Source organism: Budorcas taxicolor, chromosome 11, assembly GCF_023091745.1.
Source record: "Budorcas taxicolor isolate Tak-1 chromosome 11, Takin1.1, whole genome shotgun sequence".
NCBI classification, from domain to species: Eukaryota; Metazoa; Chordata; class Mammalia; order Artiodactyla; family Bovidae; genus Budorcas; species Budorcas taxicolor.
In genome coordinates, this window is record NC_068920.1 from 50,033,079 (window position 1) to 50,094,026 (window position 60,948).

The window sequence follows — 60,948 nt, forward strand, 5'->3', positions numbered from 1 at the left end:
AGCAGAGTTTATCTCTCTGTGGGGGCCAAAGCTCAGCCCACACGCCTCCTACAGGCGGGTTCAGGAATCTTTGCTTTTGAGGAAAGTGGGCAAGAGAGAAGTGTCTCTGGCACCACAGCAAAGCTGGAACCTGGATGTTTAGGGTTACAGCCCACTGAGCCCCAGGCTCCCCATGGTTCTCGGCTCGGATGTGTTTGAGGTTAGAGATTCCCTCCGAAGGGTGGTTCTTAGGCAGGGTCGCTGCAGTCCTGGTCGAGGCGGCTCTGGCACCCACTACTACACTGTGTCAAGTTCTTTGTTGCTTGGAAACATGTTCTTAAGCTGTGCCCTTTACCTGGAACATTCTCTTTCCTAGTCTATGAAATCTTTCAGGTTTCAGTTTAAAATCCCCTTCTCAAGGACTTCCCTGGTGATCCAGTGGCTAAAACTCTGTACTCCCAATGGAAGGGGCCTGGGTTCCATTCTTGGTCTGGGAATTAGATTTCACAAGCTGCAACTAAGACCTGGCACGACCAAATATTATAAATAAATACAATTTTTTTTAAATTCCCTTCTCAGCCTCATCTATCCTCTAAATCCAGACTGGTCCCCCCTGCTAGTCTCATGGAACCCAGTTCTTTCCTTTCCTGGCAGTTATTAGAAGTAATAATAACGATATCATCATAACTGGGCTTCCCTGGCATATTCATGGCTATGCTCTCTTCCATTTCTCACAAGAACGGAAGCTCCATGAGGGCAGGGACCACATCCTTTTGTCCATCACATATAACCAGTGCTGTTTGGCACACAGAGTTGATACCCAGGAAATGCTTGCTGATGACTCTCAGCTGTGAGTTTCCTCACCTTTAATATCAAGGTGTTACTATCTGCCTCCGTGGAGAGAGAATGGGAACAATGACCTGATGCACAGTAGGTGGTCAATAAATGCTGCTCCCATTATCACACATTCAGAGGCATTATCACACATTCAGAGGCATCTTAGCAGTGGGGACTTAAGGGCTATTTAGAGTTGGATGTGGAGAAGGAAATGGCAACCCACTCCAGTACTCTTGCCTGGAAAATCCCATGGAAGGAGGAGCCTGATAGGCTACAGTCCATGTGGTCACAAAGGTTCGGCCACGACTGAGTGACTGAGCGAGGGTTGGATGGATTTCTTGGAATACGGAGGGCAACCCGGGAGGAGGGAACAGCTGCAGCAAAAGTATGGAGGAGAGGAAGCACAAAGGCAATAAGTAAACCTACGGGGCTGGGTGGAGAGTAGGGTTTGAGACAGCCCTGTAGTGAGAAAAGCAGACTGGGGCCAGGTCAGGGAGAGCCTGGAACACCAACCCAGCACACTTAAACCTGATGGTGGGGACAGAGTGATGATTTTGGAGCAAAGGTGTGAACTGAAGAAGCAACGTTTTAGGAAGATTATGTATGGCAAATTGGGACCAGGTGGGCCAAGGAAGTGGAGAAAAACAAAAAGACTTTCATTCAAAATCCATCTAATCATTGCTGCTGCTAAGTCGCTTCAGTCGTGTCCAACTCCATGCAACCCCATAGACAGCAGCCCACCAGGCTCCCCTGTCCCTGGGATTCTCCAGGCAAGAACACTGGAGTGGGTTGCCATTTCCTTCTCCAATGCATGAAAGTGAAAAGTGAAAGTGAAGTCACTGAGTCGTGTCCAACTCTCAGTGACCCCCATGGACTGCAGCCTACCAGGCTCTTCTGTCCATGGGATTTTTCAGGCAAGAGTACTGGAGTGGGGTGCCATTGCCTTCTCCGATCTAATCATTATGACCATATAAAACATGAAAGGGCTAAGAGCAAAAGGTCTGACAGGAGACAGCTCTGGTTATCATCTGGCTGATGCTAAGCAGGTCACTTCATTTCTCTGGGCCTCAGTTTCTCCACCTATAAAATAGAAATAATAATCTCTACCTCACCTATGTCACTGGACTACTGTCCAGTGAAAATCAAATGAAATAGGGAATTCCCTGACAGTCCAGTGGTTAGAACTCAGCACCTTCACTTCTGTGGCCTGGGTTCAATCTCTGGTCAGAGAACTAAGGTCCCACAAACCTTGTGGGCATAAAAGGAAAAAAGTGCTAATTTACTCATGGAAAAAATGAACCCCAATCATGTGCCAAGTTGTGTTGTAAATGCTGAGGAAACAGAGATGAATCCAAAGTGCTCTGAAATGGGGCACATAATTACGAATTTTTTGTCCTTTTTTTCTTCTAATTACCAATTTTTGAGTGTTTACTGTATGTGGCTTTCCACCTGTCATCTCATTTAATCTGCACAACATCCCTACCAGGTCAGTGCGGTTGTTAAACACATTTCATAAAATGAGGAAACAGAGGCTCAGAGAGGTTAAGTCAGTCACCCAAGGATGTTCAGCTCTTAAGCAGCAGAGCTTACGGCTTGTGCTCAGGGCTGGCTGACCCATGCCAGAGATGGTTGCCTCCTGCCTAGTGCTAGATCTTTGAATACATCTGTTTCCAACCATTGGTCTCTACCTTGCTGTTCCCTTTCCAGCAATAAACCATCCCACCTTTTTTCTTTTTTTTGACTGCAGAACTCCCCTCACCTTTCAAGTTTTAAATCAGGTTTCAGGAAGGACCCCCAGTTGGGCCCCTCTTCTGGGCTTCCTCTGCACTTAGCCAAACCTCTCCCATGATATTAATCATACCAACACTACATTCTCTTGTCTCTAAGCTTTTTAAAAAGCATGTTCCAGGACTTCCCTGGTGGTCCAGTGGTTAAGACTCTGTACTCCCAATGCAGAGAACATGAGTTCAATCCCTGGTGAGGAAACTAAGATCCCTCACTAAGATCCTGTGTGCTACATGGCAAAAAAAAAAAAAACTAGCTGAATCAACAAAACTTTTAAAAAATTCATAAAAATTAACTAAAATATATTTTAAAAAGCATGTTCCTTATCATAAAGAAACACATTTACATCCAGAACATAGGCATATTTCTTCATAAAGTAATACACATGCATCTGTCAGTCCATATATATTAAATATCAGTAAATCTTGATTCTTTTTTTATGAAAAACGAAGATACATACAGGATCCGATCTCATGTTTTCTTCCCATGCCCCATTTACCACCACCACCTTACAAATCAGCATCTCTTAAGTCAAAGCTCAGGGCGTGGGGGTACCTCCTACAGGGCGCCAACCTTCAGGCCGCTGGGGATCTGAGATCTTGCAAGTTCAGCCTCTTCTCTTAGTGGGCCGGGCTGGGGCAAGCGGGAGGGTGCTCTGGGCAGGAGCCCCTCCCACAGTCCTGCCACCCTCTGGTGCCTGCAGGAGGTGGGGGTGAGGCTGAGCCTGGATTAGCTGGGGCCGGCGGCAGAGAAGCTTCCAGAGCTGCAGGGCGGCCAGAGAAGTGGGTGCAGCCAGGCGCAGGCACCATGCCGCTGCTGGACGACACCCTCCGAGAGGTGTGGGCCTCAGACAGGTCTGGAAAGCCCCCACCTCACCCTACCTGAAGCCTGGTGGGGGGCTCAGATGGAGGGTTTGGGGAGGGAGACAGGCTGATTCCTTTGCTACCCTCAGCGGACACGAGGAGGAAGGCCGGAGCCCTGAAGTCCAGCAGCGCACCAAGCAGGTAGGTCAACCGGCTTGGGGAGGAGACAGAGAGCCCCCCACGCAGCACAGGGGATCTGGGAGTGGGCCTGGTCCCCCTCAGCAGCCTCTGGGGGTCCTTACTTCCCTGAAAGTTTGGGCTTTATTTTGTTCTTGCAGGAAAGGGGTGTTTGGGGGGCATGGGATGTCGCGGGGGGGAATCTGGGCTTTGGGACATTGGAAGTGTCCATGAGACATCGGAGGGAGTCATCCATTGTGCCCCAGGAAGGGGCGCAGTTCCCCTCCCGATAATCCACGGTTATTTCTGGCGGCTCAAGGGATTAGAGGGTGATGGGCAGCCCTCAGAGCACCCCCCTTTCCATCCTCTCCCTCCTCTTGACCCCCCACTCCGCAGCGACAGAAGTTGAGGAAAAAGCCAGAAGCCCCAGAGGCCCCCTGCCCCACGGGATCCAAGCCCCGGAGACCTGGAGGTGGGCGGGGGATGGGGGGGCGAGTCCCGGGGCACCCCCAGGGTGAGGGTCCCGTGAGGGAGGGCCCGCAGGCGAGGGACGAAGCGGAGGGGGTGAGCTGAGGGATAGGAAGAGCGGAAGGATGAATGAAAGCCGGCAGAGCGGTGTCCAAAGTGAAACAGAGCCCCGGGGAGCCCCCGGAGTGAGGAGCCCGAGGGGGCGTGGGCACCTTCGCAGGAAGGCGTGGGGGTCCCTGCTGACCCGCGCATCTCGGCTCAGCCGGGCGGAAGGGGAAGCCGCGGGAGGAGCCCGCGCAGGGACCGGCTGAGGCCCGGGCAGCGCAGACAGTCTACACCAAGTTCCTCAGGGACCCCGAGGCCAAGAAGCGCGACCCCCGGGAGACCTTCTTGGTAGCCCGCGCCCCAGACGCCCCGGACGCCCCGGACGCGGAGGACGGTGAGCGAACCCCGAGGGAAGCGGGCGGCTGGAGACCAGCAGAGGAGCGGGCGACGGGAGAGGAGAGGTTGGACAGGAACAAAGAGGGAGAGTCGCAGACAGCTGGGGAGAACAGCGTCTGCATCCCTGGCCTTGGCTCTGAACTAGGAAACCCTTTATGCTCGTGTTCTTGTCCCCATTTTCCGGATAGGGAAACCGAGGCACAAAGGAGCGGTTAAGAGCTCTGCCTTAGACTACGGCTAGGGGTCAGCGGGAGCTCAGATGGGTCTGGCCGGGGGTTAGAAAGAGAGACAGACCAGGGTATGGAGAAGCAGAGTGGGAGAAGCAGGCACGGGTCTCATTAGAAGGGATGGCAAAGGGGAAACTGCAAGATGCCAGGAGGGTGTGTGACAGCCAGAGATAGAAGAAGGGCCTGCAGAGAAGCGCATTTTCCCAAAACAGGATTGCCAAGCCCCCACGTACCCCCGACTCCAGCTCTTGTGTGACTTGAAAACTGTGGAAGACTTTGGGGTCACCACATTCTTTGAGAATCTTCCTCCTGTTTCTGTTCCAGAGGGGAGCCTCCTACCCCTGGCTCCTTCACTGCCTCCCAGAAATCTGGAGAGACTGAGCCGCACAGAGATTAGAGGACCCACCCCAACCCCCATATTGATGAATTTCTACCTACAGGGGATGAGGAGGAGGAAGAGGATGACCTGGAAGATGAAGACGAAGAGGAGGAAAAGAAAGAGAGAGTCCGCCTGCCTCCCAAGAAGCCCCCCAAAGAGAAGGCTTCTACAGACACCAAGGAGAGGAAGACCAAGGCCCAGGGTCCAAAGGGTGGGTGTTGAGGGTCCAGAGGGGGCAAAAAGACACACAAAACTGGCCCCAGAGGGGCCTGGGGGCTCATGGATGTGCAGGGGTTGAGACATCAGAAAGCTACCAGGTGCCTGGACCCAAGTGTTCCATCCTTTGGTGATTTCTTCCCTCTGCATGCTGTGTGCTAAGTCACTTCAGTTGTGTCCTACTCTTTACAACCCCATGGACTCTAGCCTGCCAGGCTCCTCTGTCCATGGGATTCTCCAGCCAAGAATACTGGAGTGGGTTGCCATGTCCGCCTCCAGGGGATCTTCCCAACCCAGGGATCGAACCCATGTCTCTTGTGTCTCTGCACTGGCAGGCGGGTTCTTTACCACTAGCGCCACTTGGGAAACTTCTTCCCTCTAATGATCCTTAAATTATTATGTGCCCCCCCCCCGCCCCCGCCCCCCCCCCCGCCCCGCCCCATCATCATCACCATCCTCCCAGCCCCCTGCTCAGGGTGTGCTGAGCCAGGGAGGGCAGAGGATTTTCATGTTCTTGGTGAGTTTTTAGTTGTTGGTTTTTTTTTTTTAACTCAATATGAATTATATTTATAATTTTTACAAAAGTATCAAAGTGATTATAATAAAAATCAATCAGTGAGTAAATACTGTGATGGTTTCCTGGCTGGCACCTTGCCCTACGGGTACTGGGGTCTGGTGTAAATGTAGACACATAACTAGGACCTTGGGCCTCTCGAAGTGGGAGGACTGTCTGTAGCTCTGACCAGAGAAGGTTTGGAGGATTTCTGATGGAGATGGGGTGGGAGCTGGGATTCCGAGTTTCCTTAGAAGGCCTGGCATTCATTCATTCAATACTTGTTATACTCTTAGTGTTCATTCAGTTCTTTTTGGACTCAGGGTTAAAAACAAGACAAGCAGAGGAGCTTTGGGCCTCCCAGGGGACTGAAGGGACAATGAGTGAGGTGGAGGGTGTGACTCGTCTTTGTCTAACCCCCACCCTCCACTTCCAGGAGATCTGGGAAGCCCTGGCCGCCCACTGAAACCTCTGCGAGTTAAGAAAAAGGAGGCTCCAGCGGGGGAAGGGACCAAGATAAGAAAGATGAAGAAGAAAGGTGAGCCTATTCTCCAGAGGAGCAAGGGTCTCTGGGTGTGAGGCTGGCGGGGCTGGGGGTGTGACCTCTTCACTTCCACACCAGCAGGGTCCAGGGAAGCTGACAAGGACTGCTCTGTGAGCCCAGGCACGGAGAAGAAGACACCAGCAGCCATGTTTCTGGTTCCCGGGGAGTGCCCAGCGGAGAAAGCTCTGAAGAAGGGTGGGTGGTGAGCTTTGGTGAGCTCTGGTTCCAGGACATCCAGGGGCAGTCAGTTGTCAGTGTGGAGGGGCGGGTGAGGCCTAGATGGGGTAAGGCGGAGGTTCTCAAGTCGGAAGACTTGGGGGCACCTTGACGCCCACTTTAATAAGCCCTGTGGCCTCAAGACAGGGTCTTCGCCTTTCTGAGGTTATTGCTTTCCGATAATAGCGAACTGGAGTTGCTCCCCTGTGGCTGTGGGAGGGGTCCAGGTGAGGCGTGGGTGTCCCTTGTACACTGTGATGTGCCCTTGCCAGGGTAAGGGGTGAACAGACTTCCACCTCCACCCCCAGGCACTCCCAAAGGCTCCAAAGAGGAGAAGAAGGAGGAAGAGGAGGAGGACGATGAGGCGGCTGCTGTGATGACCAAGAACAGCAATCAGAAGGGCAAAGCCAAGGGAAAAGGCAAAAAGGTGGGAGCCCGGAAGGGAGAGGGTGAGGTCCCTGCTGGGACCAGTGGCAGGGTTTGGGGGACCTGGGCGTGGGGCCGTGGAGTCCCTTGGGGTTGGAATTCTTAGCTCCCTCTTTGGTGACAGGGTATGAGGACAAAGGGAACCAGGTTTGTAGGAACAGAAGAGGCAGTTGTGGGGTCACCAGGCTGGGACTGGCCACCCAGGGGCCTTATGCTGTCTGCCCTGAGCCCTCCCCACTGCAGCCTAACCATCAGACATAGCCGGAGGTGCTTACATGGCCCCGCCTGAAAGCACACACATTTTCTGTACCAGGAGGTGGAGTACAGTCAGACAGGCACAGGCATACACACCCCTGGGCACAGGGACTGTGACAGCCAGCTGACTGTGAGTTATTATAACAGTTCTACCCTGCTGCTCTGAGAGTGCTCAGAATGCTTCCTCCTCTCCCACCCAGGACCCTCAACCTTCCAGCAACCAAACTATCCAGCAACCAGAGGGTTAACACTGGCCCTCAAGGGCCTCCAGGACCCTCCTCTGAACCTACCATGTCCATTCTGATTGGGCAGTCTCCGGGGGCAGAACATGTTGTTAAATATATTGAATGCTGCCCCTCCTCACAAACAGGACTCAGGTACCAACATGCACAGGCTGGAATAAGGAAGAGAGAGGGGTCCAGCTGGAGAAAGTGATGAAAGCCTTTGAGAAACAGGCTTCCAGGAATGGAGAGATCACCCCGAGGGCAGGGCCTGGGGGGTGAGCGTGGGGTCTTAGCTTTGTGGGTTTATTCCTTTGTACAAGAGTGGTCAGGTCTCGAGAGACTGATTCACATGGGCCAAGATCACCAGATACTGATGTATAAACTGAAAGCCCAGTTTATTATCTTCCAGAAGGAATATGCAGGCATGCAGAGCCTTTAATATAGTAGGCCCTTGAAATTCACCATGTAGCAATGTTTAAATGAGTTCCGGCTTTCTCCATACCGCATTCCAAACATAGTCCTGAGTTTCCCAATATTCTTCTGCAGCAGCCTAGAGTGGAGAAGAGATGCCCACTCACCCGGAGGTTAAGGGCCTGCTTCCCAACACCAGCCTCACTTTACACCCAGTACAAACCTGCCTTCAGCAAAATGGGCAACCTCAGCCTACCAGGGCTTCTTGGGGGCTCCCAGAGAGCATTTACTCCTCAAATGCACATGCCTAGGTGGCAGTCCCTTCTCTCCCCTGCTGAGAAAGTTGGGGTTAGAATCTTGATTGCCCTTCATGTGAGGGACAGAACATACGAGCAAAGGGTACTAGCCTTTTAAGAACAGAAGGGGCAATAATCAGGCCACCCTAGGGCCTAATGCAGCCAAAGAGTTATTAAAAGTTTTCAATGAGCAAAATGAGCTTATTTATTCATTTGTTGTATTGCTATGTAACAAACCACCCCAAAACTTAAAACAACAATTCATCCTCTTAATTTCTGTGAGTCAGAAATCTAGGAACAGACTCACGGACTTAGAGAATGAACTTATGGTGGCCAGGGAGGAAGGATAAGGAGAAGGGATAGTTAGGGAGTTTGGGATGGATATGTACACACTGCTGTATTTAAAATGGATAAGCAACAAGGACCTGCTGTAGAGCACAGGGAACTCTGCTCAGTGTTATGTGGCAGCGTGGATGGGAGGGGAGTCTAGGGGAAAATGGATTCAGCTATATGTATAGCTGAGTCCCTTCACTGTCCACCTGAAACTATCACAATATTGTTAATCGGCTATACCCCAATACAAAATAAAAAGTTTAATAAGAAAAGAAATCTAGGACTAGTTTAGCGAGAGTAGTTCTGGCTCAGGGTGTCCCATGAATTTGCAGTCGAGATGTCAACTGGGGCTGCACTCATTCTCAAACCTTGACTGGAAATGGAGGAGCTACTTCTAAATTGGCTTACTATCATGATGGTTGGCTGAAGGCCTCTCCAGAGGCTCCTTGAGTGTCCTTGTGATGTGGTAGCCAACTTGCCTCAGTTCAAGAATGGCCCAAGAGGCAGAGCAAGGCAGAAGCTGTAATATCTTTTATGACCTAACTTTCAAAGCGACCGCCCATCACTTCAGCCTTATTCCATTGATCACAGAGACCAATGTGGGAGGGACCTACACAAGAGTACAAATACCATCTTGGAGACTGGCTGCTACATTCAGTGGGTATTTACTGTCTGCTAAACTAACAGGCGGCACTAGTGGTAAAGAACCCACCTGCCAATGCAGGAGACGGGAGACAAGGGTTCAATCCCTGGGTCAGGGAAATCCCCTGGAGGCGGGAGCAGAAACCCACTCTAGTAGTCTTGCCTGGAGAATCCCATGGACAGAAGCCTGGTGGGCTATGGTCCACAGGGTCACAAAAAGTCAGAAGAACTGAAGTGACTTAGCACACCTGCATGCGCATAGTAACAATAGTAGCTAACACTTCTGTAACACCATGTGCCTAGAAGGCAGAAATCCAAACCTTCAGCCTCACCTCAGTTTACTCCTTAAGAGCATCCATGTATGGAAGGTCTTTCGACAGGCTATGCATCTAACAGAAGACGGGGCAGCATTCAGCATCCAGCTTCACCTCTTACTAACTATGTGAATTTGGGCAAGTTATTAAGCCTTTCTGAGCCTCAGCTTCTTCACCTGTATAAAGAGACCAACCACCTCAGTAGTTATAGATAAGAAGAATGATAATATTCCAAAGAAGAATACTTGGAAAGTGCATAGAATAATTCCTGGCACATCGGTAGACTTTCTATAAGTGTCTGTTAAATATATAAACTAAGGTCTGTCCCAGGTATCCACCCTCATCCTGCATACTTCTCAGATGAAACGAACTGAGTCACAGCGTTGTTAAAAATTAACAAACATCATAGACAGTTAGTGGTGGAACCAGGATTTGAACCCAAGCTGTCTGACTCCAGAGCCTTGGCTCTTAACCACAAGCTAAACAGAATCTTAATAAAGCACCAAGCTCCCCACAGCCTGGCAAGCTTCGGGGGAGGCTGAGGGGCCTGGGGCGAGCACTGGAGCAGCCTCTGTTCTCTCCCCCAAGCAGAAAGCGGTGAGTTGCCCTGCCTGCCTCCCGGGTCCGGACCTGCCGAGGGCTGGGGGAGATGGTGCTCTGGGGCTGACGCACCGTCTGCCCCGACTCAGAAGGAGGACAGGGCCCCATCCCCACCCGTGGAAGTGGATGAACCCCAGGAGTTCGTGCTTCGGCCTGCCCCCCAGGGCCGGACGGTCCGCTGCCGGCTGACCCGGGACAAGAAGGGCATGGACCGGGGCCTGTATCCCTCCTACTTCCTGCACCTGGACACCGAGAAGAAGGTGGGTTGGAGGAGGGAGGGAGAAGGGAGAGGGGAGGGACCCGGACCGAGGCGAGAGCCCGAATGGGAGTGGGGGCTGGGGGGCAAACGGGCCGTCTCCTCCCCGCACTGCCCTCCCGCTTGCCTCTGTCTTCCCGCGCATCTCCGCTGCCCCTCTCTCCAGGTGTTTCTCTTGGCCGGCAGGAAGCGGAAACGCAGCAAGACCGCCAACTACCTCGTCTCCAGTGACCCCACCAATCTGTCCCGAGGAGGGGAGAATTTCATTGGGAAGCTGAGGTGGGGCTGCGAAGCTCGGGGGCCAGTCACCTCTGCCCCGCTGTGCAGAGTGCCCCCACCTCAGACACTCTGGAATTGTCCCCCGGCCCTGGGCTTGTCTATACACGTGGACACTTGTCCGCTTTGATGCATGTAGATCACTTGGGGATCTTCTTCAAATGGTTCAGTGAGTTCTCTGGTGGTCTAGAGGATAAGATTCTGGACTTTCACTGTGGTGGCCTGGATTCAGTCCCTGGTCTGGGAAACTGAGATCTTGCAAGCCCCAGGGTGAGGCAAAAAAAAAGGGTTCAGAGGGTCTGGGCTGGGAGTGAGCTTCTGCATTTCTAAGACGCACTGGGGTGATGCCCATGCTGCTGGTCCAGGGACCTCACTTGGAGTAGGGCATAAAGTCCATGAAAGGGGGATTATGCCTGTCTTGTTCATGGTTGAATTCCTAGCACCTGGCACATAGTAGCTATTCAATAAACAGGTACTAACTGATCAAACGAAATAGTCAGCACCTACCCTGTGTTATGTCTCCCCATATAGCTCATCCAGTCCTCACCACAAATCTGAGAGATGAGGAGAAAGTGAGTCCCCAAGTCAGGCTTTATTTCTTTTCTTTATGTCTTTACCAAACACATATGTAAGGCCTACCTGTGTGTCAGAGGTATTTCTAGGTAACTTGCAAATATTAATCCATTCAATAATCTTATCAAACAAATTGATAGCAAATACTATTACCACGCCCATTTTACAGATGGGGAAGTCGAGGCTAAGAGTTTAAGTCACTTGCCTGGGGTCATACAGCTAGTAAGAGCTGAGGTTTGAAAGCTGCCCAGTCTCCCTGTAGATCCATGTTTTTTAAAAGACTTCATGCAGAAAACCAGGGGCAGGGTCCTAAGACACACCCATGCTTAAGGCAGAAAGCTCTTAAGCTTGGCTGTGAGGAGGGGTCTGGAAGAAGGGGTGTGGAACCCCCTCAGCCCCGCCCCCAGCTCCACCCTGCTCGCAGGTCCAACCTCCTGGGGAACCGCTTTACTGTCTTTGACAATGGGCAGAACCCGCACCGCGGCGGCAGCACGGACGTGGGGAGCCTTCGGCAGGAGCTGGCAGCCGTGATCTATGTGAGAGCGCCCTCTGTCCCCTGTGCCCTGCGGTAGGCCCCTTCCCTTGCCGAGTGGTCTAATGTGCATCTCCTTCCCAGGAAACAAATGTGCTGGGCTTCCGAGGTCCCCGGCGCATGACAGTCATCATTCCTGGCATGAATTCCGACAACGAAAGGGTGCCCATTCGGCCTCGCAACGTGAGCCCCGCACCTCCCTGACACGCCTTTCCCTGTGGGTCTTGCTCCCTAGTTACCGGCTTGTAACCCACTTCCGGGAACCCCTGTGGGGTGGGGAGGGGGTGTCCCGCCTACCCCATACCCAAACCGGAGCACACCCATCGCCCTGTCACAGATTCATTCTGGCAACTTGATAGGTTCAGTTTGGAGGGTTTTCATTGAACTCACTGAAACGAGCACAATAGGGTTGGTTAGCTGTGTTTGTGTGTTTGTGTGTTTGTTTTAGTGTACATCAAAATCAATCATTCATATATCATTCAACACACATACATTGAGTACCAAGTATTAGTCTAGGCAACTGCAGACATCAGTCAACAAAACGAATATCTACTCTCATGAACCTGGCATTCTAGTGGAGGGAGACAGACGGTAGACAGAGACTGTGATAAGTAAGTAAATTGTGTAGTGTGTTAGAAAGTGGTATTTACTGTAGAGGGGAAAAGAAAAAGTTGAACAGGGAAAGGAGATGAGATGTGTGTCTAGGTTTTGATTTAAATTCAGTGGTCAGAGTGGGTCTCACTGAGCAGATGAAATTTGAAGGAGGTGAGGAGCAACCCTGCAGATATCTGGGAAAAGATCATGCAGGCAGGGAGAAGAGCCAGTGCAAAGGCCCTGAGGCAGGAGAGTGCCTGCTGGGTTTGAGGAGCAGCAAGGTGGCCAGGGTGGCTGGAGGAAGATGAGGTCAGAGAGGTGAGAGTGAGGGGCAGGTGAGCCTGTGTAGCTGGTTTTTACTCAGAGAAACAGGAACAGCAGGGCTTTGAGCAAAGGAGTGATATGATTTGACATATTTTTAAAAGCAAAGGTTGTTTTTGTGTGTGTGTGAGAGAGGTGTAGGGCAAGATGGAGGGCTTGCCCCCAGAGAGAGGGGGCCTCCTTCAGTGTGTCAGACCCACGCTTTGCCCCTCAGCACCGCAAGCTGAGTGAGCCCGGGATTTCAGAGACGGTTGACTGGCCTGTCTCATACTCACAGTGATGTCACTTTACTCATTTACAATGAAAAAGAATACTCCCGTCAGCTGATCACACATCCTTCCTTGCTGGAAAGCCACACTGGAATAGTCAGAGACCTGGCCAACCCATGGGGCACAAGCCCTGGGTGGCTCCACACCTGCTCCTCCCATCCTGGAATAGACACACAGATCCTCCAAAGGCGGTGCCTCCCACGTGTGCTTGGGCTTAGTAAGAACTGACACCCAGAGCTGCTCTGAATCTCTCTTCATCATCAGTTCATTCATTCTACAATCATCTATTAAGGCCAGGTATTAAGGATGTAAAATCAATACAAGAGGTACCATCAAAACAGTATCTGATATTTATTGAACATTTACTCTGTGCGAGGAACTGCTCAAAACAACAGTTCATGCACTATTAATCGTTTAATCTTCACAACACCCTGTTATGAGGGAAACTAAGGCACAGAGTTCAGTTCAGTTCACTTCAGTCACTCAGGCATGTCCGACTCTTTGCGACCCCATGGACTGCAGCACGCCAGGCCTCCCTGTCCATCACCAGCTCCCAGAACTTGCTCAAACTCATGTCCATTGAGTCAGTGACATCATCCCACCATCTCATCCCCTGTCATCTGTAAGGCACAGAGCCATTAGTCAAATACTGCGCCTGCTGTTAGGGTATCTAATTCCGTCCATAACAGTGCAGTGGGAGAAATCATAAGAGTGAGGTGTTATGGAAATTCAGAGCTAAGACATTTAAATCACACCTGGGGTCAGGAAGGCTTCTTGGAGGACACAATCTTGAGAGGACTCATTCTAAGCCATGAACATGAACAGGGGACAAAGAAACCAAGAAAAGAAATACATGTCTCATACAGACCCTGCTCCTTCCTTCCAGAAACTCTTCCAGGACATTTTAACTACTCTTTACCTGTACATCTCTCGAAGCTCAACTCTGAGCTCCTTGTAAATCCTAGAATATCTGGTTCATCCTTGTGATGGATGCCAGCGTGTGGCCTAAGACCCCTTGGACCAATGGCACAGAGCCCCTCCTGTGTGGCAGATACTGCTTTTCACTTTCCAACCTTCCACTTTGGCAACCCACAACCAAGCCCATTCTCCCCAGACGTACACCCTGGCCAGGTGGATGCCACAGATACCGTGGGCGTACTCAAAGAAACCCTGGCCACCATGGCTATTGACACCCAGGCTGCACACACATACAAGGGCACCACAGGTCCCCAGCCACCGCCCCACCCCATCAGTCCCAAGATATCTCCAGCCAGCTCTCACTATCCTGCCCCTAATACTGCCCCACCCCTCACACCCCAGGCCAGCGACGGGCTGCTGGTGCGCTGGCAGAACAAGACACTGGAGAGCCTCATCGAGCTGCACAATAAGCCCCCCATCTGGAATGAAGACAGTGGCTCCTACACCCTCAACTTCCAAGGCCGAGTCACCCAGGCCTCGGTCAAGAACTTCCAGATTGTCCACGCTGACGACCGTGAGTATCTGAGGACACAAGCCAGGCTGTTCCCCACCACCTCCAAGACCTCAGCCCTCACTCAGGTCTTTCCCTCCCCTCTCCCCCTGCCATCTCCCTCTCTCTCTCACACACACACACACATGCGCGTGCTGGAGTGGAGCTGGCCTTTATCCCTGGAGCCAGAACATTCAGGAAGGTCACTCTCTCCTGTGGGGCACTCACATTGTACCCCCCAAAGAGCCTCAGATATTCCAAGCAGCTGTCTTCGGGTGCATTGTTTTCAGGCCCTCGTTCTAGCACTGACCAGAGCCTGGGCAGATGCTGGGCTGTTCTGGGTAAGACTGTGTTGAAGGGACAGTTACGCTGCTAGCGTTTAAATACCACTGAAAGGGAGTTCCCAGGCGGTCCAGTGGTTAGGACTTGGTACTTTCACTGCCATGGCCTTGTCAGGGAAATAAGATACTGCAGTTCAGTTCAGTTCAGTTCAGTCGCTCAGTCGTGTCCAACTCTTTGCGACCCCATGAATCGCAGCACGCCTGGCCTCCCTGTCTATCAGCAATGCCCGGAGTTCACCCAAATTCATGTGCATCAAGTCAGTGATGCCATCCAGCCATCTCATCCTCTGTCGTCCCCTTCTCCTGCCCCCAATCCCTCCCAGCATCAGGGTCTTTTCCAATGAGTCAGCTCTTCGCATGAGGTGGCCAAAGTATTGGAGTTTCAGCCTCAGCATCAGTCCTTTCAACGAACACCCAGGACTGGTCTCCTTTAGGATGGACTGGTTGGATCTCCTTGCAGTCCAAGGGACTCTCAAGAGTCTTCTCCAACACCACAGTTCAAAAGCATCAATTCTTTGGCATTCAGCTTTCTTCACAGTCCAACTCTCACATCCATACATGAACACTGGAAAAAGCATAGCCTTGACTAGAGGGACCTTTGTTGGCAAAGTAATATCTCTGCTTTTTAATATGCTGTCTAGGTTGGTCATAACTTTCCTTTCAAGGAGTAAGCATCTTTGAATTTCATGGCTGCAGTCACCATCTTCAGGGATTTTGGAGCCCCCAAAAATCAAGTCTGACACTGTTTCCACCGTTTCCCCCTCTATTTCCCATGAAGTGATGGGACTAGATGCCATGATCTTAGTTTTCTGAAAGTTGAGCTTTAAGCCAACTTTTTCACTCTCCTCTTTCACTTTCATCAAGAGGCTTTTGAGTTCCTCTTCACTTTCTGCCATAAGGGTGGTGTCATCTGCATATCTGAGATTATTGATATTTCTCCCAGCAATCTTGAAGCTTGTGGTTCTTCCAGCCCAGCGTTTCTCATGATGTACTCTGCATATAAGTTACTGAAAGTGGAGCCTAAAAGCCACGAGGCTCTGCCAAAAGTAAAAGTTAAAAAAAAAAACAAAACTTATGGGCACTTTCCTGGTGGTCCTGTGGCTAAGACTCCATGCTCCCAGTGCAGGGGGCCCAGGTTCAACCCCTGGTCAGGGTACTCAGTCCCACATGCAGCCACTAAGACTCAGCACAGCCAAATCAATAAAAATAAATATGAAAAAAAAAAAAAAAAAAACAAACCCATAACTTATAGCCCAGCCCCTATGTGGCCAGAGAGGATGCTGAGGCTCAGAGAGGGCAGTCCCTTACCCAAGTCTCTCAGCAACTGCAGGCACTTACCCTGGCCCTCAAATTTTATTTCACAAATACACAGTGCTTTCTGTGGACCAGACACTGTTCTCAGGACTTCACAGATACTGATTCATTAAATCTTCTCAACAACCCTGTGAGGAAGCTATTATTCTTATCCCTATTGGAAGGACAGAGGAGACTGGCGTGCTGCAGTCCATGGAGTCACAAAGTATCAGACACGAATTAGCGACTGAACAGCATTTGGCAGATGAGAAAACCGAGGTGCAGAGAGGCTGAGTAACTTACAGCTTGTGAAGGCAGAGCTGGGGTCAGAACCCAGGTAGTCTGTCTCCAGTGCCCCACTCCTAACCCCATCAAGATGATTGTCTTTCAGGAGTAGGAAGTATAAGTCGAGCATTTCTATTCTCTTTCCAGTGAGGTCAAAGGCCTGCTATCGTAGAATTAGGGAAAAAAGATATACTCAGGCACAAATAAAAACATCCCGTTACAAGCCTGGAGGAGAGGTCCCCACTAGGTTGAAGGGATTTGGATACAGAGTGGTATCTCCTAGGGATTTTCCAGGTTCCCAGGATTGGCTAACATTGAATGAGCTCCCTACCCCCACTCCGTCCTAGGGAGGTGCCCCCAGTGTCATCTATCCTGAGGTCTTAAAAACCCATCTCCAGATCACATTTCTGGTGGAGCCTGGTCTGCCTGGGTTGGGGGTATTTTTAGCAACATCCTGTCCCATGGATGCTGGGGCAAGTGTTGGGATTGGGGCTGGGAACCTGGGCCAGATATGAGGTAGAGGCTGAGTAGGGGCACTGGTTGAGGCCATGAGGCTGGTGGTCTCAGGACCTGGGGTCTGGGATGGAGAAGAATGGGGTAAAATCAGCAGAAGTTGGAAAGGAAGGATTCTAGGCATAAGCAAGTTTGACTGGTTACTACAATGCGGGCAGGTCATCTGCCTAGCCCTGGGCAGTAGAAGGTAAGGCAGGGTCCTTGCCCTCAGGGGCTTACAGTGGCGGGTACAGCGGCAGGCAGGCTTATTGGGTGAGATAAGAGGGTGCATGGATGGAGGGTGAATAACTGAGATGGTGGCTAAGGACTGGGGTCCCAGTGCAAGGGTGGGGGCCCTTCCCTCAATGATGAGGGCTTCGTCTGCCAGGACAGAGAGCCCACGAGGTCTCAGGCCGCCCCCACCCGTATCTGTGTCCATAGCCGACTACATCGTGCTGCAGTTCGGCCGCGTGGCCGAGGACGCCTTCACCCTAGACTACCGGTATCCGCTGTGCGCCCTGCAGGCGTTCGCCATCGCCCTCTCCAGTTTCGACGGGAAGCTGGCTTGCGAGTGATCCTAGTGATCTCCCCCAGCGCCCGCCCGCCAGGGCTGGGAAAAGGATTCACGCTGGAGGCTTGCACAGTCCCTTCACCAGAGCCTCTCGATGAAGACTTCTCCCTTGTCGGGGGGCTGACCCCTCACCGTCTCCGGGTGACCTTCATTCACTGCCCAGCCTGGCACGGTGCGGGGGCGGGGAGGAGCTCAGACGGTGGGTTGGACGGAGATGAGGAACATCTGGAGCTGGAGCTGCACATCTGGTCGCGGAGCTAGGCTGTGCCGCTTCACCAACACCACCCCCGCCCCGCGCCCCAGTCACTTCCTGTCCAGGAGCAGTAGTCAGTGTTGTTTTAACCCCCTCTGGGACTGTACTGGGGCTCCGAGGAGCCGGCGCGGGCTCAGAGGAGGGGGCAGGTGATGGGGGACGGAGAGCCGGTACCCACACCCCCAATAAAGCCACTTCCTAGGCCCGGACGGGCAGCGGTTCTTCAGCGCGTGCGGAGAACGAGGCGGCGGGAGGGGTCCGGGGGGCGGACTGGAGGCCTCCGATCCCCCACCCCCGTCCCGCTCCGGCCCCGGGGCGCTCCCGCGTCCCCTCCCACGCGCCCATCGCGGGTCCTACCGAAACTCGGCGGGCTCGCGGTGTCGAGACGCCCCCTGCGGGGGCCCCCGGGGAGCCGGGACGAGAGGGAGGGCCCCGGAGGTACAGGAAGAGGGGGAAAGGGAGAAATTCGAGAAACAAGCCTCTCGGGGAGAACCAGACAAACCGGGTTCGGGCAGGGCGGGCGCAGCCTCTAGGGCGGGGCCGGTTCTGGGGCCCCGGGAGTCGGGGGTGCGGGCCCTCGGGCCGGAGAGGACGCTCCGCCTCGGCCGCTCGGGACTCGGGGGGTGGAGGGTAAGGAGCCCCGAGGCCCGTGCGCCCTGAGGCTCCGCCGGGCTCCTAGTGACGCGGCACCCGGGCCCTGGCCCCGACGGGAGTCCTGCCCTCGAGGCTGGAGCTCCGCCCTCGGCCCCGCCCAGGCCGGAGCCCCAGATTCCGGCGGGGAACCGGGGAGGTGGGGGAGTAGCGCCCGGCGTTCCAGGCAGGTTAAGAGCGCCGCTCCGGGCGGGCGAGGAGCGAGGCGCCCGGGCGCGGAGAGGCCGGGCGGGCTGCCGCGGGGGTCCCGGAGCCCCGGGGTGGGCGGCCCGGGCGCCGGCCGGCGGCGGCCCCGCGCGGCCCCGCCCCTCGCGGCCGGTGCCCGCCCCGCTCCGCGCCCCGCCCCCTCCTTCCCCGCAGCCCCCACCCCCAGCCCCGGCTCCTCAACACAAACTTTCCGTGCGGCTCGCTCCCTCCTCCGCGCCCGGCGCCTCCCGCTCCGGCCCGGCTCATTCCGCACATTCCGGTCAGCCCCCTCCCCACGACCCCCCTCCCCCGGCCCCCCTCTTCGCTCCCTCGGGCCCGGCGGAGCCGCCCGGCCGGAGCGCCCCCGCGAGATCGGACCAGGTAAGCCGGGCGGACGCCGGGAGGAGGCCCCGCTGGGAGAGATGGTGTGGTTGGTCGGTGCTTTGGGGGGGGGGGGGAGCAGTCGAGGGGGGGCTGGTTCCAGAGCCATTGTCCAGACTGAGCCTGAGCCCCGGATCTGGGTGCCGGGAAGTTTAGAGGAAAGGGGGAGAAGCTCTCCGGGAAGCCCCGCCCACCCTCCCACCAACCCCCCGCGACCCGGACGAGTTGTTCGGGGGGAGGTCGGGGAGCCGCGAGCCTGGCCCCGGTGCCAGCGCCTGTCCAGACGTCCGCATTTGGGGGTGTCGAGGTCGGGGTTCGGGGGCCCGCACGGTCTGGGGTTGGGGAGGCCTGCCACCGGGGAGCTCGTCCCCGCAGCGCCCAGCCCCTGCCCCCGCCGCCCTTTGGACTCCCGGCTGGCGCTCTCTCGGAGCCCGCCCGGCCCCAGCTCCACGCAGGCCTCGGGCCGGGCCTCCGGGCGCCCAGGCCGGCTCCCGCGCGCGGTGCCCGCAGCCGCGCCGGACTGTGGACGGTGTCTGGCAGCCAAGCTCCACGACCCCGGGCGTGTGCCCCCTGAGGGGGGCAGGGGCTTAAGTTGCCTTCAGTTCTGCCGCTGGCGTCGGGGTGGAGGTTTCGGAGTTCCAGCCCTGAGCCCTGTGAGCCTGGTTCCGAAGGGGACTGGATTTGGGGCCTTGTCTTGGCCACACACTTCGTCAGAGCCCGTGTTTAGACTTTAGAGGACTTGAAGGCGGCTTGTCTCCTCCAACCCCAAGCCCCACCATTGTCTGTCATGCCCTGTACTCCTGCCTGGGGAAGGAGAGCTGGGAGCGCCTGTCTGCCTCTGGTTTCCAGCCTAGCGGGGCCCTGGGGCAGTGTCATTGAGACCAGACCCCACCGTGTCACCTTTCCGGGAGAGGGGCCCTCATCCAGGGCTGAGAGATTTTTTTTTTTTTTTTTCTGTGAACAAGGGGGATTGAGGCCTTGGGGTAGAGCTTCTCAAGGGAGGGAAGCCGTCCCTCACCTCCCTCTGTGTCTTTTCTCTCTCCAGGTAGAGGCAGAACCAGGTCAGGCCTGAACTTGTAGCCGAGCAGAGCAGGGGGTGGGGGTGGGGGCTGGACACAGCTCAGAGGGGCTGGTGCCCAGGGCGGCTCTGTGTAGCCTGCCTCCCGCAGCCCCAGAGCAGGGGGGCCAGGACATCTCGTTGGCCAGCATGATGGGGGCAGCCTGGGGCAAGGAGGGACATCTAAAGTTGCCAAAAGTTAGAGTTTCGGTGAGAAATGAGGTCTTCCTCCCACCCAGATTCTTGCAGCTCTTTTTCCCCGTAGAGTTGCCACCGCAGACCATGGTTCTGGGGTCTTCCTGGATCCCCTGCTCACCCTGTGAGCAGGCGATGGACAGATGTCTTTTCTAGGACTAGGGTATATGATGAGGGGGACTCGCGGGACCCCCAAATGCCCCCTCCTCAGAGAGAGGCTGGGATCCAATGGGAGTCTCAACCTCGTGGGCCTTCCCCCACTATCACTCCCCGCCCCCCAGGGAGGGAACAGTAATTAATGCTAATTAGCTCATTTGGCTGAGTAGGATGGTCAGTGATGGGCAGGTCAGAGCTGTGTGTATGTGTCTGTGTCCTGGGCCCTGCTCCCACATTCATCCTCAGGTTTGCAGATCTTGGCACATTCTGAACAGTTGGGGAAATTGAAAAGGAGACATCTCAAACAGAGGCCAAGAACTTAAGAGATCTGGCCCCAGCTTGGCCTCTAACCAGTTGTGTCATCCTGGTGGGCCTCCGTTTCCCTGCTTGGAATCCAGGACTTCTCTGGTCCCTTTTCTCTGAGCTTCTCCAAGTCTCTCTTTGGTTCCTGGTCAGTCGGCCTTCCCATCATGGAAACTGAACCTGGTGGGATCTGGAGAGGTGAGTTGGTGATCAAGTGGGTCTAAGGAAGAAACTGAGGGCTGACCGGGGGGTGACCGAAGACAGCGAAGCCAGTGAGGGGGCTGAGAAGGTTACGGCAGCAGGCATCAGGGGGCCAGGGAGGCCAGGTGGAGTCAGAGAACAGTCCTGGGAACTGGCTGTAGGGTCTGGCAATGAATGGTGTTCAGAGGCCACCTGGATGGCCAGCCCTTTCCCAGACCCCTCTGAGGGCTCAGGGTGGAAGCTGGAAAGGAGCAAAAACTCCCAGTCCTCTCCACCTCTTTGCTCAGGAAGGGAGAGGAGCCAAGGGGTCTGGCTCACAGGGAGGACAGTGCGGGGTGGCGGGGGGAGCTGGTGGTGCCAGGCCCCAAGGAGCCAAGAAAGAGGGCTCCCAAGGCTGCAGCTCTCCGTGGAGGTGGCCGGGAGGTCCCAGCCTCTGCTTCCCATGTGGGGTCCAAGGGGTAGGATTGAGGATCCAGGTCTCCGTGGACCCCTGGGGCCATGGTGGGGGAGCTTCTCTGTTCAGAGCTGGGGTGGAAGCCAGCTGATCACACTTGGCCCTGTCCCTGTGGCCTCGCCCTGTCCTCCCCTTCCCCCAGTGTTGTGACAGCCTAGGGTGGTCTGCCGGAGAGGCACTGCCCCTCGGGGCTCTGCCTGTCTGCTCAGGGCCCCGCAGGAGGCTGGGACCCACAGGCCAGGGGACCAGAGAACCGTGGTGAATCCGCAAAGCCTCAGCCCCTGAGGTTTCCTAGAGTGCTGATTGCTTCCTGTGCTCCCTGCCAGGCCCACAGGACCGGAAGTGATAGAGGGAAACGGGAGTGCAACTGTGCGTGCCGCTGGACCTGTGTGTGTGTGTGTGTGCGTGCATGTGCGCGAGGCCAAGAGGGACCCTCTGTGGGTGACACCGTAGGGGTGGTGCATGTGAGGGGAACTGGGGTGAAACCAGTTCATGTGTGTGACTTCACTGGACGGAACTGTATGCGGCATTGTGACTTTGTAACATGCATGTGTGAGACGCTATGACGTTCTCAGCATGTGACGGGCTGCAGGTACTTGAGTGAAACTATGAATGACGTTCTTCGTGTATGACTGACGCTGCGTGCGTGCGTGCTTGTGTGTCTGTAGGGGATCTCTGTGTGTGTGAGGGGCCATCACACGGGGTGGGTTTGTGAAAGAAACTGTCTGCTTGCCCAGTGGTGTGAGCTCATAGCCATGTCCGGCACTGACTGGCCGGGATTCCGATGCTCCACCTGTGTGAGGGCCAGTCCCACCGTGTGATGCTGTGTGTGTCCGAGGCAGGATGAGGCACACTGTGTGCCGGGTGTGCTTACGTGTGACACGCTGAGAAGCCGTTATGACACGATGGACTCTACCTAGTGCAGCATGCGAGTGCTGAGAAGCCGTGGCGACGGCTGAGTGTGAAATCAGGTGTGTGGGTGAGACGGAGAAAGAAAGTCCACATGCCGAGGGTCGGTGCCGCTTGCGGGGTGAAACTGACCCTGTAGTCGGTCACATCCATGGTGGTTTGAGACAGTGGGGCCGTGGGGGTGACATCCTTCAGGGCTGTGGCATATATGGTGTGGGATGCCGGGTGTGTTGAATTTGAGGGCCCGTGACCCCATGCACGTGCATCTATGTGGCGGATCACCAAAAAAAAAAAAAAAAACTGTTAGAAACAAAGGATGTAATTAATGAGGCTGAATTGTGCACTTTAAAAAGGTACTTTTTTTAATCATGTATATTTTATCACCATTAAAAAAATTAAGGGACTGCCCTGGACTGCCCTGGTGGTCCAGGAGTTAAGACCTTGGTGCTTCCACTGCAGGGGGCACAAGTTTGACCCCTGGTAGGGCTGCGTGCAGCCCCCCAAAAAATGTTTCTTTAAAAACGAAAGAAATGAGGGAGATGCAGGGGACAGTGGATGTGCCGGACAGTGGCTCTGAAGAGGGGTGTGTATGTTTGAGAGAGAGGAGGGGCCCAGGGCAAGCTTCTGTGTTTATACATGACATTGACGGTGTGACTTTCCCGAGGAGGCAACAACCGACTGAGGGACGGGTCACAGCTCAGTGGCTGACCCAGCGTCCAAGGGGTCCTCTGACACGGTGAGAACTGTGAAACCCAGAGTCACCCCTTTACTGCACGCCCGCCCTCTCCAGCCTGGATCCCTGGCCTTCCTGGACTGGGTCGGGATGAGGAGGCTGGACAGCGGCTCTGAGTGGGGGGTGAAGTCTGGGAAGTGGGCCCCTTCTGTCTGCAGGAGGTTTGAGGGCTCGAAGCCTCTTTCCTCCTTCCTACACTGCTGGAGTGGGGAGACAGTGAGGGGGAGCTTTGGAGAGAGAAGCTTGGGGGGGTTCCCCACCCCCTCGGCTCCCTGAGAAGCCTGTGCCCTAGGAGAGGGGGTGGGTGGGTGCAGAGGCTGGATTCCCAAATTGGAAGCACATTAATAAGCTGGGCAGCGGGGGAGCCCCCTTCACCCCCCTCCTAGTGGGCTCTGCAAATTGCTTCCTCCTGTAAAAATCTCAGCCTGGCCCTAGGGAGGTGGGTACTCCCTCCCCAGCCTGGCAGGGCGTGGTCACTTGGCAGGATCCCTTGGGGGGCTGGGGGGGGTCCTTGGGCTGGAGGTGGGGGCAGCGGACACCATGCGCATCCCACCCGCCCTGCGCTCCCTGTCCCAGCACAGCACAGCTACTTCTAGGGTGGGAGCCTCTGGCAGCTGGAGAACAGCTGGCCCCGCGGTGGGGGTGGGTGGGGAGGAAGGAGGGAAAGACAGATGGGGGCGGGGAGGCTCTCCGAGCCTTCCTCCACTGCCGGCCCCATCCTCAACCCCCCCGCCTGTCAGCCCTGCCCTGGGCTGCCCTGGTCTGGAGGCAGGGCATTCGGGATGAAACTGCTGATTTCCTGATCTTCCCACCCTTTGAGTGAGGTTCTCACTCAGCATGAGAGCACTTTGGGGGCTGAGTTCCTGCAGGAGCGGACAGCTGCTGCCGCTACCCCCAGTGCAGACAGCGGCTCAGTCGCCTTCTCGGTGGGGCTGCTACCTGGGGAGAGTGGGGGGATTGCTGACACCTGCCTGGACTGGCCTGGCCTGGCCTGCATCTCCCATGAGGCCCAGGCTCTGGGGAGGCCCAAGCTTCAAGTCTGTCCCTGCCCCTGCTTGAAAGGCAGTAGAGGGAGGGTGGTCTGGAGTTGGGGGGGAGTGGGAGGGGCTGGGGTGGGCGTTTAGGTCCACTGTGGCAGCCCCGACCTCCCTAGCCTCCACCCCTGGAGCTGTCCAGCCAGTTATTCCAGCAGGTCTGGCCCCAGGGAGGGGAGTGGGCTGCAGAGTACCCCTTATCTCCCTCAGGGCCCCAAAGCCTGCTCGCCTAGCCTCCTATCTCCCACCTGGCCACCACCCAGAGGCATCTTCTGACCTCCCAAAGCCCTGGGAGAAGGGGAAGCAGGTGTGACTGGTCAGATCGAAGGTAAAGGCCATATGAGACCACAGAGGCCTGCAGGCCCTGCAGGAACACGGAGAGGGGAGGTCCTCCGAGAGGAGGGGTCCGTCGCCCCGGACGTGGCCCCAGCCCCCAGCGACGGCTCCCCTGTCACTCCTCCCTTCCCCTTCGGTCTCCTCGCGCGCTTTTTGTCCTTGACTCCCTGTGCCTCTTTCTCTCTCCCCCCACCTTCTGGTTTTCCGTTTCCGCGCAGCCTGACCGTGTCTTGGTTTATTGATTGGCCCCTCTCAGCTGGGTCTCCTGTCTCCTCCGTCTTGGTCTCCGTCTTCCTGTGTCTCTGTTGGTCACTCGCCCCCTCTGCGCAGTGTCCGTGGAGCCCACCCTCCTGTTCTCACTCCAGCTTTCCCTCTCTGGGTCTCTTCTCTTGTCAGTTTTCTCGGCTGTCTTCTCTTCACCCACTCCCAGACTCTCCCCCATCCTGTACCCCACATCCCTCCAGCCCCTTTGCCCCTCACTTGCGTCTTTCTCCCCCTTCTCCCACCCCTCTTGAGAGCAACGCAGAGGCTCTGCACACCTGGGCCAGCGACAGTGAGCGGCTGGGGCTGCCACCCCTGTGAACCCCACCATGGAAAGGGCAGATCAGACCCTAAGCTGGGTGGGGGCTAGCATCCCTGGGGTCAGCTCCCTTCACCGTCAGCCTCAGGATTGGCCTCAGTCCAGTCCTGCAGCTGTCTGAGGGGAGCTCATAGCCTCCTCCCTCCCCGCAGGCTGAGTCCCGGTGGTTTGGAGTCTAAGGGGGGGGCCCACTCTCTGTCCTCGCCCCAGGGCAGTAACTCTGGGAAGGACAGAGTGGCTGTCCAGGCTCTCCTCACTGACCCCCTCCTGAGTGACATGGCAGGACAGAGACCCTACCTAGTTCAGCCCCCAGCCAGGCGCCACTGCCCACCTGCCAGTGCCCCGAGTGTGTCTCGTTCTGGGGGGAGGGGGTGCAGATATTCTCACTGGGCGTCAATCTGGGCACCCACACAGCAGCATAACCTGCACACACAGTGCTCCTGGGCATGGCTGTGTGGGGTGGGGCGTCACCTGCGGGCCCCTGGGTGGGTGCCTCAGGCCCCCAGGAGTGTGCCCGGAAAGTGGGTCTTGCATGTAGCCTGTGAGCCAACGGGAGGGACGGTGGTCCCGCTTCTCTCCTTGACTTGTCCTTGCGGCGCCCCCCCACCCCCGGGGCTCCCCTCCCCCTCGCCAGCTGCCAGCAGTCCCGGCCAGGGGCCGCCGCCCCGCCCCCCCAGTCTGTCCCAGCTCCCAAGCACTGCTGTGTTCGCCATATTTGGCCACAGTGCTCCTGCGGGGGGCGGGGCGGGGCTGACATCACCCTGAGAAGGGGGGGCCCCCCCGCCGCCTGGGTGAGGGGAGGCGGGCAGAGACTTGGGGGAGGCAGGAAAGTTGCTTTGGAAAGTCTGGGGCTGACAGGGCCCCCCATGTGCCGGGCCCCTGCTGCTCTGAGGGAGGCCTCAGGGAAGGATTTGGGGGGAAATGGGCTGAGGAATCTGTTGGGAGGGGTCTTAGCTCATCGTAATCCCTCATCTGCCTCCCCTCTAGAGCCCACCCATCTGTGGCACTGTCAGACCTGGGGGAGGCTTTGCATCCCAACTACCCCAGTACAGAAGCCACTGTGGTCCCCCCCACCCCGCATTGCCCTCCCCAATTAGACTTGGCCTCAAGGGGTTGAGGAGGGGATGGAGGTGGGGATGCCGTTCCTGGGCTGAATAGAGAAGTGTGGCCCTTGTGACCCGTCAGGAGCACGGCTTCCTCTCTCCATGGCTGCCCTCTGGTGTGTCTTGAAGGCCTTCCAAGGAAGGGTTATGGCAGTAACCTGGGGGTCCTTGAAGCTGCTCCAGCCACCTGGGTTGAGGGGATCCCCTGGCCCAGACCCCACTAGGCAGACTGAGGATGGTTGCCATGACAGCCGGGTCTCCTTTCTGTCTAGAGATGGTGGGACTTCTCATCTTGGTTAAGAGACCAAAGTTAGATCGCCTGTGTTCAGAACCCAGCTTTGGTACTAGCTGTGTGTCCTTGGGCAAATTGCCTAACCTCTCTGTTCCTTGGCTGTCTTGGAAATAATAATAGTAGCCACCTCATAGGCGACGGTGAGGATGGAGTGAGTCAGTGTGTGTCAAGTCCTACTAGTGCCTGCCATATGCAGGTGCTGTCGTTTGTAGTGATGTGAAGTATAAACTCTGTCCACCTGACATTCAGGCACCACCCCCCGCCGGGTCCAGCTGCCAGCAGCCACCTTCACGCCTTCCAGAGTAAACAGGTGGTCCCCACAGGGAGAACCCCCACCCATTTGGCAGGACCTGGAATTCTTGTTTGAAGGGAAAGAATTCTCTTCCCTGGCTTCTGTGGTGTTCTCCCACCTGGTTCCCTTCTCTCCGTTCAGCCCAGAGCACATCTCAGAGTCTAGCCATCTGGGGCTCTGCAGCTCCCTGGATCCTGAAAAAACACTGGACGTGCAGTTCTGAGGCTGGAAGGGGCTGGGGGTGAGCCGAAGGGCTGTGTGTGTTGGGGGACTGTCTGGGTGTGGTCTGCTTTAATAACCCAGCTCAGCGTGTGCAGGGAACTCAGGGTTTATAGAGCCCTGGCCCTTCCACCATGTGGGCCAGGGCAGGGGCGGGCGTGTGGGTGGTTTATGGGCTGCTGTGGGGCTGGGAGGTGCGGGAACAGGAAGTGGGATGGAGGAACGGGTGGGGTTGAGCAAGGCTGTCAGCCCGGCACCTTCTCAGCTGCTCCCTTACCCCCCAGCGTCGCTCCATTCTCCAGGATTCCTAGGGCAGTTCCTGCCCTGAGATTAGGTTCCTTGGCAGGGTTCTCATGAGTTAGCTTTTGAGGAAGGCAAAACCATACCCTCCCTGGATCAGGGACCCTCATCCCATGGCAGGTCCTTGGCAGGGTTGGGTTGATGCTGGGGGAGTATGAGGGGTGAAGTGTTAGTTGCTTAGTCGTGTCTGACTCTTGCGACCCCATGGACTGTGTAGCCTGCCAGGCTCCTCTGTCTGTGGAATTCTCCAGGCAAGAATACTGGAGTGGGTTGCCATGCCCTTCTCCAGGGGATCTTGCCAACCCAGGGATCGAACCTGGGTCTCCGACATCGCAGGCAGCTTCTTTACTGTCTGAGCTACCAGGGAAGCCCACGGGTGGGGGTCCCTGATCAGGGCTCCTGACAACAAGGAGGAGGAGAGGCAAGGCAAGAGGCAAGGAGCCCTTTAGAGAGCCGCAGAAACCCTTGGCCCTGCCTGTGTGGTCCTCCTCTCCCCCTTGTCATGGTGCCTTTGGCAGCTGCATGGTCTTGTGAGCCTGCTTTTCTCGTCTGAATAATGGGCATCACTCTTGCCACCCCTCTTGCCAACCCCCCCCCCCCACACCACCTTAGTTTTGAGGGTTGAATGAATATGAAAGAACAGGTGGTGGTGGTTTAGTCGCTAAGTTGTGTCCAACTCTTGCGACCCCATAGACCATAAGCCCACCAGGCTCCTGTGTCTATAGGATTTTCCAGGCAAGAGTACTGGAGTAGGTTGCCATTTCCTTCTCTGAAAGTACTTTTTCCCTATAAAAGTACTTTTTCCTCACAAAAGCGCAGTGCAGGTATAAGGCATTTTATTGTTGCTCTTAATCCCCACTAGTACCATGTCTTGAGTGTTAAGAGCCAGGGATCATGGTTGGCACTTTGATCTCATTTCATTTTAGCCCTCACAACCTCAGGGAGACCTTTCCTTCCTTTTAATAAGGCTCAGAGAGGTGGAGTCACTCATCCAAGGTCACACTGGCTAAACCACTCCACCCTGGAGCCCCAGCCTGGCCCCTGGGGTGGGAGATTGCTGTTGTCTGGAAGGGCCCTGCCCTACCTAACCCCTCTGCTTCTGCCCCCCAGGCTCAGGCTGCCCAGTGGGCTCAGGCCCAGAGCCCAGAGCAACCAGCACAATAGCGTCCAACAGCTGGAATGCCAGCAGCAGCCCCGGGGAGGCCCGGGAAGATGGGCCCGAGGGCCTGGACAAGGGGCTGGACAACGACGCAGAGGGCGTGTGGAGCCCGGACATTGAGCAGAGCTTCCAGGAGGCCCTGGCCATCTACCCGCCCTGCGGCCGCCGCAAGATCATCCTGTCAGATGAGGGCAAGATGTATGGTGCGTGCAGGGAGGCAGGGGACCCTGGGCCAGACTTGGGGAGGCGCCTGGCCCTCCCCGCCCCTCCCCCTGCTCTCTGCCCCATCACCCAACCGGTTTGGCGAAGTCCTGCGGGGCCTCCAGCCCTCCTCCAGCAGGGCGGCCGGGCGGGCGGGCGAGTCTGGGCGTGCAAGCCTGTGTGTCTGGATCCTCCTCACAAACAGGCCAGGCTTGCCCCCTCCACCAGAGTGCAACCCACGTGCGACACCCCCGCCCCCGGCTGCCCCTCCTCTCCTCGCCCCTCCTGGCCTGGAGGTTTCGGGGTGACTCAATGGGCCCTGGAAACTGGGTCAGTTCGGTGGGTTCTGGTCTGGACCTGAACACAGGTCCCCCTCCTAGGAGGATGTCGAGGGGGGGTCCCTCCTAGGAGGATGTCAGGGAGCCCCCCAAGGGCTGAGGCCTGGGGTGGGTTCCTAGTGCAGAGCAGGGGTTCCCACCATCATGGGGGGGTCGGGGAGGGTGACTGCAGGGTGGTGAGAGGCCCACTCTGGGACAGGGCCTGTGTGGGGAAGAGGGTCTCACCTCCTCCCAGGCCTCCTGCTTGCCTCCCTCTGCCACCTGGCTCACCTCCTGCCTCCAGAAGGGAGTGTCCCCCACACCCCGTTCCTTCCTCAGAGGGCTCTCCCAGGGCTGCATTTTTGGGATAACTCAACCCTTCTGCTCCTGGCTCCTTGCCAGCATCCTCCAGCTCTCTGGAGTGGGGCAGGCCGTCAGCCCGTCCATGCCCGGTGTCCAGCGCCGTGGCGGGCACAGAAGGGAGACAGCTGGGCTGCCATGGTCCCCTTCTCCTCCCATGGGCACACGCCCACTGCCAGCCCGGGCCCACTCGTGGGGCGGGCAGGTGTTCCCGGGTGCCTTCCCTGGGATGGGGGCCACCTGCCCCCACTGCCACCTCCCAGATGGCCGGGGCAGCCCCGCAGGGTATTTTTAGACAGGGTGGAGGGAGTGGGGTGGAGGGGGCAGGCAGGAAGGGAGGGGCAGTGGGCCTGGCTCTGTCATGGAAGAGGAATTTGGAGAATGTGGCCCTTCTGCGGAGGCTGTGGAGTTGGGGGGCAGGGGGCCTAGAGTTCAGGGTAAGGGGTGTGCCCCCTGAGGATGCTGACATACACTGCGCTGTGTGTCTCAAGCACCGCCCCTCCGCTTCACAGGGCCAAGCCCTCAGACACTGGCCAGCCTCTGGGTCCCCCGAGGGTCTGGGGTGCAGAGCAGAGCTCCCCCCATCCAAGGCTGACAGGCTGAGCTTGCTCTCACAGGGCGGGACAGACACTGGGAACCAGTGACTTGGGGGTGACAGGCTCAAGGACAGGGCGATATGCTCAGTGACACCTGTTGACCCAGGCTGTCAGTGTAGAAGGCATGCTGGGGACTGTCTGGTCCTTCCTGGCTGTTTCACCAGAGAAGGGCAGGGACTTGCCCAAGGACTCCTGGTAGCCAGGACACCAGGACAGGGACCCAGGGCCCAGAATTCTCACAGACACGCAGGGATGTGTGCCCAGGGAGAGATGTCACACACACCCTCGTTGACAACATGAGGGGGAAGGAAGCCCTGCCCGGGGCTGGGAGTGGGGGGCCCAGCTGTCCTGCCTCCCTTTGGCCGCACCCGCCCCTGCCCGTCTCGCAGGGAAGGCCCATCAGGCCGCCTGACATCGTTCCACCTCCTGCTCTGCAACCCCTCCCCCAATGAGCAGCCCCCCCACCCCCCTCGCCAGGTCCTGGAGGCCATAGGGGAGCCCTGGGACTTCCCCTTCAGCTGCCCTGCTTGTGCCCCTTGGGGGGCGGGGAGAGGGGTGGTGTGGAGTGGAGACAGAGATGGGGGAACAGGCATGGTGTGGTTTCCAGCTGGGGAGGGGCTCTCCTCTTTGCCCACTTCCCATTTTCCTCTCATCCCAATCTAGGTCGAAATGAGTTGATCGCACGCTATATTAAATTGAGGACGGGGAAGACTAGGACGAGAAAACAGGTAAGAGATGATTTATACTGTGCGCACCACCCCCTCGAAAGACACCCTCTTCCCTGCCTCCTTTAGCTCCTTCCTGGACGATCTAGCCCACTCCCCTGCCCACTTCCTTGGATTCGCCCCATTACTCAGCCCAGGTTCCCCGACCTGGGATCGAACCTGAGCCACCCACATTGGGAGCGAGGAGTCTCCTCCTCCACTGGACCTCCGGGGAAGTCGCTGCTGTCCTTTGTGACTGCCCCCCTCCCCCAGATCTTTGGTTCAGCAACCACAAATCTCTGGGCAACTGTGGCAGCTGTGTGTCCCTGCCCTGAGTGGCTCACTGACCAGGCAGGGAGACGGACGGCTGGACAGATGAGTGCAGAGGGCGGCATGGCTGAGATTGGAGTGTGTGCTATCGGACAAGCATCTAACCCTGACCAGCCAGGGGAAGGGAGGAGGGAGGGCTTGGAAGGCTTCCTGGAGGAGATGATGCTCAAGATGCCTTTTTCTAAGAAGGAACAAGATTTAGCCGGGCAGGAGGAGAGGGAGATGATTCTTCCAGGCCGAGGAAGTTGGCTGTACAAATAATAATTGTTAACGCCTCCAGAGTTGACTTTATGTTCATGTATTTAGTCCTCGTAGCAGCCTTGTGAAGTAGGTACAGTAATTAACTCCATCTTACAAGTGAGGAGACCAAGGCACAGGAAAGTTAAGTAACTTCCTAAGGTCGCTTGGCAGGTTGGCCATTGGATCCACTGGACAGGAAAAGAGATTTCAGTTGGTGTGGTGTGTGGAGGGAGGGGTGGAGAGATTGAGCTGGCGCCCAAGGGCCAAGTTTCCCTGGGGGCAGCTGGGTCCCTGGAAGGGCCTAGATCAGGGAGTGGCAGCTGTTAAGGCCTGTCAGCCCAAGCACCCGAGGCAGTGCTTAGGGAGAGCCAGGCAGAGGCAGGGACCTAGGTCAGCGGCCGTGGCCTGGGCAGCAACCGTGGGTAGCGACAGTGGACACAGAAGAAACTGGCAATCTGGGAGATGACTAGGTGGCTTCCAGTCCAGGGAGGAAACCTGAACGGAGCCCCTTAAGGTGGGTTGTGTGTGGGGTGAGAGAGGCAGGCTGAAGTTAGGGACCTGGAGAACCGAGGTCAGCACCACCCGGTCAGCACCGCCCGGACCTCCCTGTCTGGGTGGGATTTGGGCCTTGCCACCCACCCCCGAGATCCCCACTGTTTGCAAGGAAGGCTCTGAGTCCACTCCCCCAGTGTGGAAATTGCGCCCTCATTGTTCAGGCCTTTGTTAGTCACTCTCCCTGGGCCAGCGCGTGGTTGTTGTTGTTAGTTTATTATTTATTTCATTTTACTTGGCTGCACCAGGTCTTCCGTGTGCCACACAGGATCTAGTTCCCCGAACAGGGTTTGAACCTGGGCCCCCCTGCGTTGCGAGCTCGGCGTCTTAGCCGCTGGACCACCAGGGAAGTCCCTGGGCCAGCTCAGACCGTACAGCATTTATTCATTTAGCAAATCGTTGAAGGTACTACTGTGTTCTCTCGGCACTAGGGATCCCTCCAAGAACCGGACAGACAGGGCCCAGTTCCCTGAAGCCTGGGGCCATGGGAGGAACACTAGCTGTTCAGCCCCCGGCTTCAAATACTTGCTCCTCTACCTGCGGGCAGGGGATGCCTCACCTCCCAGCCTCTGTTCCTCAGCTGTTCAGTTAGCTGAAATGTAAAACAGAGTGTATTTGTGTAAGAATTTGCCACTTCTATCGCTATTATTATTATAGTCATTACAGACCGCCATCCCAGGCTCAGGAAGAGGGGACTGTCTTGGGCAGGCGTGTCCTGCTTCACCCAAAAGATGTGTTTACAGGAACCTGTTGGTCAGAGTGGGCAGGGGCCCAGGGATCTTTAAATGAGACCAGGGAGGGTAGCAGATCCTCTGAATTCTGGGTCCAGCATCACACCCGCTCCTGGCCAGATATCCCAAGAAAGCTGGCTGGACAATGACATTTCACATCCTAGCTGTTGTTAAGCTCAGGATTTTAAAAACCTCTGGCTTTTATCATTTTGCAAGGGTGACACTCCTCTAACTTTATTATTAGAGCTCTGATGTCTGATATCTCCTCAAAGAGGGACCCAACCTATGGCTGTGAGAACAAGGCGTGTTTTTATGTGTCACAAAGAGCAATGCAAGGTTTTTTGGTGGTTTTCATTTTACTTTTGGCTGGAAAAAAAAAATGCAGTTTTTAAATTTATTTTTTATAGCTACTTACACCAATTAATGGGCTTCCCTCATAGCTCAGTGGTAAATCATCTGCCTGCAATGCAGGAGACCTGGGTTCAATTCCTGGGTCGGGAAGATCCCTTGGAGAAGAAAATGGCAACCCACTCCAGTATTCTTGCCGGGAGAATCCCATGGACAGAGGAGCCTGACAGGCTACAAGCCATGGGGTTGCGAGAGTCGGACACGACTTAGCGACCAAACCAGCACCACCACAGCAGTTAATAGCAAGTGCAATGCCTCCATGGGCTTCCCAGGTGGCTCAGTGGTAAAGAATCTGTCTGTCAAGTAGGAGGCGTGGGTTTGATCCCTGGGTCAGGAAGATCCCCTAGAGAAGGAAGTGGCAACCCACTTCAGCATTCTTGCCTGGCAGATCCCATGGACGGAGGAGCCTGGCGGCCACAGTGCCGAGGTCGCAAAACGTCAGACGCGACTGAGCGACTGACAACAGCAGCAGTGCCTGCATGGCGAAGGCACAGCTAAATATTACAGTAGGATTAAGTCCCATGTGACTTTCAGCTGTCACAGAGTTGGCCATCTGGAGATAAGTCCTCTGGGCTGAGGGCCTATTGGTAATGGCCAAGTGGGCTCTGCTGCCAGGCCACTTGGGTCCAGCGGTGTGACCTTGGATAAGTTGCTTAACCTCTCTGTGCTTTGGCATCATCATCCCAATCATATTAAATTGGGAATAATATTAGTGCCAACTTCTTAGCATTGCTGTCAAGCTCAGATGAGTTGGTGCATGTAAAGTGCCGGGAACAATAGTAACTGTGTGGAACTTCCCTGGTAGGCCAGTGGCTAAGACTTCGAGTGCTCAGTGCAGGGGATCTGGGTTCAATCCCTGGTCAGGGAACTAGATCCCACAGGCCACAACTAAAGATCCTGCATGTTGCAAATGAGACCAAGTACAGCCAGATAAATAAATAAATAATACATTCAGCAACAAACAAAAAAATACTAGCTGTGCTCCGTAAATGTTGGTTATTGTCCTGATGTGAAATGATCAAGAATCTTGCTGGATGTAGGTCTGAATCATGGGCGCAGTGCGATGAGAAGCACTCATTTGGGTCCTCACCAGATAGCAGGGGGCCCTCCAGCAGCCCTTACATAGTAACTTTTAATCCATGATTAGAAAGAAAAACTGTTTCTTTGTGGCGATAAAAACAATTTGCAAGGCAAGCCAACAGCAATTGCTGCTCCTGAAATGGAAGCAGCTTAGAAGATTCTCCAGTTCCTTCCTGCTTGTTTCATGGAGCGGGGGTGGGTGGGGGAGGTGGGTACGGGGGGGACAGAGATGTTTAGTTCTCTGTGGCGCAGGGTCAGATCCTTGACAATGTCAAGGGGGTGTTGTGCAAGCCCAAGGTGCACACATCCAGACTGGCTAGCTCAGTTTTGCCAGTTGAGGGAGGCTTCAGGAAGGAGGAGCTGGAGAAGAAATGCAGTTAAGAGGATATACTGTGTACATAGAGAGAGTACACACTGCCATGTGTTAGTCCGAGGGGAAGAAAGGTGTGCTGGGGAAGGGAGCTGCATGAACAAAGCAGGAGTGAGACCAGGCCTGGTTCCATAGGCCGGCAAGCTGGGGTCTTCTTGGGAGGACTTAGGCAGAGGTTCAGGGGAGACCTTCTGTAAGGGATTTGGCCTTGATGGGTAATCTGGTGGCCAGCAGGGGCATTATGGTCATGGCTAGGAGAAGCCAATGGCACCCCACTCCAGTACTCTTGCCTGGAAAATCCCATGGATGGAGGAGCCTGGTGGGCTGCAGTCCATGGGGTCGCTGAGAGTTGGACACGACTCAGTGACTTCATTTTCACTTTTCACTTTCATGCATTGGAGAAGGAAATGGCAACCCACTCCAGTGTTCTTGCCTGGAGAATCCCAGGGACGGTGGAGCCTGGTGGGCTGCCGTCTATGGGGACACACAGAGTCGGACACAGCAGAAGTGACTTAGCAGCAGCAGCAGCAGCAGCCTCTGAGATCCCAACTGGAAAAAAAAGGGGTCCAGTGAGGAAGAAGTCACGTGTTCTTGGAAGAATACAAAGGTGCTCTTCCTCTGTTTTTTACCAGTCATCTTTTAATGGCTGCTAACTCTCCATTAGGATATGAAAGGATTCAGGGCTGCCAGGCAAAGGTCATGGTCAGGAATGCAGAGTATCCCTTCACATCGGGCCTCTTCAGTGGTGCTTGCCTGGCCGCTTGTGTTTGAACTCCTTGTAAGAATAGCAGTAGTTGAAAAGCTTGTAAGCTGCCAGCACCATGGAAAGTCCGGCAAAGCTTCCTTTCTTCACATTGACATACTTGTTGTCATACTCTTGACATGCTCCAGCAGTGCCTTTAGGGGCGAAATCCTGCATCAGTATCCAGCTTAGCAGCTCCCCTGTTTTGATATCCAGGAGCTTCTCCAGCTGGTGGTATGACTGATGCCGTCTTGGATTCCAGGGGGTCTCTTCTTCGTTTACTTTAGATGCAGCCCTGCATCAGGGCACATGGCTTGGCCAGCAAAGCTTGGGCTTGATTTTGGCCCTCACTGGTCAGGTGCTCTTACGCAGTGAACAGCTTGTGCAACTGTACATGGCAGTCCTGGAAGCCACAGTAGGCTCATGATCAAGACAGGCCAAAAGAGAGCGGAACTGGCAGTGCAAAGGGGTGTCTGCCCACAGGGGCCTCACAGCCCCCACCCCCACCCCCCGCCTTACAGTTGGTCCCAGGAATAAGGGCTGGGATGCTCCTTGCCTATGGCCACCCCAGCTATGCCTCCTCACTCTCTGTGTTTTCCTCTCTGGCCGGGCACGGGGCTGCCCCTAGGTGTCCAGCCACATACAGGTTCTAGCTCGGAAGAAGGTGCGGGAGTACCAGGTTGGCATCAAGGTATGTCAGGCGCCTGACCGGGGCCTCCAGTGCCCACCCCACTCACGGTGCCTCCTCCACTGTCTGCGCGGCTCAGGCCTCTGCCTCGGCTGGCCCTCCGGCCCCACTATGGCTCTCCTCTGGCTGAAGCTCTGCTCTTGCCTCTCCTGTTCTTTCTGCTCTTTTTCTCTTTCCTTTCTCTCTCTGCAGGTCTCTAGCCACTTGCAGGTTCTAGCCAGGCGGAAGTCTCGGGAGATTCAGTCCAAGCTGAAGGTAGGGGGTCCCCTGCCACTTGGCCTGGCCTTGCCCGGGCCTGGTGCTGCTCTCTGACCCCAGCCCGGGACAGGGAACCAGTTGTGGAGCTATAGGTGGGCAGCACGGGGGTCTCAGAAATATGAGAAGCAGAAGAAGTCCAGTGGCCGCCTCATGCTGCACAGGGCCACGGTCCCTGGAGACAGGGAGGAGCCCAGGAGGACAGCCCGCCCGACAGCGAGGGAGAGGAAGACCATCTGGGGGCCCCTGAGGCTCACCTCTCTTCTCCTCCGTTTTCCTTTTCTCCTTCCTCCTAATTGCTGCTTGCTAATTGCATGGGGACTTTGGGTGGGCAGGGAGGAGACACAGGGTGGGGGGGACTGGCAGGCATGGCCATTCCTTGTTTTGGGCACTCGATCCTGGTGGCCCTGTGGCTGAGGATCTCAGAACCTGTGCTTATGGCCCCAGCCTGGGTAAGCTGCACCTCTTCTCTGCCCACGGCTGCCCAGCAGACCAGGCCTCCTGCCCCTGCTCCTCTGCCTGTAGCACAGCCCCACGGGGTGTGGACAGACCCAAAGGGCCCCAGAATGGTCCCCTAACTAGATCTCCAGCCCCTCCACCCTCATCCTGCCCTTTCCAGGGCACCCTCAGCCGACATGGACTCCCTCTGGGTGGCAGTGGGCTGGGGGAAGGTCCACAACTGCCTCTGAGCTTCCCTGGGCCCCTCAGGACCCTGACAGACAGGTGGGCATTGAGAGGAGGGTGGTGAAATGACATGCCCCCCACCCCCCACCCCGTCCGGGCTGCTCTGGGTCTCATCTAATCCATCCTCCTTCTCTTCCACAGGCCATGAACCTGGTAAGTAGCACTGCCCCTGCCCTGGGGGTGGGGGAAGGGCAGTGGGTGGGAAAGCACCTATGCAGAATTGTCAGATTATGGATTGCAAAATCAGTGTCATAGACTGTGCAAACAGCATTATTTTTAAATGGATGATAGTGGCTCTTAAACTTTAGCTTGTATCAGAATCACCTGGAAGGCTTAGAGAGCCAGATTTCTCGGCCTCACCCTCAGAGTTGCAGAGTCATTAGGTCTGAAGTGGGGCCTGAGAATTTGATTTCTAGTAAGCTTCCAGGTGATGCTGGTGTTTTGTCGGTCCGTGGACCAGACTTTGAGAACCGCTGATGAAATAGAAACTATGGGTGTGTGACACACAGCAAAATAAAGGGAAATATTTTTCACATATCCTGGGTTATGGAATAAAATAAAAGTATCTCTTACTGTGGATTGTAATCAGAGGGATGATGTACACTTAGGAGACAGGGCCTGGGACGGGGCCCCTGAGCCAGGCCCCCATCCTGTCTCTGGCCTGGTCTAGGCCTCACAGGGCTCCTCTCCTACCCAGGACCAGGTCTCCAAGGACAAAGCCCTCCAGAGCATGGCGTCCATGTCCTCCGCCCAGATTGTCTCTGCCAGCGTCCTACAGAACAAGTTCAGCCCACCCTCTCCTCTGCCCCAGGCCGTCTTCTCTACTTCCTCACGGGTACGGGGCTCCTGGGAGGTGGGACTGGCGTGAGGGAATGCCTTTAGGGTGGGCAAGGTGGGGGTCCTGAATACTGAGGGACCTTGGCCTTTGTCCCATCTCTGCAGTTTTGGAGCAGCCCCCCTCTCCTGGGACAGCAGCCTGGACCCTCTCAGGAGTGAGTACTGGGAGATATCCTTCCCCCACCGTTTTCCTTCCCCTGTCAGCCATGTTGCCCTTCCCATCTGGGTTCCAGCAACAGCTGAGCAAAATCTTAAATTAAAAATAGAGGGTTGGAGAACACCAGTTCAGAGAGCTAATGCTTCTGTCTGTTCACTCATGTGTGTGTTTATTCATCAACCACTTGTCATCCATGTTACAATTATTTTTCACTCAGTTAATCCCTGAGTCAGTCTTTCAGTCAACAAGTCGGGTAGCCAAGTACTCTCAGCTCCTTCAACTCCAGGATGAATTTCTTCCTAAGACTCGCCCTCGGTTTAATGAGCAGGTCTGCAGGGTGGGGTTTGAAATGCTACGTTAAATGTGCACATCAGTTGTGAGATGCAGCCAGACTTCATAAAAGTTAAGACATGAAGCAAACAAAACACTCGGGAGTTAGTTGGTCGACATGCATTTCGGGGAAGTGCACAGGAAGGCCAGGTTCCTCCCTACAGGGGTCCCAGATGAGACCCATGTGACTGGGCCAGGCGGAAGGTGGGGAAGGGGGCGACTCTCTAACCAGTTTGTGCTCCTATCTGCAGCATCAAGCCCTTTGCACAGCCAACCTACCCTGTCCAGCCGCCCCTGCCGCCGACGCTCAGCAGTAAGTTCCCCTCACAAGGCATCCACCACCACCTGTCCCCGCTTCAGCACCTACACGTCTGCTCGGGAGAGCCTGGGCCTGACTGTGTGTGTGTGTGCACGCGTGCGGACACATGCATGTATGGATACTGGGAGGAAGGGATGGGTAGCATCTGTAGGGGATTGGAACAGGCCAGGAATAAGCCCTTTACCTTTTACCGTGTTGCTTCCAAAACTCTGTTACAAGTACACACCACCAAAAGTGTTACACTGATATGTGTGTATACATATAATTCCTTCTAGGAAAATACACCAAAACCTTAACAGAGTTTTACTTTTTCTAGGTATTGGGGTTTTGGGTAGTTTTTATTTTTCCATTTTCACTTTTCTTATTCTTTTTGAACTTTTTATTTTGTATTGGGGTAGAATGGCTACCCACCCCAGAATTATTGCCTGGAGAATTCCATGGACAGAGGAGCCTAGCAGGCTACAGTCCATGGGGTCACAAAGAATCAGACACACTGAGCTACTAACACTTACAGCCAATTAGTGTTGTGATAGTTTCAGGTGAACAGCAAGGGACTCAGCCATACATATACCTGTATCCATCCTCCCCACTACCGCCCCAGCACCAATCCAGTTTGACACATAACGTTGAGCAGAGTTCCCTGTGCTATACAATAGGTCCTTGTTGTTTATCCATTTTAAATATAGCAGTGTGTACATATCCATCCCTAATTATCTCTTCCTCTCAGCAACCATAAGTTCATTTTCTGCCTTTTCACTTGCCTTGTATTTTCTGTTTGGACACACATTAACAGTGACACAAGGAAAATCCACTGGTGTACATTACTGAGGCCACAACACACGGGGGTGCAGGGTCCACACTGCACACAGGCCCTGTGCAGACGAGGGTCAGCTCTGTGTGTAACCGCACAGCACCCCATGCAGACGAGGGTCCATCTCGTCCTCCCAGGTTACGAGCCCCTGGCCCCGCTCCCCTCAGCTGCTGCCTCTGTGCCTGTATGGCAGGACCGCACCATCGCCTCCTCCCGGCTGCGGCTCCTCGAATATTCTGCCTTCATGGAGGTGCAGCGAGATCCTGACACGGTACCGTGGGGTTGAGGGCAGGGTCTATGTGGTCTGGGGCTGCCGCTCAGGGTCATGCGGCTGGGACACTGTGGCGGGGGTGAGGGGGGTCTGTCTCCGTGCAGCCCATTGCCCCCCCACCCTGCCCCGGGGCTTGCACGCTTATGTGCTCTCCTGACCCTGTACTGGGCCCTCCCCACAGTACAGCAAACACCTGTTTGTGCACATCGGCCAGACGAACCCCGCCTTCTCAGACCCGCCCCTGGAGGCAGTGGATGTGCGTCAGATATACGACAAGTTCCCCGAGAAGAAGGGTGGCCTGAAGGAGCTCTATGAGAAAGGGCCCCCCAATGCCTTCTTCCTCGTCAAGTTCTGGGTGAGCTGCCCTCTCCCCTCTGTCCCCGACGGCCCCTGCCAGGAGCACAGTGGCCCCCAGGCCCGCCCTCCCGCTGCTGCCCGTGCCCCTGCCCTCTCTACCTGGGCCTGTGGGTACCATTCGGGCAATGGGCCCCCGGGCGGGATGCCTCCCTTGGCCTTGGGCAGCACCTCACGCCAGCCGGCCCCCTCTTCCAGGCCGACCTCAACAGCACCATCCAGGAGGGCCCAGGCGCCTTCTATGGGGTTAGCTCCCAGTACAGCTCGGCCGACAGCATGACCATCAGCGTCTCCACCAAGGTGTGCTCCTTTGGCAAGCAGGTAGTGGAGAAGGTGGAGGTGAGTGGGGGGCCACAGCGAGGGACGGGGCTGGGGGGTGGGCTGCTAGGAGTGGGCAGGCCAAGTGACTCCTGCCCCCCGCCCACCTCCTCCGGCTCCCGCAGACTGAGTATGCCAGGCTGGAGAACGGGCGCTTTGTGTACCGCATCCACCGCTCGCCCATGTGTGAGTACATGATCAACTTTATCCACAAGCTCAAGCACCTGCCAGAGAAATACATGATGAACAGCGTCCTGGAGAACTTCACCGTCCTGCAGGTGTGGAGGCGGGGGCGGGGCACCCGGGCACAGGGGGGATGGGGGTGGGTCAGGGGGCACCCGGGCACAGGGGCCTTGAAGTGGGGGTACCTAAGCCCATTCCTCAGAGGAGGAGCCTGAGCCCCAGAAAGGAAGACCCCTCCCCACACCCCAGCCCTGGGCCGCCTGACCTCCCATCTCTTCCTACCCGGCCCCTAGGTGGTCACCAGTCGGGACTCCCAGGAGACCCTGCTCGTCATTGCTTTCGTCTTTGAAGTCTCCACCAGTGAGCACGGAGCCCAGCACCACGTCTATAAACTCGTCAAAGACTAGGGTGCCCTCAGCCCCCACCACCACCGCCACCACCACCAGGATCCAGGACGAGTATCTTTCCCACACGCCTGCCTGGTCCCCCCACCCCAGGGGTCCAGAATGGAGGACTCATCCACCTGCCAGGCCACAGGCCCAGGACCCGGGAGGCCTCCCCAGCCACCCCTGCACGTCCACTCCTTGCCACTGTTCTGCGCTTTCATTGAAGGAGGAGAGAGGCGGGGCTCAGCGCCGGGGCAGCCCGGCCGGATGCTGACCACCGTCACCAGCTCTGCCCAGCCTCAAAAGACTGGGAGGATGCCTTCCAGCTCAGGGGTGCGTGGCTGCTGACGTTTCAGGGGACGGTGGTGGGCGAGGAGCTGGAGTGCAGAGGCCCCAGACAGGGGAGTATCGAGCTGGGGTCTTGTTGGGAAGAGAGAGGGCCCGTGCTTTCTTTGTGCCTGCAGTGTGCCAGGCCTGGGGCAGGCCCCCACATGCCATCCTCAGACCCTGAGGGGCGAGAGTGGGGCTCAGTGTCTCCATTGAGAGACCCGGGGGAGAGGAGGGCAAGTTGGGAGTCCTCCCCCAGGGCAGCCTGTCCCTAAAAGCCCAGGTTTACACTACCTCCATGGGGTGGGGGCCAGCCACAGGGGCCAGAGGGAGTCTGCACTGAAGGGCCAGGGTAGCTGGGGTGGGTGTCCAAACAGACCCCAGGGCCCTACCAGCCTGCAAATCCAGGCCCCAGGGGCTTCCTGGTCAGACCCCAAGCTGCCCTGCCTGGCCTGGTACCAGCCCACCCCTGAGAAGCCTCCCTGTGGGCAAAGGTTCCCAGGGCCAGGCCCGGGCTCCAAAACAGGCTGGAGGGTCAGGTCCGAGGATGGAGTCCCAGCCCCTGCGGAAGACCCATGGCCCGGGGACAACGGACAGCAGAAAGGTTTGACAGTTTCTCTTGCCTGAGACTTGCATCTGGTGGTGAACCCTCGGGGGATGCCGTTCTCTTCTGTTCTCCCCACCTCGGTCTCTCTGGCCTGGAGCGGCGGCTCCCCGCACCCAGACCTGGGACTGCTGGGTATCCCTCCCCATCACCCGGGCCCCTCTGCCTCCAGCTGCCGCCCGTGGGTATTTATGAGTTTCATATGAAGTACTGTGCCCCTTCCTTCCGCCGCCCCTGAGCTTCCTGAAGGTCCTCACAGTTTGCATATTGCTCAGGCCACCTCCAAACCTAACCTAGGTTTTATAATGTATATTATATATTTTTTGTGTATTTTTTAAAATCCAGCTGTGATGGGTTATATCATACATGTGGCACAAGGCTGGGGCAGAAGGCCTGAAGGCCCGGCTCCTGCTTAAAAAAAAAAAAAAAAGAATTAAAGTTATTTGTTTGTGGGCTAGTTGTGTGCCCGGGTGGTTGTGTGTCAGGCCTCTGCACTTCGGGTGGGTGCTCCCCCTGGAGCAGGTCCTAGTGGGTCATCCCGCCCTGTCTCCGCTGGGTAGGCGGGGGGGCGCCCGATTCTGTCCACACTTAAAATAGATATGTGCTGGGACTTCCTGGGTGGTCCAGTGGTTGAGACTCTGCGCTGCCAATACAGGGGGTGTGATTCAACCCCTGGTCTGGGAGCTAGATCCCACATGCCATGGGGTATGGCCAAAAGATTAAAAAAAAAAGAAAAAATATCATTAAAAGAATAAATATGATTCAAGGGTCTTGGGAAAGCTTTGCCGACTCCAACCTTTCTCCCACCCCCCCCCACAAGTTGAGCACAGAAGTGTGACCAGCGCGGGCCTGAGCCCTATGTTGCACTGTCTCTTTAAATGCGGTGACTTGCCCCAGGTGACTTCAGTACTGAGATGGGGCCCCTGTTAAATCCCTACAGTCCGTAGGGGCCACTACAGGTTTTACCATCCCATCCGCACTCCACGCGTGAGGAAAGAACCTCAGGGAAGTGAGTGCTCCCCAAGTGGGTAGCTGCTCGCTGGGGGCAGCCGGATCCCAAGCTGCTGTCCTCCGCTTTGAGCTCTCCTGTGCCTACACAGCTGGGACCACAGTGTGGGGGTGGGGGTGGGGCGGAGATGGTGAACTCAGTGGACAGCTGTTTATCCGAAGTTCAAATCAGGGACTTCTCTTGACAGCCTGTGTTCCCAATGTAGTGCAGGGGTGGGGGCGGGGATTCAATCCCTGGTCAGGAAAGTAGGATCCCGCGTGCCACATGGTGTGGCCAAAAAAGATTCAAATTTAACTGGGTATCCTGTATTTTCATTTGCTAAACCTGGCAATCCTACACTGAAATCTAGATCATTCTGGCCCAACTTCCAATTTTGCAGATGGGGAAACAAGAGGTTAAATATTCTCACTCAGCTGTCAGTGGCAACACCAGGATTTGAACCTGGTCTTCTGACTTCAAGCCTAGCCACCTAGTATACTATTAAATAATCAGGTGGCCTTTTGTCTTGCTCCACTGAGACTGTTGCTTGCAAGATGGAGAGGGTGCCTGGAGCCCCAGCCAGATGGGAGGGTGTCCTGCACACAGAAATTGGTTTATGAGAAACCCACCTTGTGCTAGGCCTAGGGCGGGATACAAAATCCAATCTCTACGAATAGGTGAATATATCTGCTGAGTGCTTGAATCATCCTCACGTGGGTTAGTGCCTTCACACTCCTGGAGTAAACAGCCTCCAAGTAATTTCTATTAGAATAATATAGGTCTCATGAAAACTCAAGAAATGAAATTTGACTGCCTTCCTCACTCGCCACCCCCACCCCCACATAGAAATGCAACAGATTCGGGGTGGGTGAAAATTACGTGGTTCTGAGGTCTCAAAATAGCGAAGGAACTCAAGAAGAAGGTGGGTTTATGAACCCAAAACCTAGGGCTCTCTCCTGGAGGTAGCGCTCCCTGCCCGGAGTTCTGTGGGAAGCTGTAAGGAAAGGCCAGGAGAGCAGGGATCCAACGAACCCCTCTGTTCCCGTTTCCATGTCCTTAGGGAAGATGGAAGTGGGCCATCATTTTGCCAGGTCCACAAAGCCTAAGCTCTGTCATGAGGTTTCCTGGGGGCTCTCTGTTTCCCTCTAGTACCAACGCTGGCTTCTCAGGTGGCTCAGTGGTAAAGAATCCACCTGCCAATGCAAGAGACACGGCTTCAGTCTCTGGTTCAGGAAGATCCCCTGGAGAAGGAAATGGCAACCCATTCCAGTATTCTTGCCTGGAGAATCCCATGGACAGAGGAGTCTGGAGGGCTACAGTCCATGGGGTCGCAAGAGTCGGACACAACTTAGTGACTAAACAGTAACAACAAATGCTGGAGAACTGGGGCCCCCCAGATTTCTAACTCAGGTGCACACTAGGCTTTAGTCAAGAGTCATCCTAGAGGCTGGGGCTTGGCTAAGATAGCTCAACTGTCACTTATAATCAAATCAGTCTGCTTTCCGTCCTGCCTCCCACTCTTGGCTCTCTAGTGTGGTGCTATGGGCCTCTGGAGGGCAGGCACCGTGGCTCTAAGCAGCTTTTGAGCAGGCCAGCAGAAGGCAGGGAGTCACAGTAGTCTAATATAGTTTTTAAGGACTCCTGCACCAATACATGGAGAAGGCAATGGCACCCGACTCTAGTACTCTTGCCTGGAAAATCCCATGGACAGGGGAGCCTGGTGGGCTTCAGTTTCACTTTTCACTTTCATGCATTGGAGAAGGAAATGGCAACCCACTCCAGTGTTCTTGCCTGGAGAATCCCAGGGACGGGGAGCCTGGTGGGCTGCTGTCTATGGGGTTGCACAGAGTCAGACACGACTGAAACGACTTAGCAGCAGCAGCAGCACCAATACATAAGGCTTAATAGATCTTATAAAGTGGGGAGTAGGTTTAATTTTTAAATCCAGGTGATGCAAATCAGTAATCCAGTAAGACTCAAGTTTCCAAGAATTTCCAAAACGTGCCCATAGAGTTTCCAAATCTATTTTTATTAAGACTTGGCGCTTCTACCACAGAGGGCATGGGTTAGATCCCTGGTTGGGGACCTAAAATCCCACACTCGGCACAGCGAGACAGAGTGGTTGGGGGTGAGGGGTGCGAGGGTGCGACTGATTCTGAAGGCACCTTATTCTTCCCACGCATCACCATTGATGAGACAGCTGTCCTCAGGATGACCTCCATTCCATCCTACAGCCAGCTAAGCCAGACAAGCAGGTATTTATGTGCCAGGTCTAGAACACACATGTATGTAGCTCTGCCTAATTACCATTTTATAACCACTGTTTGAGTACCAAGTGCCTGGCACTGTGCAAAGCACATCATGCTTTCAGCAGGTACCTTCTTCAGCTCCTTTCAGATAAGCTTTCTGGAAGAGGCTGGCTCAGTAGGTACCCATCGTTTCTGAGTGGTAGAGCTGGATTCACTTAGGCAATGAGGGCCTTAGCCCACAATCTGGTCTCGCACCCAACACATTATGCACAGCTGGTCATGGGAACCTCCTCCAGGAAGCCCTTGCTTTGCTGTGATCTGCTCATGACAGCAGGCTGCTAGCAGCTGGTCTCCTAGAAGTGACTTGCTTCCATCTCACAGGCTGTGATCATTCTCTCAGAATTGGCTGCCGAAGGTACGCTTGGGGCCCACCTTCCGGGAGGCTTGCTGGCCATAACTAACCGCTCTCAGACCTTTTGCTATACTCACCTCTATAAGAGACAGGACAGAAAATGTAGTCACTTGTGAACTACCTTTCATACTCTATTCCTCTAGTTACCAAATCATAAATTTTCCCCGTATTACCTTTTTTTTTTTTGGATAACAAAAACCACAGCTTCAGAAAATCCCCTAAATCGCTTAACTCCCAGCTTTCAATGTGCTCAACACTTGAGTTTGTAAGCTCCCGATCATTTTCCTTGAGTTGGCCCAAGTTTGTTCTGTTAGTCACTTAGTCGTGTCCAACTGAGACCCCATGGACTGTAGCCTGCCAGGCTTTTCTAAGAAATTTTCCAGGCAAGAATGCTGGGAGTGGGTTGCCACTTCCTTCTCCAGGGGATCTTCCTGATCCAGGCATTGCAGGAAGATTCTTTACCATCTGAGTTACAGGAAGTCCCTTTTTTTTTCTGTGCCAGCTTACAAAACCCAGAGTGAACCTTTTGGCCAACCCCATACTAGGAATAAAACTTGTTTCCTTTCAGTAAAATTGAGCTCGTCAGTTGCAGCCAGCTTTTCCCCCTCCATACCTACTGGGAACACTGTTCAACAGGCCTAGGTGTTTTATCACTCTATTACCAGAGGAGCAAGTCAGGACTACCACACTGAGAACCAAAATTAAATGCTCATCAGATGATTAGGTGTAATACTTACAACCTGTAAGCTAAAATGATAGGACTTCCCTGGTGGCTCAGATGGTAAAGCGTCTGCCTACAATGAGGGAGATCTGGTTTCAATCCCTGGGTAGGGAAGATCCCCTGGAGAAAGAAATGGCAACCCACTCCAGTATCCTTGCCTGGAAAATCCCATGGATGGAGGAGCCTGATAGCCTACAATCCATGGGGTAGTAGAGTTGCACACAACTGAGCGAATTCACTCATTCACAAGCTAAAATTACAATCCCTTTGGTTAACACCCTGATGCTAGGAAAGACTGAGGGCAGAAGTGGGTGAGAGGAAGAGATGGTTGGATGGCATCACCAACTCAATGGCCATTGAGTTTGAGCAAGCTGCAAGAGATGGTGAAGGACAGGGAAGCCGGGCATGCTGCAGTCCATGGGGTCTCAAAGGGTTTGGACACGACTTAGCCACTTAAAACCTTGTACACAAGTAGATAAAGGTTGTTTGAAGAAGTTTCAGCATTGCTCCATGATTTTGAGGGCAGAAAGGCCTTGCCTTATTTGCAGTAAATGACTACCCACCACTGGCTCATCAGTGCAGGGTAGCAAAGCACCTCCCTTCCTTCCCAAAGCCACAGAAGACACTGCTGATGGTTTAGTATGGTTTATTAAGCTGTGCCTTAGTACAGACGCTGGGGCTTGCCCATGGTGCTCTTAATGTACAAGGCCCTGACGTTCTGCCAGTTTTTCTTGAGCAATGATACCAGGAAGTTGACAGCTAAGTGGATGTTGTACACAAGCTCATCATCTGTCATCTTCACGTGGCCAACAGCCACTGCCAGACACAGCACCTGTGGGGAGAAGGTCAAATCAGGTTGGTGGCCTGATTCAAAGAAACCAACTGTGGAGAGTGGGCTCATCTACAAGCCAGATGGCCCATTCCGCCCCCTTCCAGTGCCCTAATAAGCAGTGCTTTGCCCTCAGACCTAGAAGACCAGAGCTATTAGAAAATCTTCAATCCTGTAAAGTGACTGTTCCAAGTTTCAAGAATCCACAGAAATGCAAACCAGGGCTTCCACTCAGAGAACGTGGGTAAACTGCAGGGCCCTACCACCATCACCACTGTTTAATCTATGCAACCAGCCAGACCACCGCACCTTCTTCATCTGGAACTTGATCGTGGACTTCACTTCATCAACTTTGGCCACCATGTTCTCATTGTGGGTCAGCAAGGAAGGGAACTTGCCAGCCTTGTTCAGGCCTGGGCCCAGGATTCGGGGGATCTGCTTGATCAGAGACTCTGAAGCCAAAAAGGCATCATATTTCTTGGCTGGTAGAGAGAAAAAGCCATTAGGACCTGGCCCCTCAAGACAACTCTGAAACAGAGCTCTGTGACCCAACCACAGAAGTGGCCTCCCATCAGCATTCTACCCTTTCCACAGCTACCAAGTGTTTTGCATCCTCCTCCGGGAAGTATAAGCTCCATCCTCTGGACTTTTACTGGCCAAACATCCACATGAAACCAGGTGGCAGAAGTGCACGCTGACTCACAATCCATGTTGCAATGAAAAAGGCTCACTCTAGCTAAGACGGCCTGGTTTCAAATCCCACCTTCCTACTTTCTAGCCACCCAACTGAAGAACCTGTCCATCTGGGTAAAACACTCCAATCATACAGCATAAAGATTAAAATGAAACAACAGGAGCTCTAAATAGAAATCCCAACCCAGAAGGCACTAGCACCTGACCTGTCAATTTGACAGCTCACTTGCTTAGCAAAGAACCACTACCTGGTCTTCTTCCCTTAAAAATAACCCTCAAAGCAAAAAAACCGAATTTTTACATGGCTAAGTTTCAATTTCCAGTTGGCCAAGCACAGCAGGTACTTGGTCATGACTCTACCCCTTCATCATTTTAAAATCCAAACAGCAGAAATACCCCTATATTCTACCACTCCCAAGAGATCTGCCATCACTCTACCCCACCTATGAAACCACACCAGGCACACTCACCCAGCTTCTTGACCAGTTTCTTATTCTTGTTGAGTTTTTTCAGTGCCTCGATGTCCATGTGGGGGATATCCACAGCCTTGGCCTCATCACAATGCTGCTGGTCCCCCAAGACACACACGGAGAACTTGGGGCGGGGAGTGGACTTAAGCCTGCATTTTGGGGGGGACAGGATAGGTCACGTCCAGCCCTAGGCTACCGAGGCTGAAGGTGAAGGGGTCTGGGACCACTGAGCCTTACCCAGAGCCGTCCACATTCACCAACAGCTAGTCTGGCTTCTCAAACTAGCCGGCGGGCTCGGCCAAAGCCTCCCCACGCCTCCCCTCTTCTTTTAAGACCCAGGGTGGGGGTCCGTCCAGCCACGTCTGCGCGGAGCAGCGGGTCTGAACTACCCGGGCACTTCGGTGCCGCACGTGCCTGGCCGCCTCGAGCTCCACTGGAGCCACAAAGAAGGAGACGGGGCAGCGCGGGGGCACTGAGGGCTGGGTGGGATCGGAACGGTGCCAACCTGACGGTGCCCGAGAAACGTTTGTCCTTCTGAGGGTCATAGTTCTTCAGGCTGATCTGAAGCTCCACCGTCTCCAAAAACCTTAAAAAAAATGTTAACAAAGTTATAACAAGCCTCCAGAGGCTTTCCCCAAAGCGGCTCTCCCCGAGGCCGGCGCTTACTTTCTGCGCTTGCGCTGGTTCCCGTGCAGGACTTCCCGCACCGCCTCGTAGAGGGTGTCGCGGGAGACTTTGCTGCTGCAAGAAACAAGCAAGACGAGCGGTCAGAGCCCGGTAGCCGGGCACCAACCCCCGGCGGTGTCAGGAGCCTTGGGCGCGGGAGGGCCTAGGGATTACTCCCCGGGGGCTTCTGGACACCAGAGTGGGGCGACTCGGGCCCAAAGACCAACCCCGAGGAAGAGGGACCGACCCTACTGGAGACCGGCCTTGGCGCGCCAACTCGAACGCCAGGCCCGCAGGCCGAAGCCTGACAAGAAATGCACCTCAACGAAGCAGGGGCAAGAACTCCCGGGGCTTCTGCTCGCAATGTTTCCTTCCCCACGGGGGCGCCCAGAAGCGCGGATGAACGTGGATAGCACGACTAAGCGACACCAACCTCATGGCTCCCTACGCCGAGATAACCGGAAAAGAGAGAAACGCCGCTCGCGCATGCGCCCAAATAGGATCCTTGTTCTCGCGAGAGATGACTGTTCCCGCGGCTTTTCTCCTGAGTGTAGTTAGTCTGGTGGCTCAATCCCGGGGAGCGCCGCCACCTGCGGCCACTGAGGGGCGCAGCTGCCGTGCCCTGCACCGCTAGACTCGCTTGGGAAGACCCCAGCCGCGCGCCCCGTGGTACCAGACTCTGCCACGCCCTTAGGGAAGAGGCTAAGGCCAGGGACCGAACTGCAGTAGTCACACTGCTGGGCATCGCACCCTTGACAGCCGCTGAGAGGATGCAGACAGACCCCACCGTTTTTGTCTCATACCTCCGGCGCGCACTTCCTCCTGCCTTGTGAACCTGTTTCACGTCTCAAAAGCAGGCTTTACTAAAAGTTTCTTTCTTGGCCGCTCAGAGCCTGAGGCGGGGAGGCCTCAAGGAAGGTTTTGTGATGAACTTACACCTGACAGTTGATTCAGGAACATGAGCAAGGCGCCTCGGTAAGTGCTGTGGGAATATAGAGATGCAGGACAGACATGCCCACAATACTGCACTCTCTGCCTCTTCTGTCCAGCAGGCCTCGTCTTGTCTGCTCACCGTAACCCCAGGAGCCCTTCAGATCCCTCCTCAAAGGCCATCATCTGCCCCAAAGCCTTCCCCAACTCCAGGCTGAGCCACTCCCGCCCTCAAGCCCCTCGCCCGCAGTGTGGCATGCCGTCTCACCCGCTCCACAGACCGCCCTGACAGGGCTCGGGTGCGTGGTATCACACATGATCTGGCCCACAGAACATGAATGAACCTCAGAACCCTACCACCTGCCCCACAAGGAGAAAGATGCCCCCTGTCACTGAGCAGAATGGGGCAGGGGGTGGGGAGTTAGTAGGAAGACAGGCACTGCTACTAATAAGACATTATTGAACCTCTTTGTTTTTTTTAAATGAAATACCATTGATAAATTATTCAAGTCAGAAACAAGAACACAGAGGATCATCACATATACACTTGAGCACAAGAGATCTGTGCTGAGCACATGTCCCTGGGGCTCCTGGAGTGTCATCATTGTGCACTCTGGGTCTGCTATGACTCTGCTGAGGCCTATCTTACGGTGTCTGCCCCCAGAAGTGACAAGCAGGGAACCCAGGGTCAGGAGCCCTTGGTAATAAAGATCATCTAGCCCCAGACCCTTCCTGCCAGCCCCTCTGCAGCCTGGAGCAGGGAGGAAGTTGATCCCTGGGATGGCCAGGTTCAGCCCTGACCCCCAGGCAAGAGGCAGGGTGAGGAGCTGAGGGCAGAAGTGTCCTTCAGGAAGTTGGTGAGGGAGCTTCGGGAGGGTGGTTCTTTGGTGGACAGTTAGGGAGTCAGATGTCTCAGGGCAGCCTGCAGGGACTTCCTCAGGAAAGTGGTGTTGAGTTCCACAGCTGCAGCCAGGCCCAGCCTCTGGGGCTCAGTGATCTGGAGAGAAGGAAGAATCATGTCAGGACTTCAGCAGCTGATCCCTCCTCTCCCCTATCCTGCCCCTGGGCTCTGTTAGTTAGAAGAGAGAAATCCAGGACCCAAGGACAATTGGAGGTGACTCCCTGGGAAATCTAACTTCCATTAGATACTGCCATGACCAGGGGATGTGACCTTGGGCAAGTTACTGCGTCTCAATTTCCTCATCTACAAAATGGAGCCAATAATAGTATCTTCTCATAGGACTAGTTCTCACAGGACTAGTACCAAGTTAACATAGATAAAGGGCTTAGAAGGATGCCTGGAGCATAGCAGGGGCTACAAGTATCAGCTTAGTATTTTAGCTCTCTAACCTTATGGATGGGCTTGATAAAGGACAGAAATGGTATGGACCTAACAGAAGCAGAAGATATTAAGAAGAGGTGGCAAGAATACACAGAAGAACTGTACAAAAAAGATCTTCACGACCCAGATAATCATAATGATGTGATCACTAATCTAGAGCCAGACATCTTGGAAAGTGAAGTCAACTGAGCCTTAGAAAGCATCACTACGAACAAAGCTAGTGGAGGTGATGGAATTCCAGTTGAGCTGTTTCAAATCCTGAAAGATGATGCTATGAAAGTGCTGCACTCAGTATGCCAGCAAATTTGGAAAACTCAGCAGTGGCCACAGGACTGGAAAAAGTCAGTTTTCATTCCAATCCCAAAGAAAGGCAATGCCAAAGAATGCTCAAACTACCGCACAATTGCACTCATTGCACATGCTAGTAAAGTAATGCTCAAATTCTCCAAGCCAGGCTTCAGCAATATGTGAACCGTGAACTTCCTGATGTTTAAGCTGGTTTTAGAAAAGGCAGAGGAACCAGAGATCAAATTGCCAACATCCGCCGGATCATGAAAAAGCAAGAGAGTTCCAGAAAAACATCTATTTCTGCTTTATTGACTATGCCAAAGTCTTTGTGTGGATCACAATAAACTGTGGAAAATTCTGAGAGATGGGAATACCAGACCACCTAATCTGCCTCTTGAGAAATCTGTATGCAGGTCAGGAAGCAACAGTTAGAACTGGACATGGAACAACAGACTGGTTCCAAATAGGAAAAGGAGTACGTCAAGGCTGTATATTGTCACCCTGCTTATTTAACTTATATGCAGAGTACATCATCAGAAACGCTGGACTGGAAGAAGCACAAGCTGGAATCAAGATTGCCAGGAGAAATATCAATAACCTCAGATATGCAGATGACACCACCGTTATGGCAGAAAGTGAAGAGGAGCTAAAAAGCCTCTTGATGAAAGTGAGAGCGAAAAAGTTGGCTTAAAGCTCAACATTCAGAAAATGAAGATCATGGCATCCGGTCCCATCACTTCATGGGAAATAGATGGGGAAACAGTGGAAACAATGTCAGACTTTATTTTTGGGGCTCCAAAATCACTGCAGATGGTGATTGCAGCCATGAAATTAAAAGACGCTTACTCCTTGGAAGAAAAGTTATGACCAACCTAGATAGCATATTCAAAACAAGAGACATTACTTTGCCAACAAAGGTCCGTCTAGTCAAGGCTATGGTTTTTCCTGTGGTCATGTATGGATGTGAGAGTTGGACTGTGAAGAAGGCTGAGCACCAAACAATTGATGCTTTTGAACTGTGGTGTTGCAGAAGACTTTTGAGAGTCCCTTGGATTGCAAGGAGATCAGCCCTGGGATTTCTTTGGAAGGAGGAATGATGCTAAAGCTGAAACTCCAGTACTTTGGCCACCTCATGAGAAGAGTTGACTCATTGGAAAAGACTCTGATGCTGTGAGGGATTGGGGGCAGGAGAAGGGGACGACCGAGGTTAACATGGCTATATGGCATCACGGACTCGATGGACGTGAGTCTGAGTGAACTCCAGGAGTTGGTGATGAACAGGGAGGCCTGGCGTGCTGCGATTCATGGGGTTGCAAAGAGTCGGACACGACTGAGCGACTGAACTGAACTGAACTGAACTGAACTGAACTGAACCTTGTCCCCACGATCATCCACTCTCGGGTTTTTAGGCCTCAGCTACAATGACCTACCTGCAGATCCCCTTGGACATTCAGTGCTTACACAGTTTATTTGGCTAGAATGCCCTTTCGTCCACCTTGGCCTTTAACTACCACCCATCCTTTAAGAGTCAGGAAGCCTGCACCAATTCCCATGACAAACAAGGTTTAGTTGCCCCCTTTTCCTCTGCCATCAGATGCCCTGTGCTTACCTTCACCTGGCTGCTACCAGATATTACAATGATCTGTTTATCATTTCTCTCCCCTCTCACTAACCCAGTAGGTGCTGGTGCAGAGGTCAAGTCCAGGACAGAAACTGTGATATCGTGATTATTGATTCCTAATGCCTCAGAAAGCATCTGGCCTACAGCAGTGTTGGCTGGATGAACGAACTCCTAAGCAGCCTCACTTCCCTATTCTTGAACTTGAACTTGTGGTTTCCCTGGCTTACACTCAGGGTTTTTTCCCTGGCGAACATCAGACACCTTTGTGGCACAATCAAGCAGCAGAAACTGCCCTTGTGTGTGCTTAGTTGCTCAGTTATGTCTGACTCTGCGACCCCATGGACTGCTCCTGCCAGGCTCCTCTGTCCATGGGATTCTCCAGGCAAGAATACTGGAGTGGGTTGCCATGCCCTCCTCCAGGGGATCTTCCCAACTCAGGGATCAAACCTAGGTCTCCCTCATTGCAGGCGGATTCTTTACCAACTGAGCCACCAGGGAAGCCCCACACTTGTGGCCCTACCAGTACTCACGTTGGCTTGATACTTGGTCATCACTGTCAGCAGGAGCTTGGCATAGGCCATGGATGTGGTGGCCACTGGCCCCTCTTTACAGAGTTTCTCCATCAACACACTGAACTTCTCAGGGGGCATCTCCACCTGCACACATTAGGAGATGGGGTAATAGCACAAGAAAGGACCCTGGATTCAATTCCCCAACTCCACCACTTCCTAAGCAGGTGACCCTCAACCAAACTGAGCTTCAGGTCACTCAACTAGTCTGAGCCTCAGCTTCCACATCTGTAAAATGGGGCTCATAATACTGAACTCTGAGGACTTCGAAAGTGATTTAATGTTATTATGCAGATAAAGCCTGGCACACAGGGCTCAGAAAACCAGTGGTCACTGCTGCACAGGCTCAGATTAGGAGCAAGGGGAGGCTGAGGATCTTTAGCCTGGCATAGTGGTTGAAAATAAAAGGAGAGAGTGGCCCCAAAGGAGTCCTGCCAGCATAATAACAACAGCTCTTCATAATCATAACTTAATAAACACTTATTAGGCACTAGGTACCGTTCCAGACAAGCTACCCCAATTATACCACTTAAATCTCACCCTAGTTTTACATGCTAGGTGCCATCATCACTCGCCTTTTGCCAATGAGGAAACTGAGACATAAAGAGGCTAACTACTTGCATTATAAATAAATGAGGCAAACTTTTATGTATCGATATATGGAAAAACTGCCAAAATATCCTGTTAGATGGAAAAAGCAAAGCACAGGGCATCTGTGTTACAGCTTAGAGCTTGGTGTGTTACAACCTATGTAAAAAGCAGGGGAAGAGTAAATTTCAACATGTGTCCTTATATATACAGCATCTCTGGGAGGGTTCCACTGCAACTAACTAGTAACACTGATTAGCCCTGGGGAGGGGAATCTGGGTGGCTGGGAGGAATTTTTTCACTATATCCTTATAAGGATACAGTTCAAAAGTGTGAAAATATGACTCTATTACCTATTCAAAAATAAATTAAATTTACACATATACATCAACAAGTCCATCCTCCAGGCCACACAGCCAGCAAGAGGCATAGCTGGGATTCACCGTGCAGTCAGCTCTCTGCTCCTGGCCTTTCAAGCCCCAGGACCCTCCTCCCAGTATCACAGGCACCCTCCTGGAGGGCTGCCATCCTGCTTGCCCATTCCGTCACTGAAGTGGTCAGAAGCCCAGGAGCCCCATGCCCGCCCACAGCACAGCAGCGCTTCTTTGTCCATCCCAAGGCAGCCCGCTCACCTGCCGCTCCAGGAGTGACTGCAGCACCAAGAAAGTCTCCTCCTTCCAGGGCAGCTCCGAGATCTGTCTGCAAGCACAGGCCCCAGTGAGGAAAGCTCAGCCTCCCACCAAGCCTGGGGATCTACTGCTCCTACCCCAAGGCAAGGCCCCGGGGACAGCTAAGATCCCCAGCTGCGGAGGAAGCAGTCAGGGCCCCTGATGCTGGCGGCCAGGTAGGAGCCGCTGCTGCAGTGCCGGGAAGGCCATGGCCCCAGACCCCTGGGAGCTGACAGTGGAGGCTTTGGCTGCGAGGTACAACGATTCCCTAAAAAATGACCAGGAGTCGAGAGTGCATCCTGAGCCAAAAGGGGAGGGTGACCCAGGGAAGAGGATGATGACGATGGTGGGAGAGATGACACATGTGAGGCCTCTGAGAGAAGGCAAGCCGTCCCTGCAGAGCCCAGCCCTCGGAGAGGCCCACTCCAGCTGCACCTCCTGTCTCAGCTTGTCAGGAAAGACAGGATGGCACGGAAACAGTGTCCCTTCCCGGGTGCACTGACTCGGGTCTGAGGCCAGGCTTCTGCACTCGCTGCAACTCTGCGGCCTTTGGCCACCTCCCTCAGCCTCTCCAAGCTTCAGCTTTTCTATCTCTAAGGTGGCAGCCACACAGGACTGCACGCAGACTGAAGTAATGAATTGAAAGCACAGAGAAAGTCCTCGGCAACGGGTAGCTAGTAGTTTTTTGGAGATTGTCCCCTTCTCATATGATACTTGGCATTTTATATTTCATGTTGATGTCCAATGGGGTCTCACCTACTCTTTATTTCTACATGTCTGTATCTTAACTCCCCAATTTGATGCCCAAATTTAACACCAATTTTATAACAGTATTTGAGCACTTCCTAGGTGCCAAATACTGTGCTGAGGTCTTCATGTGCATTATCACACTTAATATCTAGAAAAATCCTACACAGTTAATGTGTGGAAGCAGAGGTTCAGAGAGATAGAACAACCTGATTAAACTTGCACATTTAAAGGCAAAGTGGAAAGATAAAAAAAATAAAAGGCAAGGTTGAGGTTTTCACCCATGTCCGTCTGACTCCAGAGCCAGGGCTCTGAACCACGATGTCATGTTCCAACTATGTCGAGAACTCAAGCACAGCAGCACCGGCCTCTTCTCCACATTCCCTGGGGCACCTGGCACAGAAGTCTGGCCCCCTGGGCTGGGAAAGGGACATGGTATGGCAACTAACAAGGACCCACAGTGGTAAGGCACAAAGCCAGGCTCAGGTCAGTGAGAGTGGGCATCGGCTGTGCCACTGCCTATATTTCAGGCACTTTTGGGCACAGGGCCTGGTGCCCAGTCAGCTCCAATTCCAGAATGCCAAGAGCAGCTTGGCCAGGGGGAGGAGGTGTGGGTGGGGCCAGCAGGGGTGCCTGTCACTTACCCCAGCATTAGAACCTGCACGTCTGGCTCCAGGGCCTTGTCCTTTGTAAGGCAACACAGTAACTCTGTTTGAGCTGGACCTGAGTGGGTGACAGCAGATAAGAGAAGTCTGGGGGAAGATGGCAGGAGAGGAGGGGGTTGGCAGGGAACAAAATGCCTGGCTCATTACAGAGGGCAGTGTCAGGGAAGCAACTGGTATCTTTACTCCTTGAATACCCAATTCCTGCCAGGACCACCCAGGGGAGGTGAAGGGTGCTGGGAAGAGAGAGGGCAGAGCTACTGGGCCTGGGGCCTGTTCTAAAATTACCTATTCCCGGGGCTTGGAGCACAGGGCCAAGGAGGGCCCTGCAGACAGCATAGGGATACTTGGTGCAGAAGGAGGTCAGGGCAGTCGTGAGCAGGCGGGAGGCTGAGGCAGTCAGGGAGAGAATCTACAGCCGACAAGGAGGAAACTAGTAATTAATTGCTTCTTCCCTCCAACAAGTGTTTATCAGACTCATTTCAGAAGCTTATACATTATGCCAGATTTCCCCAGTGGCTCAGCGGTTAAAGAATCTGCCTGCAACGCAGGAGATATGGCAGGAGAAGCTGCAGATTCTATCCCTGGGCAGGAAGATCCCCCAGGGAAGGAAATGGCAACCCACCAGTATTCTTGCCTGGAGAATCCCATGGACAGAGGAGCCTGGTGGGCTACAGTCCATGGGGTCACAAAGAGTCGGAAAAGACTGAGCAACTAAACACAAACACATATATTACAGTGACCAAAAAAGTTCTTTTATCCAGGACCCACACGGATCCACCCATTGGAAAGGACACATAGCTCCCTTCCCCAGCTCCCATATCCCTTCAGCTTCTGTAAGGATCTGCGGCCCAAGAGGGATGAATGAGCTAGATGCCCCGTAGGTAGATGGCCTAGGGGTCTGTGCCCTTCCCTTGCCCCCAGAACCTGGGACAGGCCAGATGTGTGCAAGGCTGGGAACCCCCTCTGGCATCCTGCTGAGGGCTCAGACTCTCTCCCTGCCGCCCCACCAGTCTCAGACCCTTCATGTGCGTACCAGAGCACCTACCCGTCCAAGGAAGAGGCTCCTGGTCAGCACAGTGGCATTGCCCAGGCTGAGGTCTGGTGACAGGGCCAGCAGCCAGGTGCAGAGCTGGAGGAGACCTGTGTCCAGGAGCTGCGGGAGCTGCAGCTGGGCACACAGTAGGTCCACCTGCCAAGGACGGGGGAGGGTCCCGGGACACTCAGCCTGTCTTGGCTGAACTGTCTCAAGCCCACCAGGAAGAATGGGCGGGGCCAGGACACCCCAGGGTAAGGTAAGACGGGAAAGCCGCCCTATGAGAACCAAGGGCTAAAAGAAACCACTGCGGGTGACCCCTGCCCCTGAGAACAAAAACCCAACCAAATCCCCTCCCCAAATTCCCACACGAGGCAGGGGAACAGAAATTTAAGTGGAGACAGGGACCGTGTCCTTGGGGCCAGCCAGGCTTTCTGGACTCACCTGGCCAGGACTGCACTCCTGGAGAAGCTGCAGCTCAACCGGTGGGGTGCCCTCCAGTCCTTCCAACCCCTGAGAGGGTGAATGCCATGTTAGGGCTGGCAGAGCCCTCAGTGACAAGTCAACTGGCAGAGTGGGTGGGTGAGGACCCCAGAAGAAGAACCACTTGCCAGGGGTTAGAACAACATATCTGGGCCAAGAAAAGCCTTCACATGGATGGTGAGACCTTCACTTCCCACCCCCCACCCCCACCGAACAGCTGTGCCTTGCTGCAGTGGGGCTTCCCTGGGCGCCCCTGGGGTCCAGGAAAGGGTGGAAGAAGGGCTGTGGGGAGCAGGGTAGGGTAAGTCACCTTCCCGAGGGTCTTGAGCAGCTGCTGCAGCCTGGGAACCTGGTCCTGTAGAGGAGAGCCCGGTCACTGCCAAGCCCCCACCCATGCAGCACGGCCCCCGGTCATGGCCATGGCCCCAGCCCCCTCTGAGAGAAGGCACCGGCTCAGTGGGAGCTAGTGGGCAAAGATGACTCAAGAGAGCCAGAACATGAAGCCTAAACTTTACAAAGTGCTTCAGAACTCAAACTAGACAAGGGCCCATGTAAATCCAACTGAACAAACTTGTCTTCTTTGCATCCATCCTGATGGGGCTAGACCAGGCCCTGGGCTGGGAGGTCAAGCTGGATGCTGGGATGACTCCCCCATTTCCCATAAGATGGGGCGTCAGGGGTAGCTCCAGAGCCTTTCCTCTTCCCCGGTACCCCTGACCTCACAATACTGATCATTAGGTCAAGGGTTCCCACCTCCAGTCCCTCCCTTCCCTACCCTCTTCTCAGAAGCTTGTGGAGCAGAAACTACATTCCCTCAGCCCCTACTCCTTCCCCTTGCTCCACAGACTACAGTCATTCCAAAGGGGACAGTGTCCCAACCAGCTTTTGCCCTGTATGAACCCTCCACTCCAAAAGATCACTCTAAAGCAGCAGCCTCACCCTAGTACCTGGATAACTTTGGGCAACTCCAAACTCTCAGGTAGGCCCTTAGCATCCTTTAGACTCTGACCAGCCTCACTGGGCTCAGGTCCCATGATAGGCTGGTTTGTAATGGATGATGCACCTCCTCCATCAGCCAGGGATTCCGAAGATTCGTGTTCAGGTCTCTTCCCCTCATGACCTTCTTCTTCCTCTTCTTCCTTTTCCAAACACCGGAGCCTTTTGGGGGCCCTCTCCCCCTCAGGACTGACAGGCTCTTCCTCTGGCTCCTTCCTGCGTTTCCCAGGCTGCGGGGAGTCCTTGTTCTCCTCCTGCCCTTCTCCTTCTGGAACCGGGGGCAACTTCAACTTCCTGCCCCCTTGGCCCAGCCGCCTACACAGGCCTTGAAGCTGTCTCTGGCACCTTTCAGACAGTGGGGATGCTCCATCAGTGGAAACACCAGCACTCAGATCCCTTTGCAGAAATTCTCCAAGGGCCCGGAGCCAGGGATCAGGGTCAGGGCTTGGATCCTGCCTCGCAATCTGCAGCACAGGGAGGAGCCTGCTTTCGGGCAGCGATGGCCAAACAGCCATGAGCAGGGACATCAGGTTTGTCCGGCATAACGGGGGCAATCGCAGCAGCAGTGGTTTCCTAGGTGGCAGAGGGAGGGCACCATTAGGAGCATCTCGCTGAAAGGAGCACAGAGCAGGCTAGCTAGAGTTAGAGGCTACATGGCGCTGGACAGAATTGGGTGGGGAGTGCTGGAAGGCAGCACCTGAGGGTCAGTGTGGATGGAAGTGGAGACAACATGGAAATCACTCAACAAGCGAGCATCTATTCTACACTACACTAGGCCCTGCTCTTTGACATCTCCTATTTCAGCTCAAAAATTGGAACCTACCCTGTAATCCATCACTTCATGGCAAATAGATGGGGAAACAATGGAAACAGTGACAGACTTTATTTTCTTGGGCTCCAAAATCACTGCAGATGGTGATTGCAGCCATGAAATTAAGATGCTTGCTCCTTGGAAGAAAAGCTATGACCAACCTAGACAGCATATTAAAAAGCAGAGATATTACTTTGCCAACAAAAGTCTGTTTAGTCAAAGCTATGGTTTTTCCAGTAGTCATACATGGATGTGAGAGCTGGACTATAAAGAAAGCTGAGAGCAGATTTGATGCTTTTCAACTGTGGTGTTGGAGAAGACTCTTGAGAGTTCCCTGGACTACAGGTAGATCCAACCAGTCGATCCTAAAGGAAATCGGTCCTGAATACTCACTGGAAGGACTGATGCTGAAGCTGAAACTCCAATACTTTGGCCACCTGATGTGAAGAGCTGACTCATTTGAAAAGACTGATGCTGGGAGTATTTATGTAAAAATGATACTCCAGAACGCCGAGTAATGCTTAGTCTGCAGCCCTGTGCTCCCCTCGGCAGTCCCTGCAACTCACAGGGTAACCACCCTTCACGCTTCCGCACCTCTTCACACACAAAGACACTTGGGCTATGTGAGGCAGGAAAGAAACCTTTTATTTATTTGTGTGTGGGGGTTAAAAACACATCTGGAGCAGCGGGTAGCGCCAGCTCCTGCTTCACACGACCCTAGAGGATGAGGGCACCAACAAGGGCCGGAGGAACGCGGGCGGACGACTTACAGCTCCAGGCGACAGTCCGGGCCCTCCACGACGGGCTCCTCCCGGCACAGAGCCTCGAGGACGCCGCCCCAGGCAAAGGGCTCCCCGCCGCGGCCGCTCAGTGTCCGCAGCACCCCCAGACCGCGCCGCGCCCCGTCGGGCCCGGCCTGCAGCGCCTGCACCAGGAGGCGGCCGGGGGCCTCCAGCCGAGCCCAGGGCGCCGCCGGCTCTGCGTCCTCCACCCGAGCGGGCTCAGCCTCCAAGGCCTCCATGCCCGGGATCGGGGAGTCGCGCCGCCCCGCGCTCCGGCTTCGGGCCTCAGCTCCGGGGCCTGGGGAAAGGGAAGCTGAGGACAGCGCCGCTCCAGCCAAGTTCCATCCTCGGCGCAGGGAGACGCCCGGCTAGGGCGCGGGACTCGAGCGGTCGGCAAAGGAAAGAAGCTGGAGGTGAGGCTAAGGGCGGGGCGCGGGGGAAAGCCGGAAGGGGCGGGACCGGGATACGCCGGGCCGGAAGCAGGAACCGAGCAGGGGAGGGGGCAAAGGCCGACTGCCGGTCTGCTGATGGGGCGGGGCCAGAGTTGGGGCGGGGCTACAAAGAAATAGGCTTGTGGGCGGGGTCATGCAAGAGATTGGGTGGGACAGGGCTTGATGGAGGAGCGGGTCCTTACTTTCATTCAGGTGAGCGATGAGGGCGGAGGTACAGAACGGATATCAGGGTTGGTTGTATTCAATACTTCTGGACCCAAGCCTATTTAATTTAAACCGACGCCTATGTTGCTTGCAGATCTTGGGCTTTGGCATAGGATTTGATCATAAAACACCGTAAGGTCACCGCTTCCACAGGCCATCAGCTGCCGTCATTTGAGTTTCAGCCATCTCCAGAAATATTTGATGTATGAGTACCCCCAGAGAATGGGAGCTGCAGTAAAATCTAATGTTATCTATTATAGCAAAGAACCTTGCTACTGTAGTCTTCCTCTCAGATCAAGAAGTGGCCTTGCTCTGGTTGTTTACAAAGGATCAAGAGAGCCTCCATTTCCCAGTGTTTCAGCTTAGGGAAATCTGCTGGAGGAACCAAATCTTCC

General features: G+C 54.7%; 4 protein-coding genes across 5 annotated transcripts; 2 read left to right on the forward strand and 2 right to left on the reverse strand.

The window, feature by feature from the left end:
* The first annotated feature begins 3,408 nt into the window (after positions 1-3,408).
* TULP1 (TUB like protein 1) lies at positions 3,409-17,401 on the forward strand. Its single transcript, XM_052649160.1, has 15 exons — positions 3,409-3,455; positions 3,554-3,605; positions 3,978-4,053; positions 4,312-4,488; positions 5,158-5,307; positions 6,302-6,403; positions 6,491-6,604; positions 6,934-7,052; positions 10,118-10,123; positions 10,216-10,386; positions 10,549-10,661; positions 11,656-11,767; positions 11,848-11,946; positions 14,268-14,439; positions 17,268-17,401. The coding sequence occupies exons 1-15, from the start codon at positions 3,409-3,411 to the stop codon at positions 17,399-17,401; spliced, it is 1,644 nt and encodes a 547-aa protein (XP_052505120.1).
* Positions 17,402-20,470: 3,069 nt separating this feature from the next.
* Positions 20,471-41,803, forward strand: TEAD3 (TEA domain transcription factor 3). Its single transcript, XM_052649157.1, has 13 exons — positions 20,471-20,777; positions 28,143-28,394; positions 30,329-30,393; positions 35,703-35,765; positions 36,591-36,602; positions 37,147-37,284; positions 37,392-37,441; positions 38,025-38,086; positions 39,041-39,174; positions 39,356-39,529; positions 39,727-39,867; positions 39,972-40,124; positions 40,323-41,803. Exons 1-13 carry the CDS (start codon positions 20,747-20,749, stop codon positions 40,434-40,436), a joined length of 1,389 nt encoding a protein of 462 aa, XP_052505117.1. The 5' UTR covers positions 20,471-20,746; the 3' UTR covers positions 40,437-41,803.
* A 4,542-nt stretch (positions 41,804-46,345) lies between these two features.
* Positions 46,346-48,833, reverse strand: RPL10A (ribosomal protein L10a). Its single transcript, XM_052649163.1, has 6 exons — positions 48,808-48,833; positions 48,375-48,449; positions 48,214-48,294; positions 47,709-47,857; positions 46,855-47,027; positions 46,346-46,548 (listed from the first exon to the last, which is right to left on the reverse strand). Exons 1-6 carry the CDS (start codon positions 48,810-48,812, stop codon positions 46,378-46,380), a joined length of 654 nt encoding a protein of 217 aa, XP_052505123.1. The 5' UTR covers positions 48,813-48,833; the 3' UTR covers positions 46,346-46,377.
* A 925-nt stretch (positions 48,834-49,758) lies between these two features.
* On the reverse strand, positions 49,759-60,308 carry FANCE (FA complementation group E). 2 transcript variants are annotated; one of them, XM_052649155.1, is made up of 10 exons: positions 59,886-60,308; positions 58,256-58,877; positions 57,619-57,663; positions 57,270-57,338; positions 56,838-56,981; positions 56,078-56,201; positions 55,772-55,850; positions 54,345-54,411; positions 53,086-53,211; positions 49,759-50,301 (listed from the first exon to the last, which is right to left on the reverse strand). In XM_052649155.1, the coding sequence occupies exons 1-10, from the start codon at positions 60,134-60,136 to the stop codon at positions 50,200-50,202; spliced, it is 1,629 nt and encodes a 542-aa protein (XP_052505115.1). In that variant the 5' UTR covers positions 60,137-60,308; the 3' UTR covers positions 49,759-50,199. The 2 variants fall into 2 exon arrangements, with proteins under 2 accessions (XP_052505115.1, XP_052505116.1); XM_052649156.1 differs by lacking the exon at positions 59,886-60,308 and adding an exon at positions 59,128-59,159.
* Positions 60,309-60,948: the final 640 nt, after the last annotated feature.

Bases quoted from the DNA above. Each gene is read 5' to 3' on its own strand.
- RPL10A (XM_052649163.1), bottom strand. The intron at 48,295-48,374 runs GTAAGCGCCGGC...ATTTTTTTTAAG, and splicing joins AACCAGCGCAAGCGCAGAAA to GTTTTTGGAGACGGTGGAGC. The intron at 47,028-47,708 runs GTGAGTGTGCCT...TCTCTCTACCAG, and splicing joins GAAACTGGTCAAGAAGCTGG to CCAAGAAATATGATGCCTTT.
- TEAD3 (XM_052649157.1), top strand. From the start codon at position 20,747: ATGGAAACTGAACCTGGTGGGATCTGGAGAG. The intron at 30,394-35,702 runs GTAAGAGATGAT...CTCTCTCTGCAG, and splicing joins AGACTAGGACGAGAAAACAG to GTCTCTAGCCACTTGCAGGT. The intron at 39,175-39,355 runs GTACCGTGGGGT...CCCTCCCCACAG, and splicing joins TGCAGCGAGATCCTGACACG to TACAGCAAACACCTGTTTGT.
- FANCE (XM_052649155.1), bottom strand. From the start codon at position 60,136: ATGGAGGCCTTGGAGGCTGAGCCCGCTCGGGTGGAGGACGCAGAGCCG. The intron at 56,202-56,837 runs GTAGGTGCTCTG...TGTCGGCTGTAG, and splicing joins GGAGCCTCTTCCTTGGACGG to ATTCTCTCCCTGACTGCCTC. The intron at 50,302-53,085 runs GTGAGTACTGGT...CCTTCTCTCCAG, and splicing joins TGACCAAGTATCAAGCCAAC to ATCACTGAGCCCCAGAGGCT.
- TULP1 (XM_052649160.1), top strand. From the start codon at position 3,409: ATGCCGCTGCTGGACGACACCCTCCGAGAGGTGTGGGCCTCAGACAG. The intron at 6,404-6,490 runs GTGAGCCTATTC...CCACACCAGCAG, and splicing joins AAGAAAGATGAAGAAGAAAG to GGTCCAGGGAAGCTGACAAG. The intron at 6,605-6,933 runs GTGGGTGGTGAG...CTCCACCCCCAG, and splicing joins GGAGAAAGCTCTGAAGAAGG to GCACTCCCAAAGGCTCCAAA.